We start from the raw sequence: 60,948 nt of genomic DNA, 5'->3' as shown, positions 1-60,948 counted from the left end.
TTCAGAGAAAATGGTGACTAGCCCAAGGTCACCCGGCAGGAATGCAGGAGTGTGGAAACACATCTGGTTCACCAGATAAGCCTCCGCCCCTCGGGTGGAGGAGTGCGGGAATCAAACCAGGTTCCCCAGATTAGAATCCACCTGCTAACCACTACACCATGCTGGCTCTCACACCACGCTGGTGCGTTGAAAACCACTAATCTGGACTGGAGGCATGGAGAAAAATTCAGCACCCTCCCTCCTTTGACTGTGATATTTCCGAAAATATTACAGACAAGCAGGTTTAGGAAAGATCACAGCAAAGAAGAAGAGTTTGAAGAAGAGTTTGGATTTATATCCCCCCTTTCTCTACTATAGGAGACTCAAAGGGGCTGACAATCTCCTAGCCCTTCCCCCCTCACAACAAACACCCTGTGAGGTGGGTGGGGCTGAGAGAGCTCCGAGAAGCTGTGACTAGCCCAAGGTCACCCAGCTGGCGTGTGTGGGAGTGCAGAGGCTAATCTGAATTCCCCAGATAAGCCTCCACAGCTCAAGCAGCAGAGCGGGGATCAAACCCGGTTCCTCCAGATTAGAATGCACCTGCTCTTAACCACTACGCCACTCCCCAAAGAAGGGAGGTCGAAGAGCACACAAATGGAAGAGGACCCTCCGAGAAAAGACCACTCTTGTTGAGGAGACAAGGGGGAGAAAACCAGCAATATGGAAGCAGCCCTGTCTACTTGCAGACTAAAATGGAAGAAGCATATGCCACTACCACAGGTATCAATCCATCACTGAAGCCACCTGGGGAGGAAACACCTGTGTCCGACTCAGTTTGTCTTCCCGGCCCTTCAAGCCAACAGAGAGCTAGAAGCAAGCAAGTGATCACTCTGGACAAGGTAATGAGGAAGGAAGGAGCAACAGAAGGAGGACAGAAGACAGAAAAAGAGGCAGAGCAATAGATATTAGCCAGAACCAGGATTTTATTACAACAGGAAGGGAACAGTGGAGAGAGGAACAAGCAGCGGTTCAGAAGGGGTTTTCCCTGAGATACTGTGCTGCGATCTCGGGCAGGAGCAGCCACAAGTTCCAGCCCAGACAGAATAGAAACAGAATGCTAGAAATAGAGAATGCCTTCTGCTTTGGGGTCAGTAGGATGAACGGGAAGGCTGTTGCCGGGAGGTCGAACACTTTATTCATTTATTTACCTTTATTGCTATTTAAAAGCCACAGGAGGCAGACCTGGGCTAAGTCGCACACAGTCTATGCCGATTTCCTTCATAGGGACTGTCTGCATGGCGGTGGATAAAACACGGCAAAATATGACTATCCGAGGAGTTTACAGTGACTACTGTGCAGGTCACAGAAACGGGAGGCCATGCTCATAGTTAAAAACAAAATTACCACCACCCCAAGTTATAAACTGTCAGCATTAAAACAAACAAACAAACAAAAAAGAAACCTGTTCCAGGCTTTAAGGGCAGAGTGCAGACAGGTAAAAAACACTGTTTAAGTCCCTTGATCTCAGATTGCAAATGCCTTAGCAGACCAGGTGCTCAGGAGCAGCAGCAGCAGCAGCAGGCGGCCATTGCTTCCACATCCTGCACGTGAGCTCCCAAAGGCACCTGGTGGGCCACTGCGAGTAGCAGAGTGCTGGACTAGATGGACTCTGGTCTGATCCAGCTGGCTCTTTCTTATGTTCTTATGTTCTTATGTCAGCTGACATGGGAGAGCATCACGGAAGCCAGCGGAGCTGAGATTGTATTCCAAACTTTTATAACACGTTGTGAAAATGCTCCATTACAGGGCTAACCGCTATCCAGAAGACTGCACGTTTCTGTATGCGCACCAGTGCACATTGAGGAGCGCGCCTGCTTTGCGCAAAGACGCCCAAACCTCTTGCACGGGCAATTGTACAACACAGCGAGCACAGGGAAGCTACCCAAACGCAGCATCTCTGCGTCAAAAACTTGCACCATCTCAGTTTGAACCATCTCAATTGTTTTGGAGATTGTTTTTCTCTATGGGATTTTTAAAAAGGGATGAAATAGAGTCCAGTGGTGGCGAACCTTTGGCACTCCAGATGTTATGGACTACAATTCCCATCAGCCCCTGCCAGCATGGCCAATTGGCCATGCTGGCAGGGGCTGATGGGAATTGTAGTCCATAACATCTAGAGTGCCAAAGGTTCGCCACCATGGAAATAGACCATTGAAGCAGACTATACAGGCATTTATAGTCTTCCCTAGCCTTTACAAATAGTAATAATAATTTTTTAAAAAATATGCTGAGTGTTTTCATAGAAAAATAAGAGGCTGCCATCAGCTGCTTATCCTGAGCTGATACCCAAAGCAGATTTGAAATGGGGAAAACACACAATGATTAAAAGTGGAAGGCACGCAGCATAAAGGGGGAAAAAAGATCACGCAAGAAGGGAAAGGACAGAAAATGAGAGAAGGAAGGGGGCATCTGCAAATGACCGCTCCGGACCACAGATGTCAAATGGTCGAACAGTCATTCCCTCTTTCCGGACATCTTTAGGAACCCTAGTCTGGAGAGAAGAGAACAGAGGAGAGGTCTTGGATAGAATTCTTAGCATCTTTGAACTACAGTTCCCAAGATTCTCAGGGAGAAGCTCCAGACCAATCAAACTGCAGCACAGATGTTCCTCTGGAAGCACCAAAATCCCAAAGAGCTCAACCTCTGATTTTGTGCTAATTAAAAAAAATTACACCAAGCAAACCTTCATTATATCCAAACTGGGCTTATTCTGGGATGCCTTTGCTGATTTAAAAAAAAAAAAAACATGTGCCAGCCAGAAACACCGTGGCCACCCAAGTCTGCTACAAATGAAAACTTAAACTGGACTAATTGTCATGCCTTCCCCGCTTGGCAAATTCTCCCAAGAACTGCAACTCTGCGCAGGTGTGGAGAATTTCCATTAGGGAACCCTACCTTTTTTCAGCTTTTTATTTTTTCAGAAGGCCGAACAGATTCTGGTTGAAATTGACCTGGGTGCGTAAACAAATAGGAAGAGAAACCTCCCTGCGTACACCAGGTCACAGGTAGGATTGCTAGTCCGTGCCTGCTTTTAGTGGGAGCTTAGGGTAAGGACATGAAGACACCAGCCCTGTGTGTCTTGATGTCACTTCCATCATGTCACTTCCAGAATAGCCAGAAACTATGGTAATACCATGGAGTTTCTGGCAATTCCTAGAGCAACATGACTCACTTTGGTGTTCCCTTGGAAGAGACAACATATGATGTCATAATTTTTTTTCTCCAAATGCTGCTCAGTGCACCAGCCAGCAAAAAAGGTTGTCACTAGGAGGTCTCCTATTGCATCGGGGGTCTGGCAACCCTTGATCATCTTGAGTGTCTCCTGATGTCCTTTTACCTTGTGGGCTTTGCTGACCACAAGAGCTGCAACCTCGCAGTTGTGAGCACACATCCCCAAACTATCCTGCGTTTGAATATGGGTTTGCCACACAACATCTCTGCCCTGCAGTAACACGTAGGACAAATCAGAATTCAGAGTAACGATGAAGGTCATGGTGAGGCTAGAAGAAAAGTCCAGAGCTGGCATTCTGGGAGTCTCTGTGCAACTAGATGAGAAGAGTGCCCCAAATATCTGCCTGCCTTTTTCACACGGAAGGATCGCAGTGCAGGGTCCTGCCACGTGGATTGTCAGTTCGCGATCTCCTCTCAGTCACTCAGTGCAGTAGCTTGGTCCCTCAGTACGGAGTAAAGCGGTTGCATCCTCCACGGTACAAACTGGCCTGCCGGGAAGATAAAACACGAGTGCAGTGAGCCCTGCGCGGGGCAAGGGAATGGGGAATCAAAAAAGAAATAGTCTGGAACCTGGATCCTGTTTGCCACCACATTTGCTCGCACTGGTGTAGTGGTGAAGAGCAGGTGGATTCTAATCTGGAGAACCGGGTTTGATTCCCCATTCCTCCACCTGAGTGGCGGAGGCTTATCTGGTGAACCAGATGTGTTTCTACACTCCTACATTCCTGCTGGGTGACCTTGGGCTAGTCACAGTTCTCTCTGAACTCTCAGCCCCACTTACCTCACAAGGTGACTGTTGTGGAGAGAGGAAGGGAAAGGAGGTTGTAAGGAGGTTGTAAGGAGACAAAGGTGGGGCATAAATCCAAATTCTTTTCCTTCTTCTCCCTATCTTTATTTATACCTGGCTTTTCTCCCCAATGAATTTCCAAACAGGTTTACAACATCGTTCTCTCCTTTTATGCCCCACCTTTCTCTCCTGTAAGGAGATTCAAGGCGGCGTGCAAACTCCTTCCCTTCCTCTCCCCACAACAGACACCTTGTACATTGAAAATGCTGGGGGGAAGAATTAGGACTAATAAAAGGAAACACTTCTTCATGCGTGATTGGTGTTTGGAATATGATGCCACAGGAGGTGGTGATGGCCACTAACCTGGATAGCTTTAAAAGGGGCTTGGACAGATTTATGGAGGAGAAGTCGATCTCTGGCTACCAATCTTGATCCTTCTTGATCTGAGGTTGCAAATGCCTTAGCAGACCAGGTGCTCAGGAGCAGCAGCAGCAGAAGGCCATTGCTTTCACATCCTGCAGGTGATCCCAAAGGCACCTGGTGGGCCCCTGCGAGTATCAGAGTGCTGGACTAGATGGACTCTGGTCTGATCCAGCAGGCTAGTTCTTATGTTCTTAAGGTAGGTGGGGCTGAGAGAGTTCTGAGAGAACCAAGGGCATCCCAGCAGGCTTCATTTGCAGGAGCGGGGAAACAAATCCAGTTTACTAGATAAGAGTCTGCCACTCATGTGGAAAAGTGGGGAATCAAACCTGGTTCTCCAGATTGAGCATCCACCGCTCTTAACCACTACACCATGCTGACAGTGGAGATACTTTTCAGCACCTTCCTCTACAATTTGGCTTGCTTGTATTCTTCATCTGAACCTTGCAGTATGCTCTAGGCACATTTCCCTTCAGTTGCCCTGATCTGTGTTTACAGCTTGGGGATCCAAACAGCAGAGCTTGACGTACATAGATACTGCAGGATAGATTGTTCTGCTTAGCAGCATGGGGCTGGATAGGAGAACACGGCTGTTCCCACCCAGTTCTTGCGACTCAACATGCAAAGTGTCCTGCCCACTGATACAATGGCTCACCATAGCACTGACTCCATAGGCAGGGGTCACCGCGTGATGATAAGGATCAGCAGTAGTGTAGACCCGTCCGTACCTGCAGGAGAAAGACCCAAGAGGCCATGGATGAAATGGCTTAAGGCCACTGACGCAAGTGCCCTACAGACCCTCCTGTTTCGGACTTACCCGTCGCTATAGGCTGCTGCCGCCGTCGCTGCAGCAGCTGTGGGTGTCTGGGCCACTCGGTAAGCTGCCGGGTAACCCTGCGGAGCAGAAAATAGAAGCGTAGGTCACGATTCTGTGAAATCCCAGGCATACTTGCTCACAATACTTCCTGAATGACAGTCAAGGCAGCTTGGGTTAGGTCCTGCCGGTTTCTTCGCTCACCCACCAGGAGGGCAGAACGATCCCCATGCTGCCATAAAGACAGCTGGTACATAGACCCTCATCCCAAGGACTAAACCCATTGGATCCTCCTTAGTCAGCACCCTCAATTTATTTATTTATTAATTAGACTCCTTCTACCGCCCCCCTCTGAAGGGCTCTGGGCGGTGTACGAAAGATAAAATACCATTAAAAGTCATATAATTGCAATCTAAGAATGAAAACAAAAAAAAAATTGAGCGCAGCATCAGAACAAGTCACCTAAAATCAGATGGCGACTCAGAGAAAAACCTTCCCCGCCCGCCCCCCCGGGAGGGGACTGGGCTCAGCAATAGTGGCAACCAGTTATGGTGGTATGCAGCAGATGGTGGGGGTGGCATATCAGTGACCAGCCTACCCAAAAGCCCGGTGGAACAACTCCATTTTACAGACCCTATGGATCTGTCCAAGGTCCTGCAAGGCCCTGATGGCCAAAGGAAGAGTGTTCCACCAGACAGGGACCAGGGCCGAAAAAGGTGGAGGCTAGTCGCGTCATTGAGGGGCTAGGGACCACCAGCAAGCAGAGGCTGAGTAGGGACGGAGGGGAAGAGATGGTCCCTAAGGTTTGAAGGTCGCAGGATTCTCAAGAGAACCCAGCTGTCTCACCTACACCATCTTGAGATTCCTCCTGTTGTCCCTCCCAATAGCATGTGGCCACCAGACTTTACAATAAACACATCCCTTGAGTGCTGAACTAGAGATCTGTCTTGAGGCATTGCTTTTTTGCCATGAAAGAACCAGACAGCCCGAGCCAGTGCCCTTCCTGTTCTTCCATCTTCAGACAAGTGGTACCCAGAATTGCATGGAATCCTTGAATACTAAACCAAAGGACACCCAGACAAAGACTTACGTAGAGATCGGAACTGTAGAGACCATCTGGATACAGCACGCTAGATGGAGAGTGGGAGAAATAAGTCAGTACCGACAACATTGACTGATTTACTGATAATATCATTGCCTGATCCTCCTTTCAGGAGGGGTGGAGTTTGTATGAAAATGTCTTTTTTTCCGGTTGCCATCTGTATGTTGCTATTTTTTTTGTAATGTTGTATAGATTATTGTTTTAAATTTTCTCGCATTTATTGAAGTTTTCAAACTGTTTCAAATAATATTGTACGCCGCCCAGAGCCCTTTGGGGGGGTGGGCGGTATAACAAGCTGAATTAATAAATAAATGAAATAAAATTAATCTGATGGGCCACTGCGAGTAGCAGAGTGCTGGACCAGATGGACTCTGGTCTGATCCAGCAGGCTCTTTCTTATGTTCTTAAGAAACAGTTTCTCTTTTTCTTTCTCCGCCATCTCCCCATTAACCACCCATCGTTTCTATGCCATTACCAAACTCCACTCAGCTCTCACACACTGTCTTTCTGTCACTATTCAGTGACTGCAAAGAGCCACCATGTGTGTGGGATAACACATAAGACTCTTAAAAATCAAGCTGTAACTTGGAGGCGGGTTTCAGCTCCAGCTCTCTGCGTATGAACATAAGAAAAGACCTTGGTTCATGCAAACCAGTATCCTGTGTCCAGATTAATCCAGGAAGCACAGATGTAAACAACGGCCTGCTGTTATTCCTCGTCTCCCAGCAACCAGTATTCAGAGGTACACTGTTCCTGAGGTTGGGGGCTCTATTTAGCTGTCATGGATAATAGCTCTGACAGACTGATCTTTTCCTGAAACCCTTCAAAAATCCTGTAGGCCTGTGACCTTCACAATGTCTCTTGGTTTTCCCTGCAGTCCACTTTCAACCACATGGCAGCATTGTCTCCATTTTTCCATCACTTATTTTACCTCACAGTTGGATCTCCACCTCAGCTTTGCCCTGCAAAATGTCTGCATTACTACACATGAGGCATTTCGGCCCAGCCTTTCTCCACATTCCAATTATTTCAGGAGCTTCTGCATAAATCTTTTTAACCAGAGATAGTCATGAAAAGTTTGGTGAGAGGGCTCAATAAATCTCATCCTTGCAATGGAAATGAAATTTCAGACTATACTGACATTTTTTTAAAAAATGGGCAGTTTCCATTTTGAACTTTAAAATTTTGCTTTTTGGACGATGATTGGTGGGCGGGGGGGGGCATGATAACCCTTCATGATATTCTCACACATTTCAAAAGCCAATACAGTGGAACCTCAGTTTTCATTGCCTTCGGTTTTCATCGGTTTTTTTCAGTGAAAAATTTGTCTCGGTTTTCATCGACTGCCTCGGTTTTCATTGATTTGCAGTAAAGGTGCAGGGATTTGTGGAGAAAAATCACCCGGACAAAGCTGTTGCAGGCCGTGTCTGCAACTTGTTTAATGACAATGTCTTGTCCCATTTCAGACAAATCTTAAAGAGGCGTCAGAAACAGACCTCTTTGGACAGCTTTCTGGTGCGACATCGGTCCACTGGCTCTGAAGCTGGTCCTAGTGTCATTGTTTGTGATTGTTTATTCACCAAAAATGTGGTTTTGGTATGTTTTTTGGAGTGCCTAGAACGGATTAATTGGATTTACATTGATTCCAATGGAAAAGTTTGCCACGGTTTTCATCGGTTTCAGTTTTCATCGATTCTTTTCGGACGGATTACCAACGAAAACCGAAGTTCCACTGTACAAGTAACCTGCTCCTCGTAAAACAAGCTGCCCTCCCCGTGTCTCTTTGACACTTACCTGCCATAGGCTGGAACTGGTGATGGGGCAGGAGCCGCTCGAATGGGATTGTAGATAGCAGCTCGACCACGTCCCCGGAGAGCCCCACGATAGGCCAGGGCAGCTGGGGCCATCATAGGGTATGGGATACTCGCCACTGGTTAAGGAGGACACAAATGAAATGGAGAGAAAATTCTATTGGGAGGAGAAATGGCGAAGACAAACTTGAACGACACGAGGCAAATGGCCAAATTAACAAATCTTGCAAAAGGACAGTCAAAACAAAGAGTTTGATGAGAAATGGGAACAAATTCTGAAACTATATAATAAACTACATAATATATAGTTTGAAACTATATAATATGAAACTATATAATATGAAACTATATAATAAACTATATAATATATAATATAATATAATAAACTATAAAATACTCTCACTGAATATTTGTGTTGTAATTTTAAGATCCAATGTGTTAGAGTTTATACACAGAGAGAGAGAGAGAGTTTATGGGTAGCTGTATTTTCTTTTTCTACTAGCACTAAAGCCCATTTTAAATTAAAATAAATATAAATGGGTTCAAGAAGGGGAGGAGGGAGGGTGGGGGATCTCCCTTCCTCTTCCTCTCTCTTCCCTCCAGGAGAGCAGCTTATATTGTTTAGAAGGGGGAGGTTCCTGGGTTGGGGGAAGGTGGGCGGGGACGAGATGTAATGTCACACCCATTGGCTAGGGGTTCGTCGGATATTCCATTCCTTAGGCAATGATGTATAATAAGGATTTTCTTCTTCTTCTTGGTGGAGGTGGAAAGTGATGTGAAGTCCCAGCCGACTTACGCAGACCCCAGAGGGTTTTCAAAGCAAGAGGTGGTTTGCCATTACCTACCTCTGCGTCATGACCCCAGTATTCCTTGGAGGCCTCCCATCCAAATACTAACCACAACCTGCTTAGCTTCCAAGATCTGATGAGATCAAGCTCTCCTGAGCTCTTCTGAAGAACTCCTGAAGGGAGAAATTCAGAACCTCGGGGGCCCATTCAGAGTTTTAAATAAGCCCTTTGCCCCACTGGCAATTACTCCAGACAATCCATACAGGAGAGCCGTCCACCCTATCCTAAGGAGGAAGTTCTGAATTACTCCCCGCGAGCCTTAAAAACGCAGCGCCAAGCAAATATGAGTCCAAGCTAACATCAATCAGTTGGCTGCTGGCCATGAACGCATGCCTCTGTACACTGCGCAGCGACATAAATAAAGGCTTGTCGGGAGTGCAATTTTCGCAACCTAATTTTGTGTGGCTGCAGGAGGGCATCTGATAAAAGTGCCTACATGGAAGAGGGGTAATTGCAGATTCTATTACTTGGGCGCAGCAACGCGGGACTCCCAAGAAGTCACTGGCCTTTCCCATGAGAATTGCTTACAACACTGAAATCAAAGCTACCTGTCTGGACCACCTTGGTTGGACCCTAGTTCCATCCTGGGCCCTGCCTACCTCCTCCCCTTCTTCTTTTTTCTTGGCCTTTTAGATCGGGCGCCTGTATGTGTATGTTTTACACAATTTTGGTTGTTTTAAGAACATAAGAACATAAGAACTGGCCTGCTGGATCAGACCGGAGTCCATCTAGTCCAGCATTCTGCTACTCGCAGTGGCCCACCAGGTGCCTTTGGGAGCTCACATGCAGGAGGTGAAAGCAATGGCCTTCTGTTGCTGCTGCTCTTGAGCACCTGGTCTACTAAGGCATTTGCAATCTGAGATCAAGGCAGATCAAGACTGGTAGCCATAGATCGACTTCTCCTCCATAAATCTATCCAAGCCCTTTTTAAAGCCATCCAGGTTAGTGGCCATCACCACCTCCTGTGACAGCATATTCCAAACACCAATCACACGTTGTGTGAAGAAGTGTTTCCTTTTATTAGTCCTAATTCTCCCCCCGTTTTAATTTACTTATTGTTATTAACTGCTGCTGTGTTTTAATTGGATTGAGTTTTTATACTGTATTAAATTGCTGTTGGAAACGGCCATGTTGTGAGCTGCCTCGAGCCCTTTGGGGATGAGGCGGCCTATACATTTAATAAATAAATAAAATAAATAAACAAACATGTTTTGCCGCCACAGGATACATTTTTTTCTTTTTTAATTCTGCATGTTTTTCCTCCCTTTGGCTCTGGAAACATTGTCCCTTCATTTGTCCTCCACTGTTTCCCTGAACACTTTTACGGCCAGTTTTTTGGACCCGTTTCCAAGCCAGCTTCCTTTGAACATGCAATCGTGTTAAAACGGTCTTTATTTCTTCGCCATAACAAACACCTGGCATTTCTTTCTTCCCAATCCCCTGTGCTTAGAGCGAGGTCTTGAACAACAAAGCTATAAAACTTAAATGAGATCCGTATAAAAAAACCCCACTGCCCTTCAACTCATTTCTGCAGCCTCTAAAAAATGAGCAGCAGAATAAGTATGATGAGGGGCAGAGCCCTGTAAGAGGAAATGAACCTGTTGCTCTAAAGTTGCTCAAGAAAACGTGGATCATTTAGGAAAACATGGTGTAATCAATTTCAGCCTCAGCGCGGACATATAAGAGCACTGCAAAGGGATATGTATCAAGGAGTCCATGACTGAAGCAGGTCACTGACCCCAAATGGGTCTACCCTGAAATTCAATTCAATTCAATTCCATAAGCCTTCATTGGCATACACACGATAGTATAAAAATACAGTTCCAGTTAAAAAGTGAATAGTAAAAAACTTCGCGTTTGTCATACATTCAGTTTACAAACTTCTGACAAAAAACACGTTGCCACTATAAGGCAACAATGAAAATCCTGACAATTTTAAAAGCGTAACTACATTATCTGATTCAGTATAATCAATCATAGAGTCTATAGCTTGGGATAACAGGCTGGATCAGAGTTCTTGGTATAATAAGCAGTTCAGGAGAATGTGTGGGATGGAATCCAGCTGTCCTATGCTACAGGTACAGAACCTCTTATCGCTTGGAAGACCTTCAAGTCTTCCTCTATGTAGCGGTCTACCCTGAAATACATTTTAACGATGGATCGATTGCCCCCTAAACAGGGACAGTTGTGAGTGGCCTTTGGAAGGGTGGAAAAAGGATGGAATCCCAGCAGGTAATTATTAGTATTGTTTATTGGATCTTGTATACCGCCCAATCCCTGAAGGGCTCTGGGCAGTGAACAGTAAAACATCAGCAACAGAGTAATATACAACAAATCCGACAGTACGCTAAATAATAGATTAAAATCCCATTGAAACAGCAGCAGGTTGAGTTTTCTCAGAGAGGAAGGAGGAGAGAAAAATCATAGGGGTTGGTGACTCACCTGTGTACAGGTCAGGGGCATAAACAGCACTCACAACAGGATTAATCTTCCACCCTAAACACCACCAGACAGAAGGAAAGGTCAGATGAGATACCACCCTCACAAAGGTCAGGGGAGATACCACTCCCACAAAGGTCAGAGGAGATACCATCCTCATAAAGAACTTGCTCACCCATTCATTCATAGCCACATCAGAAAAGTCCACACACCCACCTTTGCTAAAGCAGACCAGCCCCAAGGCTGATGATGGGGGCTCACTGTAAGACACTCCCCTGCCTGGTTCTACCTTGGTATTTGCAGTATGTGTGTGGCTATACAAGTCAAACTGATCGGTACGACCAAGAAGGGCTTCCCCTCCAAACAGCATGATTGGTCCCTTCTAGGGGGCTGCAGTATCTATCCAAATCTCACAGGGACAGAGGACACTCCCATGGGGGAAAGTTCTCGCATGGCTCAGTGGATGCACAGGAAACAGAAAGCCTAAGCAAGGGGGACGAACTCATGTGTTACGAGGGCAGGATAGGACAAAAATGTGACTTAGTTGAGTGAAGGGTGGGTGGGGAGTGGCTGCCTCAGCTGGTGAGCAAACAGTGAGATCACCAGCCCAGATTGACACGGGTGGTGGTGGCTCACCAGGCCAGATTGGGGGCAGGGGGCATTGCCTCAGCAGCCTTGCGGGCCTGATAAGTCCTCTCAAGGGGCCACGGCTGGCCTTTGAGCTGCATGCTTTACACCCCTGGTCTAAACTCCACACTGTCCTTGAATCCCACAGCCCCACCCCCAGGAGCCGCTGAAAGAGGGGATTACGCCTTCTCGACTGCACTGTTTTCCTGACTAGAAATGGACCGGGGGAATTGCTGACGGCTACAAATAAACTTCCTCAGCAACAGAAATAGTCTGCCCAGGACTACTTTGGGTCAGGAATATGGCACAGAGGGGTGGAAAGACTTAATCCTCCACCCTATGTGTGAGATCAGAGGGTGTTGATGTGCTGTCAGGGATGTCCCCTAGTTGACTGAGGCGCATTCCTAAGCCGAGTAACTTGATGGTATCTGGATGACTGAAGTAAATTCCTGTAAATGTAACTCCTACAAAATATATGTATTCAGCCTGCTATATGCTATATGTTACCATGCCTTCACTTCTTGATCCAGTGGTGGGATCCAAAAATTTTAGTAACAGGTTCCCATGGTGGTGGGATTCAAACTGTGGCATAGCGCCAATGGGGCTGGGCAGGGCACGACGGGGGCGTGGCCAGGCATTCCGGGGGCGGGGCATTCCTGGGTGAGGCTGTGGCGGAAGCGGATGCAGCCCTAGCCCATGCGCCTGATGCCTTGAAGGCGAGGGCAAAGCGAATGCACCTTAAGCGAGGCGCCAGGCTGCCACGCCATGCCCGGTGCACCTCCTGCCTGAACTGCTTCAAGTTCTGCGCGCTACTGCTACGAGAGGAAGGAGAGCGTCACTAAGGCTAAAAATCACGCGGGCAAAAATCACCACTAGTAACCCCCTCTTGGCACACACAAATAATTAGTAACCTACTCTCGGGAACCTGTGGGAACCTGCTGGATCCCACCTCTGCCTTGATCTTTCCACTCGCTTTTTTAGATAAACTAGGTTTATCCCTGACACCTTCCTCTCCCATGGGAAAAGGGATGTTTCTGTTTACTCCTGAGGGTGGAAGTCCAGGTGGCATTGCCAAAATAACTCTTCCTTACATTCTTTGGGAAAACGGGGGTGGTGGTGGTGGTGGTGGTGGTGGTGGATAATTTCTGAATAAAGAAGAAGGCAAAAGCCAGAATTGGCTTCTTGCAAGCTGGGTGCTTCGTTGCCTTTTCAATCCACGCTACTGATCCACAAACCAGAGACTGTCCATTGCCTCAAGGATCGAGACCTAACACGCACGCTGCATCTGGAGGCCCAACGCCTCTCTTTTGAAAAAACAATGTTTTAAAAGGAGTCTTGCTCTCCCTGGTTACGTACCGTTCACCACAGGGGTCGCCGGGGGTTTCTTGGTGACTAAACGGGCTGTGGCATTGTTGACCTGGGTTGAAAGAGAAAGAGAGGATGAACGTGTGTGTGGGGGAGTGGCCCCCTGTGAGCCAGTTTGAATCCGTCACTGCACGACCAACTGGGACCACAAGCAGGGCGTCAATGAAAAGTGGATGCTTTCAGGGTGTGAAGGGAAAGGCACGGCTCCTCCCTATCAGAGGCGTAGCAGCAATGGGGACATCTGGGGCGCCTTGTCCCAGGCCCCACCATTGCCATCACGTGTTGGGGGCATGGGCATGTCGGGGGCGTGTTGTGTCGGGGGCGGGAGGGGGTGTGCGGGCAGGTCATGTCCTGGGCGCAGTTCCCCCTCTCTTCATCACTGCTCCCTATGACTGCCCTGTTTCAGCGCTACCCACTCCGACGCTATCCAGTGAGCTGTTAGCACCTCACACAACTAGCACATCGGAAGCCAAGTTAAGTTACGTGACAGGGCTTGCAAACACCAAGGATTACTCCTTCAAATTATTTGCTCCATTTACCACCCGCTGCCTTGATTCCCAGAGGAGCTGCTTACATCATTCTCCCTTCCGTTTTATCCCTTAGAACAGGGATCTGCAACCTGTTGGCCATGCCGGCAGGGGCTGATGGGAATTGTAGCCCATGAACATCTGGAGAGCCACAGGTTACAGACCCCTGCCTTAGAACAATTTGAGGTATGCAAGGCTGAGTCGGAGACATTAATTACGCATATGCAATAAAAAGAACCACCCCCTCCCCTCTCTCTTTTTAAAATTCTCACCCTTACTTCAGTGCCATGCCTTTGTTCGTCCTCAGGGTACAATATCCAGGCTTCCATTCTACTTAAGAACATAAGAGCCTGCTGGATCAGACCAGAGCCCATCTAGTCCAGCACTCTGCTAAAGGCCCACCAGATGCCTTTGGGAGCTCACATGCAGGATGGGAAAGCAGTGGCCTTCTGCTGCTGCTGCTGCTGCTGCTGCTGCTGCTGCTGCTGCTGCTGCTGTCGAGCACCTGGTCTGCTAAGGCATTTGCCATCTCAGATCAAGGAGGATCAAGATTGGTAGCCATAGATCGACTTCTCCTCCATCAATCTGTCCAAGCCCCCTTTAAAGCTATCCAGGTTAGTGGCCATCACCCCCTCCTGAGGCAGCATATCCCAAACACCAATCACGCGTGGTGTAAAACACTTCTCATTCTTTCTCTCTCCTCTCTTCCTGCCAAACATGCCGTTAGATCTCTTCCCTATCTTTCTCCCTTTCCACCCAGCAATATTAGTTCCTAAACGACTTCTTTTCTTCAATTGCCTCGGCATGCTAAGGAAAGACTCTGCCAAAGGGGGCCGGGTACAACTCTGGGTTGAAAAATTCACGGAGATTTGGGAGTGGAGTCTGGGGAAGGGAAAGGTTATAACTCGGCCGGGTTCAATGCCCTAGGGCAGTGATGGCGAACCTATGGCATGAGTGCCAGAGGTGGCACTCAGAGCCCTCTCTGTGGGCACGCGCGCACAGGGTTCATCATGCGGGGGGGCAGAAAATCACCACCCCCCCCACACACACACATCTAGGCTGGCTTGGGCCGCTGGGCACAATGTCCCATGGAGAGTAGATAGGACTTGGCTGGCGGGCCTGGTGCCTGTGGTCTGGATGGCTGCTGCCCGAGGGCGGGGGGGCAGATGCAGAGGAGGCGGAGATGCTAGAGAGGCACAGAGCAGAGCGCACGGGACTTGCTGGAGGCTAGAGCAGGCTGGCCCCTGCTCGAGCAAGTGGAGTGGAGGCAGAGGGGTGGGGTGGGGTGGAGGCACTGGAGCAGCGCAGGGCAGAGCAGCTGGTGTATGCAGAACTAAAACCTCAGTATTCAGGTTAAATTGCCGTGTCGGCACTTTGTGATAAATAAGTGGGTTTGGGGTTGCAATTTGGGCACTCGGCCTCGAAAAGGTTCACCATCACTGCCCGAGGGGTCATCCTTCAAAGCAGCCATTTTCTCCAGGGAAACTGATCTCGGTCATCTGGAGACCAGCTGTGATTCCGAGAGATCTCCGGGCCTAGCTGGGAAGCCAAGGAAATTCTAACCTCAATTTTCCTCCCTTCCACGATGCTGCTGTTTAGCTTCTCCCGTGCCTGGTCAGCATCCTGGCTGTTTTCAAACGTGACGAAGCCGAAGCCCTAAAGAGAACAGACCTTTTTTTTTTTTCAGATCGGAAGCTCGAGATGCCGCCGTTATTTGGTTTGCTGGAAAATATTCACAGGCCCACCTTTCTCCGCAACCAATGGGAGGCAAGGCGGGTAATGAAAAGGAAAACATTTAAAAATCAACCGGAAAACTGAAACAGCCAACCAGCTTAATAAACAGCCCCTGCAAACACCATTGTCCAGGCAGAGTATAAAGCAGTCTTCCTCAAAGGCCCCTTCCGCACATGCAGAATAATGCACTTTCAATCCACTTTCACAATTGTTTGCAAGTGGATTTTGCTATTCCGCACAGTAAAATACAGCAGAAAAGTGCTTTGAAAGTGCATTATTCTACAAGTGCGGAAAGGGCCTGAGCTCTGATTAACAACTCTCAAGAGGAGATTTAAAATGACGCACTAGTGCTACATTTTAAAATTGAATTCATATTTTAAGCTGCTGAGATTTTAAATAAGACAGATGGACATGCATTTGATTGAATTGCTCTGTAACCCGAAATAATGCCATACCATAATCAGGACACTGTTTATTTACAGGGCATGGCTACAGAAAAGTCCCAGACTGGATAGTAGAAGAACTAACTAAGTTCTCAGGATGCTGAATTTGGTCCTAGATAGCCAGGACCATCTTGGGACACCTTGCAGTTCACTAAATTCACACCTCACGCTTCGAGAGATGTACCCTAGAATCCCTTGTAACGTCCTTGTTCCTTGAAGGAGATAGAAACCGTTCAGCGTGTGCTTTGATGCTGTTGCTTTGATGCAAACATTCCGAAAACTTTAATTCACCCTCCGATAAACTCATATAGCACTTCATCTGATGAGAAAAATTGTGATCTATTTATTAGTTGATTTTAACCCACTTGTTACTAATAGTTACATTTTTTTTGGCCTTAGCTATAAGATTAAGAGAAGTTAAGCTGATTATAAAGTTTTGTATTTAACCCTTTTGGGCCAATAAAGATAATGAGGATGAGGATGGTCATAGATGTGCTGTTATTTCTAATTAATCAATCAATCAATCAATCAATCAATTAATTAAATAATTAATTAAATAGATAATCAATTAAATAATTAAACAATAATAACAGTAACAACAACATTAATAACAACAACATTAATAACAACAACATTAATAATAATAATAATAATAATAATAATAATAATAATAATAATAATAATAATAATAATAATAATAATAATAATAATAGACATCAGGTGTTGTTTCAGAGGCGGCTCATAAGAACACTGTGGTCTCAAGCACCTTTTTGGATTGTGTGTGTACCAACACCAAATCCCACACTTCCACAACTGGAGCACAGGAACACCCAGTCCAGCTAGCGAAGCTCTCGGCCTCCTTTCCCACCTTCCTGGCAACACCATACCTTAGAGCCACGTTCATTGAAGATGATCTCAACATCCAGGATTTTCCCAAATTGCTAGGGAAGACAGAAAAGGCCTCTGGTCATATACACAAGCAGCGTCCAGCCATTCCAGAGACCATGAAAATCAAGATTGGAGGCCAGAGGCCCTAACAAACCAGTAGTGCTTTTTTCTCAGCTCGTCTTTAGTTGGAAAAGGCTGGGGTATCAAATTTTGATGACAGGAAATAAAATAAATCTTATGTCCATGGTCCCAAGCCTTTTCTAGCCTGGGAGCCCCTTTGGAATTCCGACACAATGCAGAGGATCCAGCCACAAAATGTCTGCCCCCCCAAAAGGCTGTTGTAAGAGGCAGAGCCAGCCACAAAATGGCTACTGGGGACGACCTTCAGTCACACGAGACCCCTTGAGATGCGCAGGCAGCTGCTGCCAAAGTTAACATTTTAAAAGATCTGCACAGCCAATTGAATCTCAATGGAAGAAGAGAAGGAGATTTTGGATTTATTCCCCACCTTTCTCTCCTGTAAGGAAACTCAAGGTGGCTTACATGCTCCTTTCCCTTCGTCTCCCCACAACGGACACCTGGTGAGGTAGGTGGGGCTGAGAGAGTTCAGAGAGAACTGTGACTACTAGCTCAAGGTCCCCCAGCAGGAACGTAGGAGTGCGGAAACACATCTGGTTCACCAGATAAGCCTCTGCCACTCAGGTGGAGGAGTGGGGAATCAAACCTGGTTCTCCAGATGAGAATCCACCCGCTCTTAAGCACTACACCCCGCTGGCTCTCCCATCTCACCCCACACTTCCTAAAAACACTTTGCAAGCATCAGGAAAGGTGTTGGCAGGAATCTTGGCACTCATGGGCACCCCTTTGGAGGCCCCTGCATTGCGTCATTTGAATCCAACCCTTCCTCAGGCATAGCTCTGGTATACCTTCCGGAGTGCTAAATGGCTGATGCTAAAGCATCTTGGGCCTGTTTACAAGTCCTCACATGGAAAGATGGCACCTGCCACCCACTCCCTTTTTGCCAGGTTTCCCGAGTCAGCAGTCTGCTCCCGATTATTAATAGTGGATCCTCCGCATTGCTTTTGCAGTCGGCGCATTGCCTTTTATCTGATTTCGCCTCCTCCGGCATCATTCCCCCCACGCCCCCAGTGTTTTAGGAACAGGCTTCTACCAGAGGCAGAGCACCCTCTCCTGACCCAAGGGTCTGAGGCTCACCCCAAACATCTGCCGCAGATCCGGGTCCCGGAAACGGAAGGGGATATTGGAGACGTGGAGGCGTTTGGGTTGGGATTTGTTCTCTCCGCTCTCGGCATCCTCCGCCTCTGGGGAGAGCTCAGGCACGGGGGCTTCTTCTGGCTGCAGGGGAAAGGGTGGAGGGAAAAACGCAGGATCAAACCACACACACCATCGAGGCCACCCTCCCCCGCAGCACCCCGACAGAAAGGCCATGCGGTGTAATGGGTAGTGTGCGAGGGTTTGGGGAGTTTGAGCCCCTCTTTAGTCGCAAACATAAGACAGCCACAATCAGAGGATTCTCTGAAGACGGTGTCAGCCAATCCATGCTCTGAGAGGCTGTGATGGAGGCTGTAGACGTTCACAGCAGGCTACCGTCAACCTACAGGGCCAACTGCCGCTGAGTGGAGAGGAGATCCATTACTAGCAACATTCCCACAACAACTGGACTATTGCTAGGGTGTTATGGGTTTTTCCGGATGTATGGGTCTGTTCCAGTAGCATTTTCTTCTGTTGTTTCGCCTGCATCTGTGGCTGGCATCTTCAGAGGATCTATTTCTTCTGGCTCTGGGCCAAAGGCCTGGTCTACACAGGTAGTAGAACGAATTGATGGAACATCCCATCTGCGGAACGGACTATACCAGTGGTGGCAAACCTTTGGCACTCCAGATGTTATGGACTACAATTCCCATCAGCCCCTGCCAGCATGGCCAATTGACCATGCTGGTAGGGGCTGATGGGAATTGTAGTCCATAACATCTGGAGTGCCAAAGGTTCGCCACCACGGGACTATATCCAGCGGTGGGATTCAGCCGGTTCACACCACTTCGGCAGAGCCGGTTGTTGAAAGGGTGCTTGTAAACAACCGGTTGTTAAATTATTTGAATCCCACCACTGACTAGACCTCTTCACGCTGCAGGAAGGAGAGGGGAATTGTGTTTTTGAACGATCCTCCGTGGCACGGGACATTTTCTCCCTGCAAGTAGAAAATCAGCACGGTGCACCGTCTTCCCGACACGCTGGCTTCTTACTTTCAGCGATGGCTAAAACATTGTGAAATTCTATCCCCCAACTGCAGTTTGAAGTGGCACAGTCTCCCCTTACCTCTTTGCATTGCCGTGCACGCATACAAGTTGGAGATGAACCTACCCCCTGCCCAAGACCCAAGGGATGCCATTGATGGGTCATGTCCTTTTCGTAGACTGGCAGAGTAAGGAAGAAACAGAGAGCTGGGTTGGGACAAGGGACACCCTGGATCAAGACCTGGATCAGCTTTATGCTGCTGGCTGAGTCTCCTTGGGAAAGCAGCTATCCAAGGAAAGAAGGAAGTTATATCTCACAAAAGGCATAAGACTCAGACCCCTTCCGCACATGCAGAATAATGCACTTTCAATCCACTTTCACAATTGTTTGCCAGTGGATTTTGCCGTTCCGCACAGCTGCAAAGTGCATTGGAAGTGGACTGAAAGTGCATCGTTCGGCATGTGCGGAAGGGGCCTCGGAGAAATTGGTTAAGTTGATGAGTTGGATCCAACCAGATTTTCAGCAGGTGGAAAAGGGGAGGAGGTGTGGTAGGGGACCACTGAGAAAAGACAAACCGCAGACAATGGGGGAACGGAGGGAAAACGGGTGAGACAGAATGAAAAAGCTGGCTGGACCCGACTGAGTGTTCAACTCATGCCTCTGTTGCAAACACCCCACACAACCACTGTCTTCGGCATGACAAGATGAGACTCGGGGTTTTCGTGTCGGCTAACGCAACAGTCATCCAACGATCAGTCATTTGAGGGAGTTGTTGGCCTGTGGATCTTTACAACATGTGAATAGGGGAAAATAGGTACTATCTGAATAGCCTGTCAGTACATTTCAGTTCGCCCAAGGAGGAATAACACACGTATACACACAAAGTCACCCTAAGACCATGGAGGCGAACCTTTGGCACTCCAGATGTTATGGACTACAATGCCCATCAGCCCCTGCCAGCATGGCCAATTGGCCATGCTGGTAGGGGCTGATGGGCATTGTAGTCCATAACATCTGGAGTGCCAAAGGTTCGCCACCACTGCCCTAAGATATTATGGAGGATGCTTTGTGAAGACACCTGTCTTGACACTCGCGTATAGAGTCGAGCCATGAAGTTTCTTTACGCTATTTGGGCAAACGACAACCCCCCCCCCACATTATTTCAGGAAGAGGAGGAGTTTGGATTTATATCTCCCTTTCTCTCCTGTGAGGAGACTCAAAGGGGCTTACAGACTCCTCACAACAACCACCCTGTGAGGCAGGTGGGGCTAAGAGAGCTCCGAAGAACCGTGACTAGCCCAAGGTCACCCAGCTGGCGTGTGCTGGAGTGCTCAGGCTAATCTAGTTCCCCAGATAAGCCTCCACAGCTCAAGTGGCAGAGCAAAGATTCAAACTTGGTTCTCCAGATTAGAGTGCACCTGCTCTTAACCCCTACGCTGCTGCCATCGCTCTGCCACTGAAGCAAGGACCGTGGGGAAAAACCACACTCCAGAGCCTGAGGACATTTTCACAGGAAGGGGCATTTGAAACATGCACCCCCAAGTGATACCATCAAGCTAAAGCAGGAATGGTTTCTCACTTCATGGCTTCCGCTGAGCCACATTCACAATTGGCCACGACCTTTTACTACTAAGTCTGGCATGAGGCCCGCTCCCTGGGGAAGCTTATAGCTTCCCTGATCCACCCCTGGGGTGGATCAGGGAATGTGGGAAACAGTGGGAAACAATGTGGGAAACAGTCACCAACCACAAACTCCTCATTAGCGAAAGAGAGTAACTGCGCCTTTCCTGAATGAGCATGGGATGGGCAGAGCAACACACATGCCTGGGAAATGGGGCTGAGAAGAGCCACAGGTGGCACAAAGAGCCACAGGTGGCTTTTTGAAGAGGCTAAAGCTTTCCCAGATGATCTCTGCATGGACAGACAAGCAACCGGGCTTATTTCCTCAAACTGATGTGCAGGCTCAAAAGACAGAAGACCCAAAGAGCCAAGATTCTTCTTTCTTTCTACCCAGATCCACGATCAAGCTCCTATCCGGAGCCTATTTGAGGAAGACTCGGTCCTTCTTCTTCCCCGCCGTTTCCAAGCCGATGGGAGGCATTGCAACACACCATTTGGTCTCGAGTTAATGAACTGGACAGGTACACACAGGCACACACAACATTAGTGAAGAGAAGCAGGACACAGGGTGTGGGTGGGGCAACGTCCGGGAACGCTGTGGAGAAGATCAGAGGCCTGGAGGCATCGCGAGTCACCCCCTCCCTTCCCCAGGTGTAACTTCACCCCGCTCCATGCAATGGCCCAACTCGACTCACAATGCAAACACCAAGATGCAATATTCCAAGGGGACAGCGAGGTGCAGGCGGCCTCTCTTGCAGTGTCTGTGCTAAGGGGGAAGCGACCAGGAAGAACCCGGGGAGCCATTAATCCAGCAAGGCCAAGGGGTGGGGGCAAGTTGAACTTGTCATTGAAAATCCCTACGGTGGCCTAGCCACGAAGAGCCAGGAGATCCGTGAGCACGTATGGATGAGGGCAATAGGAAGAAACAGACCTGGCTCCTGAGCATCTGTGAACGGGTTTCACTGCAGCAATGCCATTAGAATCAGCGGCCCTCCCAAGTATGTTCATGGTCTATACTCCCATCAGTCCTTCCCAACACGAGCATTGGCTATATTGGTAAGGGCTGATGGGAATTGTAGTTCAGGAACATCTGAAGGGCCATGAGTCTGACACCTGTGCCGTAGGGTCAGCACCAAGCAATCAAGTCAAAGCGTCAGAAGTCCCGGCAGGCAGGGACTGCGCTTGGCAGAGCCTAGCTAGTGGAAGCTGAACCTTTATTGCAGGTGAACCTTTGGCCCACTCCAGATCTGAACTCGAGTCAGCCCCTGCCAGCATGGTCAATTGGAAACTGTGCATGGCAGGGAGCTGATGTATTGTAGTCCATAACATCTGGAGTGCCAAAGGTTCGCCACCACTGCCCTATTTCAATTCCGGGCCTCTCCAGAAGAATCAGACAGCAGGCAACATCCGCTAATTCATGCCTGAGAGACACACTGGAGAGAGCCACTGCACCAGTCCGGGGAATAGCCAACAGCAGTCGGTGGCAGGGTAGATCATTCGCACAACCGCGTGGTAGAGTAAACCCACGATCAGGCGGTATTTCTGCATATTACTGGGGGGTTGGGGTGGAGGTCTCATGTGATGGCACGCTTGTTCTTTTCACCCCCGCTCCTCAATACTTGCCCATAGAAATCTAGTGTATCCAGCTACAGCCTTTCTTCAGGTATATACTTTTTAGAACAACTTTTTCAGCCTAGAATTCAGTTAGTTAATCCCCCACCCTGTGCCAGATGTCACACGATCACACAGAAGTTGAGGGTCCTTTCCAATTCTTGTGCATGGGGGTCTGATTCCCATCTGATTCCCATCAGGACAGAGGTGTCTGATTCCCATCAGGACAGAGGTGCATGTAGAGAGGGATGTCAGACTCCCCCCTCCCACCATTTTCCCAGTCTGATACAGTTCCAAAGAAGATGTACTTAAAGAAGAAGAGGAAAAGTAGGATTTATATCCCCCCCTTTCTCTCCTGTAAGGAGACTCAAAGGGGCCTACACTCTCTTTCCTTCCCCAACTTCACAACAAATACCCTGCAGACGGGCTGGGAATGACTCAGAGTCTGAAGAATCCGTGGACTAGCCCAAAAGTCACCAGCTGGCGGTAAGGGAGTGATGGGCTGACTAACTGTGCCAATCTGAGGTTCACCAAAGCCATACAAAAAAAGCCAACTTGTGTGTAACGTATATGACAGAGGAACAAGACTTAGCAGAAATATTAATATTCGAAGAGGATATCAAATGTATTTATATATATTATTATAATTGTCCAGTTACTGAATAATTATAATTATCCTAAGGATATTGAAAAAATCTACTATTTTTGTTCAGTAGATATTGAAGATATGGGTTATATATCTCAAAAATGAACGTCTATTGTTGAAAAAATATTTTACTTGATTTTCAAAAAACTGGATGTACAATCATTGGATTCAGTAACTGGACAATTATAACAATATATATAAATACATTTATTGAATATATTGATCCTCCGTCTTCAGTGTGTGACGTGCTGTCTTGTTCCTCTCTCACCAGATAAGCCTCCATAGCTCAACAGGCAGAGTGGGGAATCAAACCCGGGTTCCTCCAGATTAGAGTGCACCTGCTCTTAACCACTACACTACTCTGGCTCTCTTTGGTTTCCCCAACAGGGCTGTTTCAGGATCCAAAACAGTGAATGCCTCCTGGGTAAGCAGGTGTCTGTGCATAGGCTTGAAGGCTGTGCAAGGAGGAGTGCTGGCCGCAAGGAACCCCGAAACGTTGCTATTAACACAACACACAACTCCGGCCACTCGCAAGTGCAAACAAACCGCCAGGCAGATCCCCCTGTATCTTTCCACCTCTTTCTCCCCTATCCCGTTCCACCTGCCCATAATATGCCATATGCCCCTTTCCCCCTAGCCCCCATCCCACCCCCCGGATGCATCACTTGAGTGCTACAGTCTCCCGGCTCATCAAGACAAGTTCAGCAGGGATTAAACTCCCCCCACCGGGGAGGACCAAATGCACAGGGCGGTGGGTGGGAGGTGGTATCAGGCTCAGAAGACAGGCAAGTGCAGTTGCACAGTGAGTAAAGGGTTAACTAATCAGGTATTAAGGAGACTAGAACAAGAGAAACGTGGTGGAGTCCAAGATGCCTGGGAGAAAACCTGAGTTTGATGGGTGGTCCAGGAATGCAGCTGTTAACACCCGGGGAAGGCCCTAGTCCAGGAAAGAGACAGTCATTGGGGGATTATGCTACAAAACAGGAACTCTTGGGTGGCTGGTTCTCAGCAACAACTTTCCAAAGGAAGGGGGAGGGGAGGAAGGGACACACACATTACAGACACACAATTCCTCCCCAAAGTGTCTGTTTGGCTCACAAAGGTAACCGGTGATAGCTGGAGAGGAAAAGCAGCAAGGTAGGAAAACGATGCAAAAATAGAGCCGCACCTGCAGAATAAGGCACTTTCAATCCACTTTCACAACGGTTTGCAAGTGGATTCTGCTATTCCATACATGTGTAAAATCCAGCTGCAAAGTGCATTGAAAGTGGGTTGAGAATGCATTATTTTGCATCGCGTGTGAACCCGGGGAGCCCAGGTCTTGGCAATACAGGAAAGCTAAGCAGGTCGGTTTTCCGGGAAATTCCTCAATTCAAATGAGTGGGTTAAAAGGAACCTTAAAGGGTGCTTTCCAATTTTTCAAGCGGTCAAACAGGAACCCTTGCGGGTTGTGAAGATCGGGTGGGAAAACCCAGCTAAGGCTGGAAGTAAAAAAAAAAAGCCAAGCTGGATCCAACCTTCTAGGACAGAGGGTAGGGGAGGTCTTCTTAAAACTCTCAGATAGCCCAGGGTCTGGTCACAATTCCCCATCAGCCCCTACCAGCATGGCCAATTGGCCATGCTGACAGAGGCTGATGGGAATTGTAGTTCCTGAACATCTGGAGAGCCGCAGGTTCCCTACCCCTGCTCTAGGACCTCGCCCTGAAACAGGATAAAGCAGAAAAAACATGGCTGAAGACGCTAAATCATCATTATTATTACTGGGCAGCTCCTGTCCTTCATGAGCGCAACAAAACCTGGTGAACCACAGACAAGGAAGGGGTTTCTAGAATACAGAAAAATATGGATTTAAGTTAATTAAAAGGGGGGAGGGGAGACAATAATGGTGTAACGCAGACCAAAGGCGCCCCAAGGAGCACAGAAAGTTAAGAGTCAGTTAAGAGTCACTCCCCTTCCCTTGCATGCCACCCCTCCCCCTCCCTCCGCTAGGGTGGCTGGACCATGTCCAGATGCCGGGCCCCCTCCCCTCCCTTGCATGCGAAGGGGAGGGCAAAAGGGACTGCCAGCTGCTGGCTAGGAGGCGGGGCCTGTGGGCGGGGCTCGGGGTGGGGCCCACCCCCCCTGAGCCCCGCCCCCAGGTATATCAGGGGGCGCCAAAGAATGGCTGTCTCCGGGCACCATTTTCCCACCATACGCCTCTGCATGCCGGCATCCTCCTAGATCAGTGGAGGCGAACCTATGGCACGGGTGCCAGAGGTGGCACTCAGAGCCCTTTCTGTGGGCACGCTGGGCTCGATTATTAGCATTAAACCTAAGACCTAGTTTTGGGGAAGCAGTGTAGATAACCCTGATAAGCGCTGTTAAACCGCACTGATTTTCATGCAAAGAACTAAAGCGCGATACTTTACCTGGGAGTAAGCTCAGTTGCTGGCAATGGGGCTTGCTTCTGAGTAAACCCTCCTAGGGTCGTGATTCACCCGTTGGAAGAGTTGCACAGTTGCTTCAAAGCAGAGCCACCGACTACCACCAAGCTTACTCCTGAGTAACGCACGCCTTGGAGCCAACCGTTTTTTCCTAAACTAAAATCTCGATATTCCGGTTAAATTGCCGTGTTGGCACTTTGAGATAAATATGTGGGTTTTGGGTTGCAATTTGGGCACGGTCTCGAAAAGGTTCACCATCACTGTCCTAGATGCCAACACAGCTCTTGGGGCTGACCTCTCTTCCAGGTTGGGCACCACGAGGTTCGTGGTGCATGTCCACCCACCCACCCATGTTTGCCCTCCCCACCAGCGAATGTGCCACTTTACTTCTATTACAGGGGTGGAGGCCAAATGTCACTGGCTGTGGCCGCGTGCCAGCTCCACCGCAGTAACATTATTTCGGTAAGATAGGGAAACAGACCTTTTCTAAACTCTCGAGAGCTTACTGCATCCCGGAGGAAGAGATCTGGGTATGTGCAGGAAATTTCCAAATTCTGCATCCTCCCCACTCCATTCATCAGTTATGTTTGAATGGTTAGTCAAAACGGCCAAGAAAACACGGAAAGTCCCTGATCCACTTGAGTGCCATGTCAGAGCCACGTCCTAGGGTCGCCAATCTCCAGGTGGGACCTGGAAATCTCCCGGAATCAGAAAGTGACCTTTTCGAGAAATCTGCTGTGTCAATACCACAGAGGTCTCTCCCCAAGCTCCAGCTCTAGAACAGAGCTAGACAGCAGCTGGCAAGGGTTCCTCTGGATATCAGAGGCAGCTGAGCCCTGTCTGAGGGTGGAGGAGAGAAGAGAAGAGTTTGGATTTATATCCCCCCTTTCTCTCCTGTAAGGAGACTCAAAGGGGCTTACAATCTCCTCCCCCCCCCCCCCGCACAACAAGTATCTGTGAGGTGGGTGGGATTGAGAGAGCTCCGTAGAGCAGTGACTCGCCCTAGGTCACCCAGCTGGCATGTATTGGACAGCACAGGCTAATCTAGTTCCCCAGATAAGCCTCCACAGCTCAAGTGGCAGAGCAGGGAATCGAGTTCTCCAGATTAGAGTGCACCTGCTCTTAACTACACCGCTGCTGCTCCTAGGAAAGGGACTTCAGGACCCTGGACAGAGGGCTGTGCCAGGCGTCGTGGTCTGGGGCGCAACAACAGCATCTATCTATCCATCTATCCATCTATCCATCTATCCATCCATCCACCCACCCACCCACGCCATTTTCTCCAAGTGAACCTCGTAGCCTCATGATTCTTTGTAATAGTGGGAGATTTCCAGTCACGACCAGGAAGTTGGCAACCCTATGCATTTGGGGCTGGGGTCCACAGCTCAGCAGGAATCCAGAGATGCTGCTCCATCAAGGTCGTTTAAGGCAGAGCCGCTCCCTCTTGAACTTCAACGATTTTTAAAATTCATAAATCACTGTGGTTAAAGCGTGACCAGAGAATGGATTTCTCCCCCTGGCGTAGAGTAACGATTCTAATCTGCATTAACGATTGCGAGGAATCGAGCCTGGTAGTTATTCTGGGAGAATAAATCTAAATGGTAAGCGTGAAGGGAACAGTGTTTACATGGGTGAATGAAGACTGGGGCGTTAGTTCGGCTTTTTAATGGTCTGCTGCGTTCCAGGGGGTAATTTTTACGTTGCTCGTGTCGAACGGTTCATGCTTTGTAGTGGCTCGTGTTTTAATATTGTGGCTTTTTAATTGTAAACAATCTTGAACAGGCCTCTGCGGAGGCAGAATAGCAATACTCTAAATAAATAAAGGAGACACAACAGAAATACAGATATCGAAAGAAAAATAAGGGGCTTCTACTTTTTTCACTCTGTGTCCTCACCTTTAACAGGTGCCTGACGTGTAGCCACTAGGAAGGAAAGCATAAACAGCTTGAGTAAGGAAAATCTTCCTCTACTCAGCGTCTCTGCTCTCCTACATTCCTGCTGGCTGACCTTGGGCTAGTCACAGTTCTCTTAGGACTCACTCAGCCCCACCTACCTCACAAGGTGTCTGATGTGGGCAGAGGAAGGGAAAGGAGTTTGTGAGCCACCTTGAGTCTCCTCACAGGAGAGAAAGGCGGGGTATAAATTCAAACTCTTCTTCTACTATGGGACCGCTATACCAACGGGATTTACAACAAAGTACCAACTGAGGGCAGAATTTGCAGTTGTCAAATAGGAGGTGTTGAAAACTCAGAACATATATTATTTGAATGCTCATACTATGATGAGATACGTTGGATGCTTCTGTCCTTTGACCAGACAAACACTCCTTTGGCTAAGAAAGAAAAGGTTAAAATACTGTTATCAGATACTAATAAAAATCTAACGTATTCTGTTGCCAAGTTTGCCTGGATATCAAGTAAAATCAGGAAGGCCCGACAGAGCACTACTGGCTCTGCCAGCTAATCCTTATTATTAATTATTATGAGGCTGACCTTCCACTCATTATCTTGAGCTGATGTTCTGAGTTCCTGAGGTCTATTATCTGTATTTTGTTAACTGTTTTAATCTGTATATTTGTAATATCTGTACATTTTATGATTTTAATTCTTTTGGATCTTGCTGGTCAATGACCGTAAATAAACTATGTATGTACTATGGGACCGAATAGCCAGGCGCCGTTAAAGGAAGAGAAGCAGGGCTAGGCTGAAAGACTGCAACATGGACTGTAGTCAAGGGGAGTGGGAGGCCATTGGTTAATCCTACGGAGAGCCATTTTGTGCGAGACGTTTTGTATTCTGGTTCATACACCAGGAAAGCAAAGAGGAGAGATTGCCAGCATGTAGAGCTGACAAGCGCCAGATTAGCTCGAGTAGCCATCTTCAACCTTTCCAGAGCTTCGGCTGCAATATAAGTCCCGCTTTCGAGTCAATCATACGTGGCCATTTTTCTGCGGAAGCGCCGCGGCTCAACGGTGGGGAACGCTTTCTACGGCGGAAGCCCCAGTTTAATCACCAGTACTTCCTCTTGAAAATCAGATAGCAGAAGGGCCTTTCTTGAGACCCTGACAAGACACTGCCAGTCAGAGTCAACATGTTGAAGCAGACTAATACAAGGCTGCTTTTATAGGCGCTATTCTGCTCTCCAGGCCTTCTGTATCTGTCACAGCTGCCTCACAAGAGGGAGTTTAAGTTGGCACTGCTCGCCACGCAGAGGAGAGACAATCGGCCTCTACTCCAATCCCCTCTTCTTCATTAGAGGTACTAGAAATTTGGATCGTCTGTTAAGCATAAGCATAAGCATTTTATTGTCATTGTGCACGCACAACGAAATTTACAGCATAATTCCTCGATGCACACAATTTCAGACTCACACCCCATCCTCACTTTCCCCTTCCTCCACCTATCCCTACACAGCCCCAAACACATCAACGCGAAGCTGCGGAGTTTGGCATAGCCACAGCTCTAGAGTAGAAGCTGTCTCTAAGCCTCTTTGTCCTAGTTTTGATAGACCTGTATCGTCTGCTGGATGGTAACAGTTCAAAAAGAGAGTGTGCTGGATGAGACAGGTCTCTCAGAATATTTTGGGCTTTTTTTAGGCTTCGGGAATTATAGAGTTCTTCCAAGGAGGGGAGAGGGCAGCCAATAATCCTCTGTGCAGTAGTGATCACCCTTTGGAGCGCCTTCCTATCTGCCACTGTGCAACTGGAGAACCATACACAGATGCAGTAAGTTAAGACACTCTTCAAAGAAAGAACATGGTGCAGCAACCCAGTGTAGGCCAGGACTCAATCCACTGGCAAATCCCAGCCCTCTGGTTCAAAATGGGCTACAGCAAAGAAGCAGGAGAGAAGGAGGAGAGTTTGGATTTTACCCCACCTTTCTCTCCTGTAAGGAGACTCAAGGTGCCTTACAAGCTTCCTCTCCCCACAACAGACACCTTGTGAGGCAGGTGGGGCTGAGAGAGTTCCCGAGATCTGTGACTAGCCCAAGGTCACCCAGCAGGAATGCAGGAGTGCGGAAACACATCTGGTTCACCAGATAAGCCTCTGCCACTCAGGTGGAGGAGTGAGGAATCAAACCCGGTTCTACAGATTAGAATCCACCCGCTCTTAACCACTATGCCACGCCGGCTCTCAGGGGTCTGCAGGTAAAGAAAAGGAGGCTTGTAGAGGGTGTGGATGATAGGTTGCACTTCAGATGGAGCGGCAAACCTCTGCTGGTGGCTGGAGATCTCCCGTTATTACACCTGATCAGGTCACCTGGAGAACATGGCTGCTTTGAAAGGTAGACCCAAATTGCATTATACCCAAATGACAGTCCCTCCCTTCTCCAAACCCCGCCCCCTCAAACTCCACCCCCAAATCTCCAGGTGTTTTCCAGTCCGTAGCTGGCGACCCTAGATCGAGGACTGACTGCTATCACTCAAGACCAGCTCTACCTTCAAACGGCAGCCAACCTCAGGCGGAAGAGGCAGAGACACCACTGAAAAGCATCTCTGAAACTGAAAAGTTGTCAATTGTTTGGGGGCTGTGTGGCTGGCATCTTCAGAGGATCTGGAGATGCCAGCCACAGATGCAGGCGAAACGTCAGGAGAGAATGCTGCTAGAACACGGCCATACAGCCCGGAAACCACACAGCACCCAAGTGATTCCGGCCGTGAAAGCCTTCGACAATACATTGTCAATTGTTTGTTTATTTTTAATTTTATAACCCACTTTTCTCCCCGATCGGGGACTCAAACCAGCTTATCCCACAGTTCCCTCCTCCTCCGCTTAAATACATTGTGAAGGCAGGTTTGACGGAGTGACTGTGACACGCCCAAGAGTCCTCGGCTGGTTTTCATGGCAGAAGGAAGGGGGGATTCAAACCTGGTGGTCCCTTATCCAACATTCAAACCCCCGTCCCACGCCAGCCCTCGGCCATTTATTATCATTACATTTTAATCACTGGAGGAGCGAGGAGGAGACGTCTTTTTGATTTCCTGCCTCACACACCAAAAACATCTTCGCTCCTGTCTGTTTATAGCTTCGGAAAGGACACAGTGCCCTTCAGATACAAGACTCAGCAACACACCACTTGTCCCCGGGTGGAGATAAACAGCTGCCAGCGAAGATGGAGCGGCTGGGGAGGGGAACGGGGAATCTGATAGGGTGGCAGCTGCCTTTGCTGGAGAAAAAAGAAGTGTTACCCAATATGGACACAGAAACCTGCTCCTCAGATTCACTGGCTGAGGAGGAGGCCTTGTATGAAATGTGGGGGCGGCGGAGCGGTGGGGAGAGACCTCTTGGCCGTCTTCAGACCAAACAATTAGAAGCTGCCTCCTCCGGAGCATGAAAACCCCAATTTGGAACCTTCTGACTAATAGACGTAATCTATTTTCCAGGCCGCAGTGGCTTCGGAGAGATAAAGGTGACAGAACACAGAACTGTCAACAGGGATTTGGCCGTTCGGCTACGGCAACCAAGAATAGGCTCCGCGAGAAGAAACTTTGCGGAGACGGGAGGCTCCTCGTCCCTTGGTCGTTTCCACACAACGGCAGCCCTGCTCACAAATCACAATGAATGCGCGGACAAGCCACACAAGCTTGATTTTTCTTTATACTGTGTTGAATCATTCTCAGGTTTCATTCAGCCCACACACAGCTCAATGTACGACTCAGATTTCACACCCATTTATCCGGATACTGGTTCCCAGACTGAGCAGGCCTCAGTACTCTCTTACAAACGAGAGTATGAATGTTCACTGGAACGTGTGAACAGGTCTAATGGGTGTAGACCAGTGATGGCGAACCTTTTCGAGACGGAGTGCCCAAATTGCAACCCCAAACCCATTTATTTATTGCAAAGTGCCGGCAATTTAACCTGAATACTGAGGTTTTAGTTTAGGAAAAAACAGTTGGCTCCAAGGCATGCATTACTCGGGAGTAAGCTTGGTAGTAGTTGATGGCTTTGCTTTGAAGCAACCGTGCCACTCTTCCAACGGGTGAATCACGACCCTAGGAGGGTTTACTCAGAAGCAAGCCCCATTGCCAGCAACTGAGCTTACTCCCAGGTAAAGGATCGCGCTTTAGTTCTTTGCATGAAAATCAGTGGGGTTTAACAGCGCTTAACAGGGTTACCTACACTGCTTCCCCAAAATTAGGTCTTAGGTTTAATGCTAATAATCAAGGCCAGCGGCCCAGGCCAGCCTAGATTGGGGGGGGGGGCGACTCTATGCGTGCCCACAGAGAGGGCTCTGAGTGCCACCTCTGGCACCCATGCCATAGGTTCGCCACCACTGGTGTAGACGGTTGTATTCCCAAGTCTCAGACTCCAGACCCAAGACCCTGGTTTTGGGGTTCATTCTTAAGGCCATCAGCCAAGCTCACACATTGAATGGCTTCTTTGATGAACTCTATGCAAGCCGATTTGCAATTAGTACTGCGGGCGTTAATTGGGAATGAGAGGGAATAATCTGGCACTCTATATAGTCTGTGTCTAACATATCAGATTTGATTCAACCAGTTTTTCCGCTAGTGAAAACAGGGGGACTGTGTTAATGAAAACAGGGGGACTCTGACCGCCACAGCTATAAAATCTTTGGGACTATAGTTAGATGCTGAAACTTTAATCTGTCTTTTCCTGCTTGATGTTATTTTGTTTTTCATGTTTCAGGATCTGGCTCAGCCATTCTCAACCAGGGTTCCGTGGTACCCTGGGGTGCCGTGAGCATGTCCCAGGGGTACCGTGGCAACACTACCGCCCCCCCCTCATTTTTGTGGTGTCTCCCACATGGAGGACATGGAGCTGGCCCATGGGGCAGGGCCTGCCACAAGGTCAGCAGCCACCACCACCCACAGTACTTCCCTTCACCCTGGGAGGGGAAGGTGGGGGGTGTGGCAAGCAGGGAAAATGGGAGGGGAAGGTGGAGGGTGGCGGCAGGGGTACCGTGAGATATGAAGAGTGAGGTCAAGGGTACCCTGACCTCGAAAAGGTTGGGTAACACTGATCTGGCTGTACATTTCAATTATTAGGACATCTACATCCTATCTTTCCTTTCAATTCAAGGCCACCTGCCATATGCAAAAACCACGAGAATTAGAAATTTGGGAGGCTACATGAGATAAAGGGAACCAATTTGGGTGGCAATGTTAAAAAAAAAGATTCAAGAGTCTCTTCCATCCTATGAAGGGAGTGGACACCCTACTATGAACCGAGTGAGTATCCCAGAATTCCACTCAGTACTACAAAGGATTCTGAGCACGCTCAGTTTGATGCAGCTTCTCCAAGGAGATGCCCACAACAGAGCTGCGCTCAGCCATGTCAGAGCAAACACCAAAGGATTAATCAAACCCTTGCCCTAAGTTAGAATCCTCCTTTAAACATTGCAGAATATTCAAGGCTGCTGGGATTTGCCAGCTGCTTCTGGCATTCTGTGAGAGGGAATAGGTCTAGAGCAGGGGTCTTCAAACTATGGCCGTCCAGATGTTCATAGACTACAATTCCCATAAGCCCTACCACTTGGCCATGCTGGCAGGGGCTGATGGGAACTGTAGTCCATGAACATCTGGAGGGCCATAGTTTGAAGACTACTGGTCTAGAGGATGTGCCAGGATGCATGTAGCCCCCAGTCCTATGACCAAGAGGAGGAGGAGTTTGGGGTTTATACCCCACCTTTCTCTCCTGTAAAGAGACTCAAGGTGGGTTACAAGCTCTTTTTCCCTCCTCTCCCCACAAAAGACACCCGGTGAGGCAGGTGGGGCTGAGAGAGTTCCCAAGAACTGTAACTAGCCCAAGGTCACCCAGCAGGAATGTAGGAGTGCGGAAACACATCTGGTTCACCAGATAAGCCTCTGCCACTCAGGTGGAGGGGTGGGGAATCATACCAGTTCTCCAGAATAGAATCCACCTGTTCTTAACCACTATACCACACTAGCTCTCAAGGAGGTTATGCGCTCTGGACACATACAATGTACAACGTAAATGCTCCATACAATTGCTAGGAAAAGCTTTTATCCAAGGTTAAGTCTTTCTGGATCCCTTCATGGGGCACACGAGCCAAAAGAACCTAGGCTGCGTACTTCTGCCCCAGAACTGAGAACTCGCATCACGCGAGACAAATATGACCTTTTCCTCCCCATCTAATGAGTGTCCAAAGGTATGAAATGCTTCACACTGCTGCTGGCAGACAAGGCATAGGTTGCAAAGAGGCATGAAAGGTGGCAATTGGGTTTAGGGTTGCCAACAGACCTGGAGAAAAAAAGTCTCAAAGAGTCTTAGCTATCTCTATAAAAGGGACAGGGCATTTTTCTCCGGGCCTGCTGGAAACCATCACAAGTAACAGAACACAGGACAGGTGAATGCTGCCAGAGTTTTAGCTCAAAGCCTGTTTTTAGATGTGGGTGGGGGCAAATTATAGACTTGGACCCTTGTACCCTGATTATGGAGTGCATCAAGCATCTCAAGAGAATTTTGTTGCATATTTTGGAGTGCAGGCTATCTAAGGAATCTTTTCTTTAAAGAAACCAACATCTTTTAAAGGAATTTCAACAAACTGGAATGTTCCCTTCTGTCTTTGCTATAACTGATAGCAAAATTAGATGCCTCCGCATTGGGATCTGTAATCAGGCTATACAGTATTTTTGCATAGCTCTTTGGCACAAGCATCTGGGCTTCCAATTAAGAACATAAGAACATAAAAACTAGCCTGCTGGATCAGACCAGAGTCCATCTAGTCCAGCACTCTGCTACTTGCAGTGGCCCACCAGGTGCCTTTGGGAGCTCGCGTGCAGGATGTGAAAGCAATGGCCTTCTGCTGTGCTGCTCCTGAGCACCTGGTCTGCTAAGGCATTTGCAATCTGAGATCAAGGAGGATCAAGATTGGTAGCCATAGATTGACTTCTCCTCCATAAATCTATCCAAGCCCTTTTTAAAGCTATCCAGGTTAGTGGCCATCACTGCTAACCAATTCACTGCTAACCAAGACCAAAGAAGACCCAGAGACTATAAGGAGGGCAATGTGACACAATGGTGAGAGTGTTGGACTAGCAGCTGGGAGATCCAGGTTTGAATCCTTACTCTGCCATGGAAACTGGATGTGACCTTAGGCTAGTCACACACAGCCTGAACTATCCTCACAAGAGGATTGCAAGAAGAGAGTGATATAATATGCTCTGGGTCTGCCTGGGGGAGAAAGACAGAGCCTATCTGTAAGTTAATAGATACATTAAACAGAGTTACTGCCTATCCTCTTTAGAAGGTATTTTATAGGCGCTCCTAAGAAGAAGAGTTGTTTTTTATACCCTACTTTTTTCCACTTTTAAGGAGTCTCAAAGAGGCTTACAATTGCCTTCCCCTCCCCTTCCCACAACAGCCACCTTGTGAAATAAGTGGGGCTGAGAGAGTTCGAAGACTGGCCCAAGGTCACCCAGCAGGCTTCATGTGTAGGAAAAGGGAAACAAACCCAGTTCACCTGATAAGAGTCCGCCACTCATGTGGAAGAGAAGGAAATCAAACATTCTGCCTGCCGTAGATCCTAGTGTGATGATAGAAACGGATGATATATGTAAAGCAATACATTTGACTAAAGAAGAGAATGGATCTGAAAGGGAGAAGAAAGGTTTGGACACTATTCTCAACTGTTAAGGAGCCTGCTTACAAACTCCTTCCACTACCCACAACCTTCTGAGATAGGTGGGGCTGAGAGATTTTGGAAAGAACTGTGACTAGCCCAAGGTCGCCCAGCAGGCTTCATGTGTAGGAGTGGGGAATCAACCCGGGTTCTCCAGATTAGAGTCTGTGGCTCTTAGCCACTACACCACACTGGCTCCACAGTCCAAATCTGATACTTCCGTGCCAAATGAAGTGTACGGGAATAGGTCATCCTGGTCGCAGCAAAGTACAGTGCAACAGTACCCTCATCTGAAGCCACCCCAGGGCTGGAGGAGTCCTGATGCTGGGAACTGTAATATCTCTAGGGTTGCCAGTTCTGGGTTGGGAAAGACCTGGAGATTTTGAGGTAGAGTCTGGGGACCGCATGATTTGGGCAAAGAAGAGACTTCAGAGGGGTACAATGCTAGAAGAGGCGAGACTCCAGCAGGATTGAGCTAACAGCTCTTCCAGCATGGCCATATTGGCCATGCTGGAAGGGGTGGTGCACTCCAGATATTGTGGAATTGTCAGCCACTTCCAGCATAGTGGCAACATCTGGAGTGCCAAAGGTTCGCCACCACGGCTATAGAATCTACCCTCCAAGGCAGCCATTTACTCCAGGAGAACTGATCACAGCCATCCGGAGATCAATTGTAATAGTGGGAGATCTCCTGGTTCCCCCTGGAGATTGGCCAACCTAAATCTCCCTCTCACACACACTCACACACACCAAGGACTTCTAGGGAATGGCACCCTCTGAAGACTCCAGCGGTCTTGTAAGCGCTTCACAAGCCGACAACGTCACATACATCAAAAAGGAAGAGAGAAAACAAAACCCTCCAGCTGGAGAGGGGAAGGGAAGAAAAGTACACCTCAGCGTGGGCCATTCTTAAATCTACTGCCTCAGCAAAGCCGTTCTGCTCCTCACTAGTCAACACATAATAAGGCACAGAGGAAAGGAAATCTTGCGGGGCCAGGATTCGGCACATGCTCAGAGGAACTTCTTTTCCTGTTTCAGATTCAGCCGTGGTCCTGATAACAAATGGAAGAGTTCACGGCCCCTGAGCCCGAACACAAGTTAAACCTTGTGGTTTGGGGATGGGAGGGGAAGGAGATGGGTGGGTGGGTGGGTGGGGGAAACGGCACAAGGAACTTCAGTGGACAAGTAAGACATTTGCTTTGTGAGAAGCAGAGACCTAAGCCGGCTTAAAGGAAAGAGGCGTATAGGCCGTTGGTGGCCAAAGCAAGAGGTGCTCTCAAGAAAAATAGGCGAGTACGTTTGAGTTGAAATCTTGATGGCTCTGGGTTAAGGCGCTCAAAAAACTCTGCAGGAACCCAGAACCGAGCAGGGGTCTGAGTTTTCAACACGGATTGTGATCTATCAGCCACGTCACTCATTTATCTTTGTGAAGTTGTAAGAAAAGTACATTTCTGTCCTCCCAAAAGGAATGAACACGACCCAACACCTATTGGGGATGAAGGTACTGAGGGAAAGGAGAATGTTAGTCTCCATTTCTCTGTTTGATACTAGACAGAGGGCCCTCCCTGGCTCTAACCCCCAGGGAACGCTCTCTTCCAGTGAGGTCCCCGATAATGGCCAAAGTGAGGCGAGCCGTCACTTACCGCTGGGGGTGGAGGCAACGGTTCCGGGGCAGCCGGTCCTTGCTCAGGGAAGATGCGCAGGCCATGATCCGGTGCTGTTGGCGATGGATACTCCGAAGGGGTGCCGTGGAGGTGGTACTGTGGAGGCAGCCGAGCTTGGGGAGGGGGCGGGGGGTACTGGGCTGGGAAAGTCTGGGTCATGGCATCAGCAGGTGGTACGGCGGCATCTGGGCTACCCTGCACAAATGGGGCAGGAGGGAGAGAGAGACAGTCAAACCAGGCCCTGTAACAAGCGACTTGAAAGACGAACAGCCCATTTCAAGCAGATCAGACCACCTCTCAATAGATACCTTATCTCAGAGATCCTTAGACCCTCTTCTTTCTAATGGGACTGTTCAAGAGAGTTGGGGAGTCTAGAGTCTACAAGCAGAACTTAACCTAAATTTTTTTCAGGCATCCTTACAACAACCCTGCAAGGTAGTGGCTGTCTCCATATTACAGACCTGAGAAGGAGCTGCTTTTATCAAGAGCTGAATGGGGGCAATTCCTTACCTTGAAGAATCAGAACCAAGAACTTTACCTCCCTCACCTTCTCGCTCACAAAAAAACCCCACCTGACAGGTTTTCCTCTCCCTTCCTTTAAAACAGCCCGGCGTGGGTCTCCCACCTCCATTCTCACCCACACAACAACCCTGCGAGATAGGCTAGGGCAAAAAGAAAGTGAGGCACCCGTGAACAAACAAGGACTCTCCATCCTTCTCCTCCCAGTTCACCTCTCTGCATCCCGTTGGCTCTTTAGAGTCCAACATCCTGTAGCCACAAGCTGTTCTTCTACAACGAAACAAAGAACAGCTTCCAGTCCCCTGCCTTAGTCTGCCCTCTCCTTCCTCACAGGGGTCCCAGAAGTCCTGTTTTGTCTCCCCGGCCCCTTAAACCCATCCTCCCACAATGGTCACCCACCTACACCAACGGGCCCCATCCCCAGCCACCTCGCAAACCCTCCAACAGAACTGAGGTCCTCCTCCGGCCCAGACAAAAAAGCATCCTTTCTCTCCCCACAGACCCCGCTATAAATGCATCCCTTGTGCTGCGTCTCCACCAATAGGGAGCCTCCGGAATAGACGCGGGCGCTCTGATTGGCTCCCATCTCCTCATCTCTCCCCCCCCCCCCCCGCTCCCCAGGACCGTCTTTGTAGCTTCTCGGCTCTTTCTTTTGTCTTTCAGCTGTTCAGAGCTTTGAGACAAACAGTACAGGGGGAGAAACAGCTGCAGCTTCCGCTGGAATTTGCAATTGCCCACAAAGGCTCGGCCTTGCAGCCCACACACCTGTTCCACCTGTCCGGAGGGGAGGGAGAGGGATTAATGGGAGGCAACCCCCCCCCCCCCCGCCGTCCTTGCAGGAGCTGGATCCAGCCACAAACAAAGAAATGGCAGGGAGAGTTTTCTCTCCCTTCCTTTAAAGCAGAGAGGCCAAGACTCCTCCGGGATACTTGCTAGATGGCTAGACGAGTTGCAATGTATTATTGTCGAAGGCTTGCAAACTGTTTGCCTAGATTAATGGTTTGCTAGGCTAGATTGCTAGACCAGATTGCATTGGTTTGCCATTCTTCAGAATATGGCCCTAATGACTGTGGGGAAAACCCAGATTGTAGCCCATTCCCCTTTGGTGTTCAAATATATCGGGCTATATCGATTGTATCGCTTTTCATATTTTGTGTTCGATACTGTACTTTGTGCTTTTACATTCCCCGTTGATACGCTGATATAGGCCGTTGGTAATGAGATACGCTCATTGTATTATACAATATTTAACAGAAATGAATGTTACAAAGGGCAAGTTTAGCCATAATTATTTTTAAATAGTTTCGGCTATATTCTGGACAATTTTAATTCAGAAGATTTTATCCTTTGTATGTAGTTTATTTGTAATTATGGAGTATGCCTTTTAACATTTGTTTAAATGTTGATCGTGAGGGCCTGTGGCTAATGCAATAAATACTACATACTACAGGAGCAGCAGTGGTGTAGTGGTTAAGAGCAGGTGTACTCTAATCTGGAGGGACCAGGTTTGATTCCCCGCTCTGCTGTCTGAGCTGTGGAGGCTTATCTGGGGAATTCAGATTAGCCTGTGTACCCCCACACATGCCAGCTGGGTGACCTTGGGCTAGTCACAGTTCTTCGGAGCTCTCAGCCCCACCTACCTCACAGGGTGTTTGTTGTGAGGGGGGAAGGGAAAGGGGTTTGTACGCCCCTTTGAGTCTCCTATAGGAGAGAAAGGGGGGATATAAATCCAACTCTTCTTCTACTGTTCTTACAGCATTCTCCAGAATAGAGTTGGAAACCTCCTGGGATTATGGAGATCAGGTCTCCTGGCTGCTTTGCGGGGAGAACTTAATGAGGTCCCTTCTCTCCCCATATCCTGTGCTTCCCAGGTCTACCCCCCCTCCCCCCAATTTCCAGGTACTTCCCAAGTGGGTAACCTGAGAGTGCAGCCTCGCCTACCTTACAGGGCTGTTGTGATGACATGTATTTGTTATGTGTTTGTGTTTACATACATTCTGCTACTGTTTATTTATTTGGGTTATCTGCGGTCCGCCTTTCGTACAGGGACTGAAGGTGCATTACGCAGGGTGAGTCAGGACAGCCAACAAAATGGGATGTTCAATAAACAGTGCGTTGGATTGCAGGAGTCTGGAACCAACCTGGAAGTGTACTGACCCATTGAGTGGCATAACAGGATCCTATTTACAGTAAGCTATACGTGGTAGTATTTTATAGAACATCTTTATCTGTTTTTATCCATTTACAAATACATTCGAAAATGAGAATGTATTAAAAAGAACATCAAACTGTAGAATAGGCAGAATAACAATACCTGGATCGTACTGCTCAGTGAAATTCAACATGATACAAATTTAAGAGAGAGTCCTCCATCATATTTATTTCATCTAGCATTCCGCTGTTTAATTGACACCCACTGGCATTTATCAGATAAACGATTGCTTGTAGCCTTGATTACTAACAGATTAATAATGTATAAGTCTATTAATTCATTCCCTCTGATTCTAATTTTAATCTCCACTGGTATTATTATTATTATTATTGACATCAGCCTCTAAACATTTACTCAAGTAAGCTTGTAAACCGTTTTGTGCAGTGCAACCCGGTTACCTGCGCACCGAAGCCCTCTTGAATTATTCATTTTGCATAGTTTGGAAAAAGCCAGGAGTTTAGGTGATTTCTTGACTTCCTCAAAAAGGCCATTCCACAAGAAGAAGAGTTTGGATTTATATCCCCTCTTTCTCTCCTGTAAGGAGACTCAAAGGGGCTGACAATCTCCTTTCCCTTCCCCCCCTCACAGCAAACACCCCGTGAGGTAGGTGGGGCGGAGAGAGCTCGGAAGAGCTGTGACTAGCCCAAGGTCGCCCAGCTGGCATGTGTTGGAGTGCACAAGCTAATCTGGTTCACCAGATAAGCCTCCACAGCTCAAGTGGCCGAGCTGGGAATCAAACCTGGTTCTTCAGATTAGAGTGCACCTGCTCTTAATCGCTACACCACGCTGGCTCACCATGAGGTGGGAGCCACTCAGCCACAAGGAAGAAAGTATGTATACAAGCAGGTTACATGTACAGGTTATAACCTGCAGAACTGCCCCCTCCCGCTACTGACTTTTCTCATGAATGGGAACGCAAGTGGCTCACAAGTCTGTTCATTCCCTCTATTTTTCCACAACAACCCTGTGGGGTTGTTCAACCGAGGCTGAAAGAGTGTGACTGGCCCGAATGGTGGAGAAGGGATTCGAATCCAGTCTCCCGGATCCAAATCCAACCCCCTGTCCCCTGCACCAAAGTGGAAATGGGAAAGACACGGAGACCTGTGAGGATATGGGTTTTATCCTTACAACAAGCCTGCAGGCACAGTTGGAATTGTGACTCACAAAGCAGGCCTGGTAGCAAACAGGGAGCCAGAGTAGTTGCCTCAGAACAGGTGTTGTGTATTATGTGTACATAATGCACATATAAATTGCCCAGGAAAGCCATGCAAATCAAATATGCTATTCAGATAAACTCACAACAGCGGCATCGAAAGAAGCAGGAAACCCAAACCTGTGATGAAACCTAAACGAAATAGGAAGCATCTGTTCCCCCAGGCAGAAGGACCATCCCTGCTCTTGCCTTTTTGTGGACGTCTCGTTAAAATGCCACCCAAGTGAAACATGCTGCCATTTCTCGGGGTTTGGCTCCCTCTCCAGAACCTCTAGAAGCTAATCTGTGAGTGGGAGGCGGATTGATCCTGTCTCATGCGCCAAATGCATGTAAATCCATCCATGTGTACGAACATTAAGGCGCTGTTTTTCATGCTGCAGCTGTTGTATCACGAGACTATTATCATTCCCCCCTCTAAACATCATCTTAGCATTTAAATCTGCACAGTGCTCAGGTAGCACAAAACAGACAACAGTAGAGTGAAGAGTGGGGTGGCGCAGGCAATTATTTTCCTTGGGGAAATATCAGAAGGGGCGCTACCCTCAAATTAGGATGCTGCTAGCTGTTGTTTTGAGCAGACTTTGGTCACTCTAGATCAGCGATGGTGAACCTTTTCGAGGCCGAGTGCCCAAATTGCAACCCAAAACCCACTTATTTATCGCAAAGTGCCAACACAGCAATTTAATTTGAATACTGAGGTTTTAATTTAAAAAAAACGGTTGGCTCCAAGGCACACATTACTTGGGAGTAAGCTTGGTGGTAGTCGATGGCTTTGCTTTGAGGCAACTGTGCAACGCTTCGAATGGGTGAATCACGACCCTAGGAGGGTTTAGAAGCAAGCCCCATTGCCAGCAACCGAGCTTACTCCCAGGTAAAGGATTGCGCTTTAGTTCTTCCCATGAAAATCAGTGGGGTTTAACAGCACTTAACAGGGTTACCTACATGTCGTGCCCAGCGGCCCAGGACAGCCTAGATGTGTGTGTGTGGGATTTTCCACCCCCCCCCCTACATGACGAACTCTGTGTGCGCGTGCCCATAGAGAGGGCTCTGAGTGCCACCTCTGGCACCCGTGCCATAGGTTCGCCACCACTGCTCTAGATAGATATATGTATATTTACAATTTCAGCTAAGCCCAGAGCTGAAAGCAGACGAAATTAATTTTGGAACTAGCAGGTTCAATCTTGACATCACTGAAGAGCGGGGCTCTCCAAAGGGTCTTCTGATTTAGGGGATGGAATTCTCCGGAGCGGACAGTCAGAGGCGTTCAAAGGCCACCTGTTTCCATGAAGCTGTTTGCTCATTTCAGAAACAAAGGGGGTTCAACGGACAGTCGAAGCGTTCCGGCCTGGCGTCCTTTTTCCAGGGTTTACTGGCTGCTCCGCCGTCTCTTCGGCAGGGGAAACGCACATAACTCAGGACTCCTTGGAGGCCATTTCTTATCAAGGTTGGCTCCACTTTCTGCTTTTATAAATAGCGCCACTTTACTGCGGCACTATCTTGTCACTCATTGCTTAAGAGAGGCCCGGAAAAGGGGCGGGCAGACATAAATAGATTTGGCCCTAAGTCCCAGGGGGGTCTCTCTCAGACACAGGGACTGATGAGGTGCTTTGAGCAAAAGGCCAGATCAGCTCCATTGTTGTTCTGTTGGATCCATGCAGTTGTTTTTTTCATTTAATCTTGCCCAATTAGGCCCCTGCCTCAGATGGCTGCCTCACATGCAGGTCTCATGATTCCCTGCATGCAGAGGTGGGATCCAGCAGGTTCTCACGGGTTCCCGAGAGTAGGTTACTAATTATTTGTGTGTGCCGAGAGGGGGTTACCAATTGGTGATTTTGCCACGTGGTTTTTGCCTTAGTTACGCCCCTCCTCTCAGCAGTAGCGCGCAGAACTTGAAGCAGTCTGGCAGGAGGTGCACCGGCGTGCATGGCAGCCTGCGCCTGCGTGCATTCGTTTCCCGCCCAAGGACCGGCGCTGCGGCTGCGTCCTTGCCACAACCCCGCCCAGGAATGCCCCGCCCCTGGAATGCCTGCCCCCGCCCCCGTCGTGCCCCACCCAGCCCCTTGGCGCTGCCCCACAGTTTGAATCCCACCACCATGGGAACCTGTTACTAAAATTTTTGGATCCCACCACTGCCTGCATGGACTTTTTTGGGTGGTCAAAGGAGATCCCCGCCCCTCTCTTTTTCACTCGTAGAATAACTGCTTGGATCTGACCTGAGGTCTCTTTTGCCTTCCCCTCCCTAGCCCCTTTCCACTTAGAAAATGAAACTAGCGAATTGAAAGCCTCAGCGAGATCTATCACACTTCAGTCTAATGTCACAGCTTAAGAATAAAAAGGAAAGGGTTTTCAATTTTCGTGGGCCTTCCAGTTTATTGGGCGTCAGAATAAAATCCTTCTGCTCTTTCCACTTCTCCGAGTGGCAGAAATTTCATTGCCTTTTCCTAATTGAATAGAGTACAAAACTGAGCTGGATTGTGGGGAAGGCTCTCCCACACCTGACAGGAACGACTCCGATCTTTAAAAGCTAGCGTGGAGACCTCTGGTCAAAAGAGAACCGCATTTTTTTTAAATAATTGCCCATCGCAATGGATTTGCCCCTGTGCAATTTGGTCTTGCGAATTCGCCGGCTTGAGACTCCCACCGTGTCACATTTCCTTCCTTCCAAACCTGCCCGTGCTTGATTGTCGCCGTTGGAACGCCTTCCTGATCACTAACAAGATGTGTTGCACATATGGGTGTATATGAAATGGCTTTGTCCTTGGAAGAGTGGCACGAGCCACTCAGGAGGACTTTTGTGCTATCCTGCCAGGGGGCCGTTATTGAAACGGGCTCCTGGGTCTTTGCTGACCCCAGCCACGATGAAAAGAGCTGGATTTTGATTTTTTTTTAAAAAATGTGTTTGGGAGATACTTCTACGTTTGTCATCCCTCTAGCAGCTGAAAAGGCGCATTTGGGATGTGGTGCCTTTTTTGTGCTAAATTCTAGCAATTATATCACTGATGGCGAAGCTTTTCAAGACGGAGTGCCCAAACTGCAAACCCAAAACCCACTTATTTATCGCAAAGTGCCAACATGGCAATTTAACCTGAATACTGAGGTTTTAGTTTAGATTTAGAAAAAGAGGTTGGCTCCAAGGCGCGCGTTACTCAAGAGTAAGCTTAGTGGTAGTCGGTGGCTTTGCTTTGAAGCAACCATGCAACTCTTCGAATGGGTGAATCACGACCCTAGGAGGGTTTAATCAGAAGCAAGCCATATTGCCAGCAACCAAGCTTACGCCAAGGTAAAGGATCGTGCTTTAGTTCTTTGCATGAAAATCAGTGGGGTTTAACAGCGCGTAACAGGGTTACCTACACTGCTTCCCCAAAACTAGGTCTTAGGTTTAATGGTAATAATTGAGCCCAGTGGCCCAGGCCAGCCTAGATGTGTGTGTGTGTGGGGGCAATTCCCCCCCCCCCACATGATGAACTCTGTCTGTGCGTGCCCACAGAGAGGGCTCTGAATGCCACCTCTGGCACCCGTGCCATAGGTTTGCCATCACTGAATTATATTTTCAAGTATATTAATCCCTCCACTAAGGGGGGCTTAGGGCAATTGAGGGTCTGTATCAAAGTATTCTCAGTCGTTGTTCCCTAGTGGGGGTGTTGTGTGGTTCCCGGACTATATGGCTGTGTTCTAGTAGCATTTTCTCCTGATTTTTTTGTCTGCATCTGTGGCTGGCATCTTCAGAGGATCACTAGTGTTCCCTAGTGCTTTGACTCCCCTCCTCCCTCCCCCAAAACTACCCTCCCCGAGGTATGCCCACAAATATCCAGGAATTGCCTAACCTGGAGCGGACAAGCCCATGCCATTGTAACACTTCCAGTCCTTTTAGGAGGCAACTTACTACCCACACACAATTTAAAACACAAACATGACCAAGCAAGACCACCCGATTGCTGACAGGGCTCTTGCTCAGGAGACAGGGTAGAGTTCTCCAGGCAGCAAAGAGTCAGCAGTTGAACACACACTGGGGTTTTGTGCACTTACTGCTTTCAGGGCGGCTGTTTGCTTTGCGCTGTGTTTTTCCCATTATTTTCTGTTTGTGGGGGAAGTCTTCTGCTGCAAAGCATCTCCACCCGTGCCCATCTGATCTGCCATCCCCCCCCTTCTTTTTATTTCCATGCAATTTCCTTCTGGGGAGGTTGCCTGCCACCTTCCCCCCCCCCTTCCCCCCCCCCCCCCCCCCCCCGGGGAGGTTGCCTGCCACCTTTTTCCCCTGCCACCTTTTCTCCCCTTTTTTGTGGCGCTGGTTTGGGTCTATCGATAATGCAACAGATCATGTCAGTTTCACAGGTCTATTGCATTATTGATAGGCCTGCAGTGCAACAAAAAACCCAAACCAAACCAAACCGAACCATGGAGGTTCTCTGATCTGAGCGTGGGGATTTCCGAAGAGGCAAAGATGAGTGCACAATCAAGAATCCAATGGAAAGAGGAGCACTTAATGCAAGGCAGACCACAAGCGTATTGGTCACTGAATGCAAAAAGTCATATTTGGAGTTTGGTTTCGTACCCTGCCTTTTTCCCCTGTAAGGAGACTCAAGGTGGCTTACAAACTCTTTTCCCTTCCTCTCCCCACAACAGACACCTGGTGAGGTAGGTGGGGCTGAGAGAGTTCTGAAGAACTGTGACTAGCCCAAGGTCACCCAGCAGGCTTCGTGGGAAGAAGTGGGGAAACAAATCCTGTTTATTAGCTCATTTGGAGGAGTGGGGAATCAAACCTGGTTCAGAGCCCACCTGCTCTTAACCACTATGCCATGCTGGCTTTCAGGTTGTTCTGAGTCCAAGGGAGGTTGCCTTGTCAAGTGCTTTGGGGACTCTTACTTTCAAGAGAGTGTGCCCAGCCACAGGGAAGGGATGTGGCATTGACGGTCCTATCAGTTCTCCGCTGGAACAAACCAAACGCCTGCTTTCAGATATTACATTTTTATCTTGCTGGAAATGTATTGTGTGCCAGTCATTAAACTGCTCATCATCGGATCAAGGCGAGAACGTTTATCAGCGGAAAAGCAATCCTTTTCAGCCGGCTGATAGCTCTGAAAAGATTATTCTTGAAGCCTGTTTTTTGCGCTAACACAACACAAGCTGGAGCTAACCTGTTTTTTCTGGAGGTGAAAACAGGAGGAAGGGGATTGATTGACAATGACAACAGGCTGTGTTAAGGTTGCCAACCTCTAGGTGAGCCCTGGAGATCTCTAGAGCCAGTATGGTGTAGAGATTAAGAGCATAAGAAGAGTGAAGAAGAGTTTGGATTTATATTCCCCCTTTCTCTTCCATAAGGAGACTCAAAGGGGCTTACAATCTCCTTGCCCTTCCCCCCTCACAACAAACACCCTGTGAGGTAGGTGGGGCTGAGAGAGCTCCAAGAAGCTGTAACTAGCCCAAGATCACCCAGCTGGCGTGTGTGGGAGTGTACAGGCTAATCTGAATTCCCCAGATAAGCCTCTACAGCTCAGGCGGCAGAGCTGGGAATCAAACCCAGTTCCTCCAGATTAGATACACAAGCTCTTAACCTCCTACGCCACTGCTGCAAGTGGATTCTAATCTGGAGAACCAGGTTTGATTCCCCACTCCTCCACCTGAGTGGCAGAGGCTTATCTGGTGAACCAGATGTGTTTCCGTACTCCTACATTCCTGCTGGGTGACCTTGGGCTAGTCACAGTTCTCTCAGCTCTCTCTCAGCTCCACCTACCTCACCAGGTGTCTGTTGTGAGGAGAGGACGGGAAAGGAGCTTGTAAGCCACCTTGAGTCTCCTTACAGGAGAAAAAGGTGGGGTATAAATCCAAAACTCTCCCTCTTCTTCTTCTAATGAGGGTTGGGAAAGGACAGCATCATGCAGTGGTTAACAGTGGCAGACTCCAATATTGAGGGACAAGTTTGATTCCCTATTCCCACACAGGGGGTCTGCTGCATTATCTTGGGCCAGTCACTGTCCTTTCAGAATTGTCCAAGCCGGAGGCAGGCAATAACAAATCACCTGAGAACTTCTCTTGCCTTGAAAACCCTTTGTGGTCATCATGGGGCTTTCCCCACTCACCTTCTGCTGCGTGCCACTCTCGCGCCCCCTCAGCGTGCGTCATTCCTGGTGTGCTCTCGGGGTTCCCCACGACCCCGCTCTGCGTGGGGTCATCAAAAGGTGCCATTTCTTCAGCGCCAGGAATGACGCGCACTGAGGTGGTGCAAGAGCGGCAGTGTCGGGGCAGCTGCGTGGTTGCCGCCCTTGCAAGTGGGGAGTGCCGCTGGACCCCACGCTACTTTCCCGGAGTAGCGCGCAGCAGAACGTAAGTGGGGAAAGCCCCTGCAAGTCAGCTGTGACTTGATAGCACTTTCCACCTCCAGGGGGTCGGCAAACTGTGGGAGGCCTCTGCCCACTTTTGAAGGCTGCAAGCCCTCACTGGAAGCAGAAAGAGCTGGCGTCCTCCTCAAAGCCCTTGCAAGCAAGCAGAGATCCAGACGTGACCTGGCCCTGTCTCAAACTCTTGTCATGGTCCTCGCCATTTTCCCAGGAGCATCGGCACAGGAGCTGTGTCGCAGTCTTGTGTGCAATGGTCCCACTGAATTACTGAGGAACTCAGGAGGGCGGCCTCAGGTGGACTCTGCTTATGTTTCAGTCTTCTTTGAAAATAAATCGTAAATGACTAATCTTATCTTTTTCAGAAGTGTACAAATCCTGAACCAAAGGCAATTGGGCAAAGGGCAGTCGGGGAGCTGGAATCTGGGTCGCGGGCTCCACTTTTGGATGCCAGCCTCCAAATGGAACCTGGGGGTTCCCTAGAATTATAATTCATCTCCAGACTACAGAGATCAGTTCCCCCCGAAAAAAAAAGAAAGAAAGTTGGACTTTATGGCATTGCACCCCATTGTGTCTCTCCCAGGCTCCACCTCCAAATGTCCACAGGTTCTGCAACCTGGAATGGGCAACCCCTCTGCCACCCCTTGCCAATGGACAGGTGGCATCTCATTAATACTGCCGACTGGTCAGTGGTGGAATCCAAAAATTTTAGTAACAGGTTCCCATGGTGGTGGGATTCAAACTGTGGTGTAGCGCCAGTGGGGCTGGGCGCAACACGACGGGGGCGTGGCTGGGCATTTCGGGGGTGGGGCATTCCTGGGCGGGGCTGTGGCAAGGACGCAGCCACCACGCCGGTCCTTGGGCGGGAAACGAATGCACGCAGGCGCAGGCTGCCACGCACGCCGGTTCACCTCCTGCTAGACTGCTTCAAGTTCTGTGCGCTACTGCTGAGAGGAAGGGCGTAACTAAGGCAAAAATCACGTGGCAAAATCACCAATTAGTAACCCCCTCTCGGCACACACAAATAATTAGTAACCTACTCTCGGGAACCCGTGAGAACCTGCTGGATCCCACCTCTGCGACTGGTGCCTGGTTGGTACCCTACATGGATCAATAAGGCATATTAAGGTTTGCGTATTCCTCCTTTCCTTTAAGCGCCAGGCCAAACCATTTCGTTACCCAGGCTTTTAACATAGGGCTTCTTTTCATTTATTTATTCATTGGGCTCTGTGCTCTGTTCCTACCCTGAGGGCTGTTTTCTCAATGGTCGATTCCCCACTTCAAAAGAGAAAGTAGATACACACCGTTTTGGTTTGCTTCGACCTTTTGAGCACGGTTTCATGGTCCCCACTGCAGCTTCGGCACGTGGTTTTCAAAAAGGTGCACCTCCAATGAGGTACCGAAATACCACACGCTGAGGGGTGGGAGGAGCGGCAGAATCAGGGTGGCTGTGTTGTCACCGCTGGTGTAGTGGGGAGTGCTGCAGGACCCCGGGATATTTGCCGTGAGGAGCGTGCATCTAATAGTGAGTGGGAAATCGACCCATGTCATTTTAGACTGCTGTGTTTTATGTGCTTTCATGGCCCAGCTTGGTTTTATTAGCATGTTTTTAATTGGCTTTCTGATATGTTTTCATCGACTTATTGATATGTTTTTATTGGTGTGATTTGTTTTCATTATTCGGCTGGTTTTGTTTGGTTATTAGCCGGCCTAGAAAAGTGGCATACTATTTTTCTACATCAGTTCGTTCATCAGGGCACCTACGCATAATATTAGAGTGGTAAGAATGTTGGCCAAAGTTTTATTTATTTTTTATTTTTATTTATTTTTAATTTATATCCCGCCCTTCCCAATAGGGCTCAGAGCGGCGACCTGGGTGTAAACCCTCGCGCTGCCAGGAACTTGCTGGGTGATCTTTGACCAGTCTCAAGCTCTCCGTTTTGCCCACCTCACAAGGTTGTTGTGTTGTTAAAACACGGGTTTCTTTGTCAGCTCTTTGGAGGAAGGGCAGGATAAAAAGGCGACAGGTGTGATTTGAATGGAATTGGGAGGGGTGGATGGAAAAAAAAGTCTGTGAGCGAGATATAAATAATGATGATTTGCCCACTCTTGGAGGATTTGCTAGAAGAGAAAACTGCTCAATCCGTACAAAGAGAATGAATCACTCCTCTTTGTACTGAGAGCACTTTAGATGCACCTGTAAATCATCAATGTGCTATTCACCAATACACAGATTGCGCCTGAAAATCAAATCAACATGAAAGAGAAAGAAATGGGGGCAATTTGACAGGAAGTAATGTCTGTCTTCAAAATGTAAGCAACTGTCCACTTTAGGGCAGCCTATGAAGCAATTTACAATTCCTTACCATGGGGACAGCATAGTAGAGATTAAGGTGGTGGATTAGGATCTAGGAGATCCAGGCTCAAATTCTGAAGCTTGGGGGGTGACTTTAATGAACGAGTCACTCTCTTTCAGCCTAACCTACCTTACCGTGTTGTTGTTGTGAGGGTAAAACAGCAGAGTGAATCTCATATGCCGCCCCACGCTTTTTGGAGGAATGGGGATGTACAAATGTGATAGAATTCAAGAGCGATAGCATCTTTGCAAGGGACAGTAGTTCATTCCTCTGAGACATCAAAACGTCTTTGGCTAATCCTGCAAATGTCATTTTGCTTGTCCGGTTAAAACTTACTTCCAGTGGGATGTCATTCTTCTATCCGAGTAATTTACAATTCACTCCTAAGCAGAGTCACTGCTTTTTACGTGCGTTGAAGTCTATGGGTTTAGGATTACTCTGTTAGTGCAACCTTTTTAGTTTATGAGATGCATTAGGGCGCTCATGTTTACCTATTCACAGGGTCCTTCGAGTTGGATATAATGCAGGAGTGAACGTTAGAACTTACAAAGGTACCTTACATTACAGAAGTTGGAAGCTACTTGAAACTACGTAAAGTATGAGAGGCAGCGTGGTGTTACTGAGGGATGCCAGCCTTCAGGTGGAACCTGGGGATCTACAGAATTACAACTCAGCTCCAGACTGAAGAGATCAGTTTCCCTGGAGAAAATGGATGTTTTGGAGGATAGACTCTATTGGCACTGTGCCCAGAGGTGGGATCCAGCATCCAGCCCCTGCCTCACATGGCTACTTCACATGCAGGTCCCATGATTCCCTGCATGCAGAGGTGGGATCCAGCAGGTTCTCACAGGTTCCCAAGAGTAGGTTACTAATTACTTGTGTGTGCCGAGAGGGGGTTACTAATGGGTGATTTTGCCACGTGATTTTTGCCTTAGTGACGCCCCTCCTCTCAGCAGTAGCGCGCAGAACTTGAAGCAGTCTAGCAGGAGGTGCACCGGCGTGCGTGGCAGCCTGCGCCTGCGTGCATTCGTTTCCCGCCCAAGGACCGGCGCAGCGACTGTGTCCTTGCCACAGCCCCGCCCCTAGAATGCCTGGCCACGCCCTCATCTTGCCCCGCCCAGCCCCATTGGCGCTACGCCACTGTTTGAATCCCACCACCATGGGAACCTGTTACTAAAATTTTTGGATCCCACCACTGGCTGTGTCCCACTAAAATCCCTGTCCTCCCCTAGGCTCTACTCCAAAATCTCTAGGAATTTCCCAACCTAGATCTGGCAACCGCCTTCCCCGCACCCCTAGAACCCTGGCACAGAGGTGTAGCAAAACCCCAAGATGGAGTCAGTCTATAGAATCTAAGCAATTCCTAATCCCTTCGATCCGGGAGTTTCACAGCAGTTGGGGACTTCTCTGTGGCCTCACCATTGAAACGCCACAACACTGCGAGAGGCATTTTATTAAATCTACAGAGACGTCATGCGCGACTGACAGAGTCCGTGTGGCTCAACACCGAGGAGAATGCACAGAATCAGGTCAAAACCCGGACTTCTGTCTCCGTTCCCACAGGAGCTGTAAATACCTCTCTCCTTACAAGGAAGAGACTTTCTCTCTCCAAGAGGGATTCTGTAAAAATAACTCAGGAATGAGGAGAATTATCTGCGGGGGTGGCGTTATCAGCTGTCCCCTCAAAGACCACCGGCCAGCCGCAGCTGGGCCTTGTCAACTGTGCGGAGATCACACTCGGCACATGCGCTCGCCCCCCCCTTCCCCGCACACAAATCGACATACCTGAACCAGCCCGGAGTAACACTGGGGTGCCGGCGGGTAGACGGGTAGGCTGTAGGGGTGCAGAACCACAGCTGGAGGGGACAACATGGCACATAATAATAAAGACAAGGCCCGACCACCCAGTCCCACAAGGAGTCACGCACACCTCTGCCCGAGCGGCTTGGGCACCAGCTGAGGGAGCGGTGAGTGGCAGATGGGACGGTGCCATTGAAAGACGCCAACAGCTGCTGAGAACACGAGCGCCTGTCACAAGCTGCCTAGACGGAGCATCTGCCCAGGGACGGCGACTCGCCAGGGGACACATAGTTTCGCGTGGTACAAAGCAAACGTCGCGGTAACGGCGCAGATGAAATGTGACAATTTCCACAGGTTCGCTGCCACCCCCTCACCATTCTCTCTTGTGCACCTCACACGCGCATATGCTCAGAAGCTACCTGCATTTCACTTTCTCTCCTATGCCTATTATTATTGGGCTGTTATTTTAAATAAGGGGACAAAACAAGAGAGCAGGCGTGGTATAGTGAGGCCGTAATCAGTTGTGGCTTGACAGCATTTTCTACCTCCACCATTATTTTTAAAACTATAGTATGCAGACTGTTTTGCTATTGTTGTTTTTGTTGAGTCCCACTCAATTCTCCTTACTATAGCGCCAATTTCCCATGGGTTTGTACATGTAGGTTCCCATGGTCCCAAGCACAGCCTTTTTAAATACCTATACCCAGTGGTGGGATCCAAAAATTTTAGTAACAGGTTCCCTCGCCAGCCCCCCCTCAGCAAAGGGGGCAGAGGTGTACCTAGGCAAACCTGAGCCCTGGACAAAACCTGAGTTGGATGCCCCCCTCCATGGGCAGCCACCCTACCACGATCCCCCCAATTTTTTTTGCACCAGGTCATTTCTAAATCATCATCACATTATAGAAAATGCCCCAACTCACAAATCTGAACACAGCAATGGTGAAACACACAGGTTCTTTGATAGAGACTGGTGAGATAAAAGGTACAAAAGGCTGAGAATCAATGAATTACAGTACCTGAAAGGGATTAACCCAGTTCAGGGAGTTACATTATTAGTCGCAATTGCTATACGGAACCTTCACCATCAAAGGCAGTATGCCTCTCGGGGAGGCGAGGGCGTGGAGATGGAAAAGCGGACCCAATTAGTAACCCCCTCTCGGCACACACAAATAATTAGTAACCCACTCTCGGGAACTGGTGAGGACCTGCTGGATCCCACCTCTGCCTATACCAGACACTTCCTTTCGTTTTCACCTGCAGAAAAGCAGATTGGATGTAGCGCATTGTTTTCTAATTTATTTAAAGGTAAACGTAGTCCCCGGTGCAAGCACGAGGCCAGTTCTGGCCCATGGGGTGATATCACATCACAATGTTGACTAGGCAAACTATGTTTGTGGGGTGGTTTGCCATTGTCTTCCCCAGTTGTCTATCCTTTACCCCCAACAAACTGAGTACTCAATTTACCATCCTCAAAAGGACTCAACTTTGAGCCGGGTACCTGAAAGCGACTTCCATTGCAGCTTACCACTCTGTCAGCGTGGTTCACTCTGTACCACAGGGCTCCTTCATATTTGCTTGAGGTATTTTTATTCCCCACTTTTCAGTTTGAACTCAAATGGGTTAACAAAAAACACACACAATGTAAATGAAGAGTCAGTATGGTACAATGTTGGACTCGTATCTGAGGATTCAAATGCCACTTTGCTATGGAAACTCAGTGGGTGATCCTGGCCTAGCCGTTTCATTTTTTTTTTTACTCAGTCAGTTTTTGTGAGGATAAAATGGAGGAGAGGAGATCAATGTTGTAAACTGCTCTGGGTTCCCTCATTGGCTGGAAAGGTGGCCAAAAAAGCTTAATTCTCTGGTCACATTCAGGCCCTGGAGAGTCAGTGTGATGTAGTGGTTAAGAGCAGTGGACTCTAATCTGGAGAACTGGGTTTGATTCCCCTCTCCTCCACCTGAGCGGCAGACTCTAATCCGGTGAACTGGATTTCTTTCCCCACTCCTGCATTTCTGCTGGGTGACCCTGGGCTAGTCTCCGTCCTCTCAGAACTCTCTCAGCCGTCAGCCACCTCACAAGGGATCTGTGGTGGGGAGAGGAAGGGAAAGGAGTTTGTAAGCCCTTTTGAATGGGGAGAAAGGTGGGGTAGAAATCGAAACTCTTCTCTTCGAAATTTTTTAAAAATAAACGAAGATGTGAAAACCCAGAATAAATAAATAAATAAAAACACCCCCCCCAAAACCCCTCAAAAGAGAACAGTGCATGCGCTCGGGCAGCTTATCCAAGACCACAGGCTGCCGAGCCGTGAGCTAAGAGTCAAGGACTATGAACACTTTGATTCTAGCCCTTCAGCTCATGCCAAAAAGCTTAATTCTCTGGACACACTCAGCCTTCAATACCTGTAACAGGAAATGAAACAGCAGCTTTTAGGCGGCAGATCACTATGTTCCCTTCACTTGCTAATATATCTGAAGCATTACACAGCCAAGTCAAGAACGGAAAGCCTTATTCATTCCTAGGGGAACGTGTGTGTGTGTGTGTGTCTGTATTATATCCCCCCTTGAAAATCTAAACGTGCTTCGCTCGGGTTGAAAATCGCCTGCAGCCATTTAGAGTTTTGCCTAGTCTTGTCAGCAGTCTTCGAATATGAGGTAACATGTAAATATTGGGATTGACAAAGAGCAGGTGACTTCACTGGTCAGGCTCTACAGACATTCCCTCTGCTCCTTGCCAAAAATGTATTTCACCACTTTGCGCTTCGCTGCGCCCTACTGAGGCAGATGTACAAGCACGTGAAGCCTTATTGACAACCCCGGAAGAACAGCACACCGGTTGAGAAGAGATGGGAAGGTTATCTCCTCAGTCAGTCCCAGATCTATGCGGAAATGTCTCCAAATTTCCAATTTAGACACAACTTTGCCCTATGGAAAGCATTTTACTACAGCAGTATACCCTGGTTGCAAAGTGGCAGCCCATTCACCAGCTCATAAATGGGTAGCGTTATGATGTTAGTGATGTATCTTACTGGAGTCCAGGGTTGCTGACCTCCAGGTGGCACAACCGTCAAAGGTTAACAATCCAAGCAAAGCACCTGTATGGCTCTGATCAGATCCTCTGAAGATGCCAGCCACAGATGGAGGCGAAACATCAGTAGAAAAATGCCACTAGAACATGGCCTACAGCCTAGAAACGGCACCACACCACACCTGTATGGCTACTGGTATTAATATTCATGCATTTATTTATTTATTTATTTATTTATTTATTTATTTATTTATTTATTTATTTATTTCATTTCATTTCATTTCATTTCATTTCATTTCATTTCTTGGATTTCTATACCGCCCCATCCCCGAAGGGCTCTGGGCGGTGTACAGCATAAAATTCATAACAATATCAAATAGAGGAGCAAATCATACAAAATGCAATAAACAAATAACATAGCTCCATCCAGTTAATAATCAATAAAACTCGCTAAAAACTCCATATAAACAGCAGTTAATACAGTTAAATAGTTAAATAGTTAAAAAAGAGGCATCCAAAAAAACAAAATCCACCTTTAAAACCTTCCCCAGAAAGGGAGAGCAGCGGGCCCCTCAATATGAGGGTTACCCTGATGTAAACGGTGCAGGGAGCAAAGAGGGGGCACCATCAGCACCATATCCCAATGTCTCTCATACCAGGTGCTCGGTAGCAGCAGCAGCAGCAGCAGCAGCAGCAGCAGGCCATTGCTTTCACATCCTGCACGTGAGCTCCCAAAGGCACCTGGTGGGCCACTGCGAGTAGCAGAGCGCTGGACTAGATGGACTCTGGTCTGATCCAGCAGGCCCTTTCTTATTCAACATATATTGAATATTCAAGACATTGGTATATTAAAACCCGTAGAAATACAGGTGCTTTGCTTAGATAGTTAATTTCCAGGTGGTGTCTGGACATCTCCTGGGATCAGAGGCGTATCTAGGGAAAAAGTAGCCCAGTGCAAAATCTGAGTTTTCCACCCCCAAACCCCGTATGGGCAGCTGCCCTCCCCCACCACGACCAAACAATGTTTTTTTTTTTGTACCAGGTCATCTCAAAGTCACCATCATATTATGGACCTGTGGGGAAGGAAGAGGGCTGTGGGGGGCAATTTTCTGTCTCACACGTGACTAAATGGCCACTGCTCAGGGACATTGGACCCCATATGTTCCCCTGGGTGGTACGGCCCAGCCTGGGATTACATCTGATCTCTGAGTAATCGAGATTAGTTTGCCTGGAAAAAAAAAATGGCGGCCGTGTAGGGTGGGGTGAATTCTATGGCATTTTACCTCACTGAAGTCACTCCCCTGCTCAAATCTTGCCTCTCACTGGCTCCATCCCCAAATCCCCAGAAACTCCCAACCCAGAATTGGTGGCCCTGCCTATTCCACAGGTCTCTGGCATATTTAACATGGGGCAGGGCACGTTCTAACAGGAGACTCACAGAGACACCACGAAGTGCCACGGACTCTAAGCAGGGCTGGAGGAACACATACAAGATACAGAAATAGAAGACAAGAAGAAGAAGAAGAAGAAGAAGAAGAAGAAGAAGAAGAAGAAGAAGAAGAAGAATAGGAGGAGGAGGAGGAGGAGGAGGAGTTTGGATTTATATCCCCCCTTTCTCTCCTGCAGGAGACTCAAAGGGGCTTACAATCTCCTTTCCCTTCCCCCCTCACAACAAACACCCTGTGAGGTAGGTGGGGCTGAGAGAGCTCCGAGAAGCTGTGACTAGCCCAAGGTCACCCAGCTGGCGTGTGTGGGAGTGTACAGGCTAATCTGAATTCCCCAGATAAGTCTCCACAGCTCAGGCAGCAGAGCTGGGAATCAAACCCGGTACCTCCAGATTAGATACACGAGCTCTTAACCTCCTACGCCACTGCTGCTCCTTTTGGTTCATCCAATGAGGACTCTGCCACCTTCTTATGCAATTTTCACTACCAGTCCACTCTGGTATTGGAAATGCCCCCTCTGAATTGGAAATTTGCTGAGTAATTTCTCTCTCTCTCTCTCTCTCTCTCTCTCTCTCTCTCTCTCTCTCTCTCTCTCTTTCTCTCTCTCTCTCAGGCTAACCTACCTCACGGGATTCTTGTGAGGGTAAAACTACAATGGTTATAGAGATTTTTTCCCCCACACCAGTCCTTTACACACAACACAAAACATCTTGCAGACGTTTTAAAAAGAACCGTTTTGGCTTTTTTTGTCCGCATAGCGTGGACAAAAAAAGCGTTGTTAGATTCTTTTTTCTGTCTCATCCCCCACTAGCTCTTACTTTCATATTTGCCACAGCTTGTGCCCGCCAGTTTCTCCCGCTTGGGATTCGTGCCACCCACCATTTTGTGAAAGCTTCCCTCAGAGGTTTCCTCTGCTTGCAGCTCATTTGCCATCAATTTCGCTGTATAAAGTAGCATAAAGTACATGAATAAAGTTAGTTTGGACAGGAGATCCCACACCCGTTTTTTGTTTTGTTTTGAGGGAGGTGTTTTCGAAGCTACGGCAACACAATATGAGAACTGGCCCCATATTTCAACTTGTCATAGCTTCGAAGACAGCTCCCTCAAAACAAACAAAAAAAGGAAAAACGACACTGTGGGCAGGATCACCAGTCCAAACTAAATTTATTCATGTACCTTATGCAGTGAAATTGTAGTCAGATGAGGAAGAATCACAAGCAGAAGAAAATGGTGGGCACGAGCTGTGGCGAACATGAAAGTGAGAACTGTTAGAAGTTGGGCGGGAAAAATGAGACGTCTTCAGCACCTCTTAGGAGAAAAGATTGCCAGTTTGGCGTTTTCACAAAAACCTGGGTTGAGCAGAAATAGAACGTCCTGAAAACATCTTGGGGGAAAAGGCTGTGCAGAGATCTTCCCCAAAACGCTTCTAAAACTTCCTCGACATGTTTTATCTATGCTGTGCCCAAAGGGCTACCCTTCCCTGAAGAGAGATTTGAACCCGCTCTGTCGTGCTGCCTGCATAATGAGATCAACACAACTCTCTGCTGCTTCCTAGTGTCCCAAGCAGACACTGCAAAGATTAGGATTTAGGAAATCTTTGGTTTGGTGCACGTTTGTGGGGCGGGGAGATTATTTTTCCCAATAGGCTACGTTTTTGGTCCGATCCCCAAACAACTGCAACGTTCACCCGGGAAGGTGCTGTTAGCAGCAGTCAACAAAAGAGAAGGGGGCGGGGGGGGGGGGATGTATTTTTCCTGACACACTGAAGGCAAGGCAAGCCCAGGTGGTTCAGCTGCTGCCTCATGGGAATGCCTCAGTCCCTTGGAAGAACAGCCTGGAGGCAAAACAGCTTGGCATGTTGCTGTTTGGCACTGGTATCAGGGCTTGCCAACCTCTGAGGCGGCCTGAAGTCCTCCATCTACACCGTGAAGGATACGTTTCATTATTTTCAAAACATGGATGCTGGTTCTCCAAGAATTTATGGTACAATGCTTAGGACAGTGGTGGCGAACCTATGGCATGGGTGCCAGAGGTGGCACTCAGAGCCCTCTCTGTGGGCACGCGCAAACAGAGTCACCCTCCCCCCCCCAAATCTAGGCTGGCCTGGGCCCAATTATTAGCATTAAACCTAAGACTTAGTTTTGGGGAAGCAGTGTAGGTAACCCTGTTAAGCGCTGTTAAACCCCACTGATTTTCATGCAAAGAACTAAAGCACGATCCTTTACCTGGGAGTAAGCTCAGTTGCTGGCAATGAGGCTTGCTTCTGAGTAAACCCTCCTAGGGTCGTGATTCACCTTTTGGAAGAGTTGCACGGTTGCTTCAAAACAAAGCCACCAACTACCACCAAGCTTACTCCTGAGTAACGCACTCCTCGGAGTCAACCGTTTTTTTCCTAAACTAAAACCTCAGTATTCAGGTTAAATTGCCATGTTGGCACTTTGCGATAAATAAGTGGGTTTTGGGTTGCAATTTGGGCACTCGGTCTCCAAAAGGTTCGGCATCACTGGCTTAGGATGATCCATGAAACTCAGGTTCATATTCTCTCTCTGATGGAAAATAGAAAGGCTTCCCTCAGCTGCAGGTCACTGAAAGAACCCCGTGGTTGGAGTAAGGATGTTTAAAGGAAGGCCGTACTCGATTCTTGCTCCGCTGAAACGGCATCCCCGCTGCCAGCAACAGGGATGGTAAATAGAGGGTTTTGCAAATAAGAACATAAGAACTAGCCTGCTGGATCAGATCAGAGTCCATCTAGTCCAGCAGTCTGCTACTCGCAGTGGCCCACCAGGTGCTTTTGGGAGCTCACGTGCAGGATGTGAAAGCAATGGCCTGCTGCTGCTGCTGCTCCTGAGCACCTGGTAGATCCTCCACTCCACACGGTAGATCCTCCACTCTGCCATAAATCATGCTTGGTGAACCTGGGCCCATCCCACTCAGTTTTACTACCTTCCAGGGCTGTTGTGATAAACTGGAGTGCAGCTATTCACTACTCGGGACTCCGTGGAGGAAAGGCAGGATTAAATGTACTAGGTAGCACAATGTGTGGATCCTATTATGGCAAGGAAAATCAAAACCGTAAGGCACTCCTCACGCTCCAGAACAGCATTACAAACCCCTCCATCACTGGATTTCCCCTTCACACTCCAATTGTACGCAAAATAGGGTGTGCATGATCCATTTGGAGGGCCCAGGGTACACACAACTCTACGCTGGTTCAGGTTGTAAATTTAAACCACGCTACAAAGGCAAGGCGTGTGCCATAAAGTATGAGACAGCAGATGTTGCACTGGGGGGAAAATAATGTATAAAGATTTTTTTTTAAAAAGACCTTATAAACAGAACACATGCAGCTCTGTGCAGAAGTCAGATCAATGGCTCTTAAGCACTGCTTGCTTTATGGCTGTTCCTGCTCGGCTGAGGCTGCTCCACTCTCTCTGGAGAGATGAAGGAAGAGACGGGCATAAAAAGGAAGAGAAATATGGCATGCTTGTTTTGAAGGGCCAGTCGATGACCCTTTCTAGGTTTAATCTGCTTGCAAATGCCCCATTTGCAGCTCTTGAGGACAAGCTGGGCAGTACCCTAGGCCAGTCGTGGCGAACCTATGGCACGGGTGCCAGAGGTGGCACCCAGAGCCCTCTCTGTGGGCACACATGCACAGAGTTCATCATGGGGGGAGCGGAAAATCACCCACCCCCACACATCTAGGCTGGCCTGGGCCGCTGGGGAAGATCTGTAGGTAACCCTGTTAAGTGCTGTTAAACCCCACTGATTTTCATGGGCAGAACTAAAGCGCAATCCTTTTCTTGGGAGTAAGTTCAGTTGCTGGCAATGGGGCTTGCTTCTAAACCCTCCTAGGTTGTGATTCACCCATTCAAAGAGTTGCACAGTTGCTTCAAAGCAAAGCCACCGACTACCACCAAACTTACTCCTGAGTAATGCGCGCCTTGGAGTCAACCATTTTTTCTAAACTAAAACCTCAGTATTCAGGTTCAATTGCTGTGTTGGCACTTTGCGATAAATAAGTGGGTTTTGGGTTGCAGTTTGGGCACTCGGTCTCGAAAAGGTTCACCATCACTGCCCTAGGCCCATTCCCTCCAGGTAGCAAAGCAGGAAAAACTGGTTGTACAGACCTCAGAGGAAGGCCGAGAGCCTCCCGGTCAGGGCACCCTCCAGGTTGGCTAGTCTTCCTTTTGCCTTGGCGGTGGTTCTGTGTACAGCCAGCACGGCGTTGTGCTTAAAGCATTGGAAGACATGGGTTCGACATAGTCAATCTCCCTCTCAGCCTAATCTATTTCACAGCATTGTTGTGAGGGGAAAAATGGCAGAGATCAATATAGGCCACCCTGAACTCCTTGGAAAAAGGGTGGTTTAATACATACTGAATAAATAAATCTGTGACAAGGCGGGCAGGAATATTCATGCATTAGGCCACGCAGCCAAAATCTTTATACACACATGTCTATAGTGTAATTCTGAACACTGGGTACCTTTCTAAGACCACCAAGTTCAACAGCCTTGGAGGGGTGACATTCTGTTTTGGCTGGCCCTGCTAATTAGAAGAAGAGTTTGGATTTATACCCCACTTTTCTCAACTGTAAGAAGTGTCAAAGTGGCTTACAATCACCTTCCTTTCCTCTCCCCACAAGAGACACCTTGTGGGGTAGGTGAAGCTGAGAGAGTTCTGAGAGAACTGTGACTGGCCCAAGGTTACCCAGGAGGTTGCCTGTGTAGGAGTGGGGGATCAAACGCGGTTCTCCAGATTATAGTCCACTGCATCACACTGGTTTTCCCCAGCTCCTTGTACCAGTGAGGATAACACCAATCACCACCATAGAATCACATTGTGGTAAGCCCTCAACCCTGACTTATAGTCTGGTTAAGGCTGCCCCACCGATGCTTCTCATAAAATAGGCTTAAAGGTGACCTCCTTACAGGACAAATTCCACAGGACAAGTCACAGAATGCTGGCACACATTTTATTGGGTGTTGGACTGCAGCTTTGCAAAGAGCTTGAAGGATGTGCTTGGTTCTTTTCTAGGAGGGAGACATGCTGCAGGGTGGCCAAAAGACACAGAAATAATCGAACTCGGGTGCACAGCTCTCAAAACTCACCATCTGACCACACTATGGTCCAGCCTCCACATT

The 60,948-nt window shown here is 48.4% G+C and overlaps 1 protein-coding gene across 2 annotated transcripts; it reads right to left on the bottom strand.

The window, feature by feature from the left end:
• Positions 1–942: 942 nt before the first annotated feature.
• On the bottom strand, positions 943–51,452 carry LOC125445098 (RNA binding protein fox-1 homolog 1-like). 2 transcript variants are annotated; one of them, XM_048517947.1, is made up of 13 exons: positions 51,322–51,452; positions 36,883–37,098; positions 18,291–18,431; positions 17,075–17,128; positions 15,574–15,666; positions 13,475–13,535; positions 11,495–11,548; positions 8,188–8,323; positions 6,382–6,421; positions 5,295–5,371; positions 5,133–5,205; positions 2,189–3,758; positions 943–2,048 (listed from the first exon to the last, which is right to left on the bottom strand). In XM_048517947.1, the coding sequence occupies exons 1-12, from the start codon at positions 51,406–51,408 to the stop codon at positions 3,714–3,716; spliced, it is 1,077 nt and encodes a 358-aa protein (XP_048373904.1). In that variant the 5' UTR covers positions 51,409–51,452; the 3' UTR covers positions 943–2,048; positions 2,189–3,713. The 2 variants fall into 2 exon arrangements, with proteins under 2 accessions (XP_048373904.1, XP_048373905.1); XM_048517948.1 differs by lacking the exon at positions 51,322–51,452 and adding an exon at positions 37,822–37,922.
• Between the last annotated feature and the right edge of the window lie 9,496 nt (positions 51,453–60,948).

Source organism: Sphaerodactylus townsendi, linkage group LG15, assembly GCF_021028975.2.
Source record: "Sphaerodactylus townsendi isolate TG3544 linkage group LG15, MPM_Stown_v2.3, whole genome shotgun sequence".
In the NCBI taxonomy this organism is placed as follows: Eukaryota; Metazoa; Chordata; class Lepidosauria; order Squamata; family Sphaerodactylidae; genus Sphaerodactylus; species Sphaerodactylus townsendi.
The sequence above is the reverse complement of the archived record's forward strand: the minus strand, read 5'-3'. Positions and strand labels throughout refer to the sequence as shown.

Excerpts from the sequence above, each read along its gene's own strand:
- LOC125445098 (XM_048517947.1), bottom strand. The coding sequence starts at position 51,408 with ATGTTGTCCCCTCCAGCTGTGGTTCTGCACCCCTACAGCCTACCCGTC. Across the intron at positions 37,099-51,321 it reads GTTACTCCGGGCTGGTTCAG|GGTAGCCCAGATGCCGCCGT; the intron begins GTATGTCGATTT and ends CCATTTGTGCAG. Across the intron at positions 13,536-15,573 it reads TGGAAGGGAGGAAAATTGAG|GTCAACAATGCCACAGCCCG; the intron begins GTTAGAATTTCC and ends CTTTCAACCCAG.